We start from the raw sequence: 72,089 nt of genomic DNA on the forward strand, positions 1-72,089 counted from the left end.
TAAAAATTATCAACTAAAATCAAAATATTTATTTATTCATATTAATTAATTAAAAATAGAAAAAATTATCAGAACCCTTAGAAAATTTGTTGAGTGGCTAAGAAAATGTGCAAAAATTTTCAGGAGCAATAAATCGAATATTTTCTTATTTAAAATTAATTAAAATTTATGATTTAACATTAGACTATGGATTGTTTAACAACTACTTACAACTTTCGTAGTCGAAATTGCATGTAATGGATACAATGTAGGTGGGTGGATTCCATGTCTAGTAAAATTGTATAAAAAAATTTTGCATAATATTTTTTTTATATATAGTAAAATCAAGCACCCAAACTATTTACAATTTTTAGGTTACAATATAATGGAAAACAAATAATATATAATTTTTCTAAGAATTCCTGAATTAATTCAACTATACGTACTTCCTAATCACATATCAAAATGCTAAAACATCAATAAATTTTACCTGATAATCAATCATAAGTTCCCCAAACCAGAACTTAGACCCATTTAAAAAAATAAAATAAAGAGATCAGAAGAGAAGAAATCGGATACCTGAAGTGATGAAATTTATTCTTTTTATGAAGAAATTAAGAAGAAATGGTCTCTAAATATGTTACTTACTACAATCGCTCCATCCATTCAGGTTTATATAGGTTTCCGTTGCGTACGTCTCGTTCAAAAGATGAGGGTTTAAATTACTGAAATTTTCTTTTGATTCTCAAAAATTACAAGCAGCTCCCATTTTGAGAGAAAAAACTTTGCTATCACATCTCTGTGAACAAAGTTTGATGTTGGGCCCCAGAATATGCCATTTCACATACTTCTTCACCCAATCTTGGAAAATTTTCTCATCTTGTTCATGAATGATATTGAGAGTCATCTCGTTATCTCAAACATTTGTGAAGATCCTTGAACCAAAAAGAATAAGAATAGGACAAAGGGTTATCTCGGTGGTTCATTGGTCTCGTCTCGCTCACGATGATTTTTAAAACCATCGTGATTAGTAAGTGCAACATTTGGACTCGATCGTTCATTTTTCTTGGGAGTTACGTAGTGAAATTCAATGGCTATAATAAAAAATCAGATTGAATTTTGCAATCCAGGCCCATCATGAAAGGGTTTTGGTAAAATGCATAATTGAATACAGTTGATCTTTAATGAAATTCTATTGAATAGACAAAGATTGGATAGGCACAAATAATTTGATAACCACGTAACTATCCTAATTAGTAGCAAATCTGACTTGATTTATCGTTTTTTACACCTTAACATAATGCAACACTACCATCCTAACTACATGATGTAATTTTAACTAAAAGCACATACGGATTCGATACATCTTCACACACCTTAATACCAAGCAATATAAATCAATATTTTTTTTTCTCTTGAGGTGTCAGGTAGTTTAGTTGATAAAATCTTTAAGTCTTTGGGTTATAGAGATGGGTTCAAATCCAGCCCCTACTGAAATCATTAAAAATAGGCTTATTGATCCCCACACAAAATATAAAAAATAAATTATACCTCTTTTTGTATTTTTTCCTAAACATTTCTTTTCTTGAAGACTAATTTACATCCCTATTTCGAATGCAAGAAAAACTACAGATGAAATTAAAAAGAAAAACCCATTCATTTGGATTGTTAGATTTAAATTCCAGATTTTGATCTTTCTTTGATGGTCAAAATATGATTGTATAAACTGATTTTCAAAATCCAAAATCTGTTTACACTTGTTTAATAACAATCCGGTGATTAAATATAAACACCAAGTCATAATCCAAACCATCCAAAAACACAATTTCAAGCCATTTCTCTATAACTTGAGAGTACAAAGATAAAGGCCGACATACCATTATTATTTTTGCTAAGTTGCAATTCCATTATCTTGAAAATGAATAACAAACTTAAATAGGAAAAAAAATACAATCTACTAAATAAGTAATTTAGTGCAGGCAAGTATTAAACTATGCATGCAAACAGGCGTCCACAAATTTTCTTTTCTTGGGATGGACGCATGTATCAGGTCAGGTGTGCGTCTGACTATCTTCTTATGCATTTATAGAAGAAAAATCGTTGTAATTACAATGTCCAGAGATACACCCCCCACCCACCCTTCACTCTGTAAAATTCTACATCAATATCAAGGCTCTTGCTTCAAATCTAGATTCTGTCAATCTAGCAAAACATCAGTGCCTGCAAATTCAAAACAACAACAATAGAAGTAGTAAGTTAGGGGATTGATATTTGATATGGTATGTCATTCCCAAAACACCCTATTTACTTTGAAATCACTGCTTTTGAGTGTGTTTTGGGCCTCAAGTTGCATGTTCAACAAAATGGGGGTCAAGATCAGATCATTCAATCAAAAAGAACTACTATCATGGATACATCAAAGTGGTTGCTCACCACCACTATTGGAACATAGTTTGCAAACCCAAACCAAAATATGACTCAGCCAATCACTAGGTTGTGGCGACCGACTCAAATGAGTCAACAAGGCAGGCCACTAACAAGATTAACAATGCCAGTGGATCCATTCTCATATTCAAGAGTTTTTCCTTTTTTTTTCTTTTGATAAGCAAAAACATGCTGAACACTACAAAACTAATTGATGAAATGATAGTTATCTAGCTTAGCTGTATGATCTAAAACAAGAATAAAAGCAAAAGTTTAACTTTGATGAGTGCAGACTACAACTCCAGCGACTGATTTATTACTTGGGAAATATGAATAGAACCTGAGAATCAGAAGTCCTGTCATTGTAAAATGAACCTTTGAAGACCAACTCGAGCTCAAGTATAACAATTAACTAACTACTCATTGACAATAGTTGTATTTTGAAGATCTACTGGTGATTAACTAAAACATTCAAATTTAGTAATTTCTTTCATGTACCATTATTCAATTCCTTGTTCAAATTTAGCCAACTTTTTCTGAAATTATCAATTAAGTTGAGAGCTACTTTGTAATAATGGTCTTGCAGTTTCCAGTCCCTTGGGTCTCTTAATTACAGTTTTTTTGAACATTTTCACCCCAAGAAACCAAGTAAATGTAATGCTTACTCTACACCATGTGCATTGAAACATCAGTGGCATTGAGACCCACCACAACTACTATGCCCTTGGCTTGCACTACCAAATCAGGCTTCTTCTCTATTGTTTTTGAAATCTACATTCCTTCAGTTCTATTGACATGGGAGCCAGAGAGGTATTCTATATGGAACAGAACCATTTCGTTCTATCCAAGCATTCTCCAACTCTTAGGTCGAAGGAGATTCCTCAGATAAGTATCTACCTGTTCAGAGATTCCTAGAAGTTCTCTATTCTAGTGGTTTGCAATCTTTTCCTTCGTATTCTACCATTTGTTTGGACTCCCCCATTGTGCTCTGTTTGCGGGGGAAGGAAATGATGCCCCCCATACCACCCCCACAAAAACATACATATACAAAAGAAATAAAAAATAAAAAATATCTTAGAAACTAGTACATTTATGCTCACCAATGGAATAACAAAACCAATAACTTGAAGGACATCTTACCTGAGCTGTATTAGGTAGAATAGCATTCACGAGTTCCTCATTGATTGATACAGGCAACGGTGGCATATGCCTCATTATTCCAGGCATATCTCTCATGCTGCAGAGATTGAAGAAATATCATTTTAGAAAACCAAGCTTCTAGCACAAGTAGACAAAAATACAAACCAGAAAGTGTGTCAAGAATCAATGTTCTTATTAATGAAATGAAGGTGTGAATGATATCCACATACTTGTTCAATATAGCAGTAATATTGTTCCTAGTGCGAAGGAAGAGGTTGACATTATCCTTTATCTGCATGAAAAACAGTTGCACATCAAGGCTGCTAGTTCAGCACATTTGACACAAAAGTAAGCATTTCTGTCACATGTACAAAATGAGGTATTTTACAACAGAAAATCAAGCATTTTGTGAATGGTCAAAATATATGGGGAGGAACAATTGCATCAGAATGGATGGGATCAATTTGTTCTCCCTGCATGTGCCATACGCATACATTCAAGGGTTTAGGATGCAACATCTAATTGGTAAACATCAAGGGGATCCTCCGGTCAAAACTCAACCCAATCAAATGAGGACATTAGCAATCTCCATTACTTTGCGTTCCAAAAAAGTCCATTTTTGTCTTTTAGTGAGAAAAGCTAGGGTACTTTGTACTTGTGCAATGACGCTTTTTTTTGGATATATATGCAATGGTACTTTTACAAATATCAATAATATCATTATCATTTTTGTAAAAGTGTTTAGAGTATTTATTGCACAAGTATTTATTACATAATATCTAAAGAGTAAAACTCCACCTTTTTCAACAAAGACAAACATTTGATGTCCAAAAAACCAAAATACCTTAGCCTTTTTCATTAAAAGACAAAAATGAACTTTGGAAACTAATGGAGATTGCTAATGTCCCCATGTGGTCTTGGACGTTAGCATTCTGACACACACACACACACACAATTTTAACATTTACTAGATTTTCTTAGTCAATAATCTTTGGCGAATTCAACTATAGAGATGTCCAAGTGAAATAGAGAATAAATGTATCACATGATTAAAAGATTAAAACAAATGATTAGTCAGTAAGGAAAATACTCTTATCAAAAAAGAAATCATAGATGTCATATTTCAAAGATTCAATTACATTATTTCTGCACACAAAGATCCAAGCTTCGAAATACAAAACACAAAAAGTATATAATTTCATGATCTATGTTTATTGCATAGAGTTTGACTAGAAAAAGTTTGCAGTGTTATCATTTAGAACCCTAAGTCCTACACTCCCCATAAAGAATCATGGATGGGCAGGAGTGTCATTTCATAGGAATTTCCAGTAACTATGGTCTCAAAGTGTATATAAAAGCTTAAATCCAAAACTCAGATGAACTCCATAACAGTTAATAAAGTGAAGTTCACAAGAGTATCATAAATATAAGGAAATTCCATACAAATAAACAATTTGCACCAACATATGACAAAGGTTATGCATTAAAAGTAAATTGTAAATATCTCCATCAAGGAAATTTTTTTTTAGATCTTTAGCTATTTACCTTAAGTGTTGCAAGGTTAGCTGCGATGCTGTAAAAAACTTGAACATTCTCATCCAAAAGCTGCCTACTTGTGCCATCAATTTCTGCTATTAGTCAAATAACGAAAATAAATCCAACAAATAGGCCAGAGATTCAATAACAACAACAAAAACAAAATTAAAAAAAGAAGAAGAAGAAGAAAGAAAAGAAAAGGAAATAACTATTTGCATGGACAAGTCTGTTCTACTCAAAGCAGCAAAGGGAGGTACTATTTGAGACTTAAAGAATCCAAGACATAAATGTTCCCAGTAAACCTGTGTCAGTTTAGAAATTTTTTGACAAACTAATTTAGAAGATAATGGATCACTAAGACTGAATTAAGACTTGCCAAGCTATAAAGTTAGAAATTATATATTTCAGTAAGTTCTGGTAGTTTGGTAACAAAATCAGGAGAAAGGACCTGGAAATAATTTCAAAAAAAACTAGTTGATGTGTGTCAGTGCCTAAAATAGCACCCCATCAAATGAATGCCTTTTTGTATTTGTATCACCTTGGGGATAACAAAGGACATGTAATTTGCATTAAGGACCATATTATCCTACCTATTCAATTATAGAAAGCAGATCATTCAAAGATAACAAACTCTCATTGGATGATGACCTTATTTAGTTTTGTTAGCTCTTTTGGACATCTTGAGATTGTTATTGTATAAATTGTGTAGCTAATGAGGTCTTTCCTTGTCAGTGTTCCTGTTTATAGTCCTAAGGTATAGTGGGGATGTTTCTTCTTTTGTTATATTTAGCAGAGTAAACATTTCTTAACTTCAATAAAAAAGTTCAAAAGAAAAAGAGGTAAACTATATGCAAATTCCAAACCAAAAAATGAAACAAAAAGTTGTATGAAAAGCATAGAAAAGATAGACAACCATGCCAAATACAACAATAGTTAATTGCAGTGATTAAGAAGAGCAAGTGAAAGGAAAGCATAGGAAAGTTGTATGAATAGCATAGAAAAGATAAACAAAGAAACCAAATACAACAATAGTTGAATGCAGTGACTAAAATTTTATCATAGTAAGAGAAGAAAAAATGAAAGGAAAGACTTATGTAGGAGAATATATAATCAACAAACCTTCACACGATGACTGATTATTGTGGTGCATCATAAGAGAATATGGAGCCATGTTTAGAGATGGAGCTGGAGGAACACTTGAGGCAGGTGCCACCATTTCCTGGAAAGACATGATTTTAGAATCTCAGTTCTTCAATTAACATTACAACCAAAAAGTGTGCTTTATCAACTAAAAATGGAAACTACATTTAATGTTACAAGAATGGTTTCCCTCCATTGTGCTTTGGACAAATCTTTCAATCGATAGTTGTTGGTTTGAAAATTCATTATTATCATCCAATTCCTATTCCAAAAAATTGGGGTCAAATAAAAGAATCACATTCCTCCATTCAATTATGTCTAAAGTCTAATCTTCTGTTAACTCTTTTGTTTGAAAACTGACTGAAAAATATATGGAAATATTTGATGAAAACAATAACCCATGCCAAACTTAAAGCAGATTAAATGCATTAGGAATAACACTAGATACCAACGCAGTAAATTTTGGTTCTGGTGTCTATTTCGGTCAACATAGAAATGGAAATATTTCGAATGGTGCGGAAATTCATATAATTTTCATGGAAATGACGCGAAATGTTGAGGAAATTTTCATTAAAACAGTAAGAAATGAAAAAAAAAGAACATGAAAACACACTCAAGTCATCAAACAACAAGAAAAAAAACATACAAAGTTAGGGAGCGACAATCAGTAGTTTTTTTTTTCCACGCAATGACATATATATCTAAGAGCCTGACAGAAACAACTACAATATTCTAAATGGTCCGAAGTTCAAGTCCCACCAGCACCGAGTTACTGATCTCTTTAAAAACAGGCTAACCAATCAAAATATATATATATATATATATATATATATATATATATATATATATATATATTAATAACACACTGACTACACATATCTTAAGACGTAAACACTTCCGTAAATTCACACACACACGCACACCCACCCACCCACCCCACACACACTACACACACTCATATATATAAATATGTATGTGTGTGTGTGCAAATGACTGATAAATCCAATTAATTAGAATGCTCATAAGTGGTCCTGCGAGTTTATATGAATGGGCTAAGCAATATAATAAAACACAACGGTGGACCCCACTCCTTTATCCCCCACATAAATAGGAGTTGGGATTTAATTTCCTTTTGAATCCTGAGGACAACTTTAACCATATTGTCTTTCCTCTTCTCTTCCTTTCCAAGAATACCCCTCCAATTTTATTGTCTTTCTCTACTACCTTTTTTCCAATAATACCCCTCCAATTTCCACTTCTCCCCCTTTTCCAATATGACATAGGCAAACTCTAGTATAATTATAATACATCAAAACTAGATGAGTATAGATATCCAAGTAAGAACACTTTTTTTTTTCTACCATTAAATTAATAATATGTGTGATTTCCAAGTTCTTTCTACGAGCAATTTATCGTCTTTTAAAAAATATATATGTTGATTGAATTTTATGTTTATTGAAACATTGCATTTTCATAACTAAAATTTGATTATTTCGGTCAAAATTTATTGTTCATCAACTTATTTCCTAAAATGAATAATGAGTTCCATGGAAATCTCTCTCTCTCTCTCTCTCTCTCTCTCTCTCTCTCTCTCTCTCTCTATATATATATATATATATAATATATATATATATATATAGATATAAAGAAATTGTCGATTAAATTTTGTGTCAAGACTTAGGAAAAGGGAAACCTTTTGATATAGTTTATGGAGATATATCAAAATTTAATACTATGCTAAATACCATGGTTACGTTAAGAAACTAATCAATGTTATCTACAAATGAGGAAATGATAATGAAGACAGCATCCCAAGATATGCACAACAAATTTCTTTAACACTAAAATGAATGAAATAACATGAACTTAATTCAAGTCATGAATGGGTACATGACACTGACTCCTAATCATAATTACCATTTTACCTTCAAAGAACCACAAACATTTTTATCTTTCTAAAAGTATATAATGCGATAAGAGTTTATCGCTAATACGGTTATAAATACCAGCTACGTATGATAGCCCACTGTTAGCTGGACTCATACATTGAATCCAGGCTCTCGAGTCGTATCAGCCCATAATCATACTCTTGGGACAACTAGTTCATATTATCCATGCATATTGACCACTACTTTTTTGCATATGCTATATTACATTGCTTTAGAGATATTGGAAATCATAGATGTAAATTACTTTTGTTGATAAAATATTCCTAAATGATATGATCTGAAAATAGTTGCAAAAGAAATCTTTATCTTTTGTGGTCATGATTCTTTTTTTTTTTCGGTGATATATACATGTATACAATTTGAGTGTTGATAATATTACGGACTTTTGGTGGACGGACTTGATGCATGCTGACGTGGAAGCACATAACTTATTATATATATAAAAAAAAAAAGTTTCTCTCTCTTGCCTGTTCTTTGCCCAAATATTTATTTTTTTAGATTTCAAATCTTAAAAAGAATCGTTGGGCCCACATTGATTATAACATTGACAATCCAACAAGACAGACATCTAGATAAAATATTCATATTCAAAAAAAAAAAAAAAAAAAAAATATATATATATATATATATATATATATATATATTATATTAAAAGCAATTGTTTTTCGAGCTTGATCCATGGTGTTTAAAATGGAAGGCTACAGAGCACCCACATTTAAAAATAAAATTCAACGGTGAAAAAAAACTTTTTTTTTTTAAAGTTCATATAATTTTATCCTCTACAACCCCATTTTATTGAATCATGATTTTGAATGTCACAAGGTGATTAGATCTGAAAGTTTCTTTTTTTCACTATGGGCAGGAGAGAGAAACTCTCTTTTTCTCTTTTTTATTTTTTTAAATAAGTAATGTGCTTCCATGTCAGTGTGCGTCAAGTCCGTCCACCAAAAGTCCGTCAAATTATTAACACTCATAAATTTTTTGTTAAATAGCATATGCTGCAAGGCGGGAAAAAAAGAGAGGAAAAAATGTTTAAATATCGACTCTTGAGTAGCTTTCTTTTTCTTTTAAGTCTTGAGAGTGAGAGAGTGACTTGAGTTGAGATTTGAACTTTAAGAGTAATAGTGTAGAGTGGAGATTAGAGAATATTTATAATTATGTGAAAATGTATTAGAAAATGTAATGAGATTTAAGACTTGGAGGTTTTGAGAGAGTAAGAAAGAGATTATAAGGTAGAAGAGATGTTGTAAAAGGAGTATGGGGGTAGAAGTGAGATATTTATTAGAAAAAAAAGAGTTTTAAGATGAAAAAAGTAGAAAATTTGTGTCCAAACATGATTGTTGGACAGTATGCCCTCGTATGTTGTGCACATAACTTAAGTTTATATATGCGATGGTAGCATATGCAAAATTCAGTTTGAAAATGGCATATGCGACCGCATTTGACAACACTGCATATATATATTGCATGGATGAGTCAATGTGGCTAGATCATGACTTAATGTGTCCCACTTTTTGAACCCCTCGGGGGTTGGCTCAAAGGTAAAACTTGCGACATGGGTTTGCTCCCTCTAGTTGTGTGTTTGAAACTCAGTGTCAGTGGCTTCCTTACTTACTCTGTTGCATGTTAGGAAACTTTCATGGGGTCAGGACATGCAACCGTAGGGACTAGTCCTGTCCCAAAGAGTGTGGAGAGACCTTGTGATAAAAAAAATGTCCAACTTTCCAAGACACATTAAACACCAACTCTCCATCTAAATCCACATAGCATTGTTCATCTGGGACTTGTTTGGACCTAAGACAATATGAAAAATAAATCTTAGGCACCTAAAATACAAGCTCTTCATGGAAAAACCTTAATTGCACAAGGCAAATAATAAGTGCAACAAGGGACATGAATGCTTAAGAAGGGGTTGCAAAATCATTTTTAGTAAAAAAATTTTAGGAAATGGGAGGGGGGGCTAGATTCTAGAGGAGGAGAGAGGGAGTAGGGACTACAACTTGGGTAAAGATTCCTACAACTTAAAAACAAACCTACATGTATGCATATTCAACTAATACAAAAACATAGCAATCAAATCACAGATGTGACTTCAGAAAAAAAAACCTAGTTTCATTCAGCTGGGAAACAAAAAACTGATTTATCTATTTTCCTAGCTCCTTCATGCCTCAACAAAGGATTCACAACCATATTTTGAGCATCTTGTTAAGAGATATTTTTCTTTCCGTTTTTTTTTTTTGGGTGGGGGGTGTTAAATAATTATAGTACAAAGACGGAATTGAGAACAAAAATGGTGAATTGAAGAAGACCTTCTCAAGCGCCTATAAATAAAAGAGAGGTGTCATGGCCAACAAGGCCTAAAACCCTATCAGTCCATCTAAATGCAACATCTTTTACAATGATTAACAGATACCAGGAAGGGGTGGTATATGTTCTCAAATCCCACTTGGCCTAGATATCATTAATTTCTAATGGCCATAACCTTTAACTCCGATATCCAACTAGGAACCCGTTAAATGTGTTGGAAGCTCATTAGAGATCTACAACAACCAACCACAACTTCTGAGGAGAATCCAATGTTTTAAACGTAAAAAAGTCTGTTGAATTTTTTTGGTATATTTATCCAGAAAATATTTATATTATATGTAGATAGATAGCTAGAATTTTTTGTGTCTTGAGATAAGTTTGAATTTACATTTTCTCTGTTGAATGTGAATTTCAATTTCCATTAGGGTTCTATTGTTTGTTTTTAAACTTCTGAATAAATTAAGAAATTGTATGTATGAACTACTAGAATTTCCTGATTTACGATAAATCAACTTCAATTCTCAATCAACCAACAATGTCAACCATTAGCATGGTTAAAGCTAAACAAATTGAAGTCCAGGAGCAACATGATACTCTTTCTGCCACTATATTAGATAGGGACAAAACATGGAGGATCATTCAATGCAAAAATGAAGTCTTTAGTGATAATTTTCAAGAAAAATCTCATTCAGTCTAGAAAGATACAATATGCAAAAGAAGGATTCGATGGCATTGTCAATTGATTTCTTAGTATAGCACCACTTTATTGATTACGGTTCACCACTTGATGTCTTCCTTGTTTGCCAATCACAGCTACAACAACAACCATGTCTGATAAGTCACATGCAATATGTCAACAAAGATCAACAATTAATAACCATTTTCTTTTGGGATGGGAGGAAAAGAAGGGAAAGTATAGGATCATTAGAAGGGGTCAGGATCCATAGATGCCTGGAAAGTTGATATCTACGAACTGCCCATTCTATAACTTCTAACCAAATCAGATGGTGAGTTGAAGTTAATAGTGTAAATAGAAAATCATAACTGTCCTACTATTCAAGTTAATAGGATCATTGGAATGGCTGTTTTTTTTTTTTTTGTGAGTATGATCTCCATGGTGGAGAGATTATCCTAAAAAAAATCCATTGACTCATCTACATTGGGCCCAATGGCCATGTGTGAAAACAGACATCTTCAAATCCCTTCCTGACCCATGTTAAAGACATTATTAGATACATATTTTTTTATACATTGAGTATTTGGGTATCTTAGAATATATTATAATATTATTATTAACAAAGTTGAGCAATAGGTTAACTAAAAAACTAAAATTGAGTTAAACTGGTAAAATGCTGAAGCAGTGGCCTAGGCAAAGATTTGACTAAATTGCTTGCAAGGTTCTTTGATCTTTCTAGATTTTGTTGGAATATAAGTAGTAACACATCATCAAGGCTATTTTAGTCTAACAGAAGTGGTGTTGCAAACTCTGCTAGAACATAACTAAAGCTCTTTTTCAAGATCTCAAATTCAGGATGATTTTGAGGGTCCTGGGAGGCTAAAGGAAATCCTCTAAGATCATAGGACAGGAAGGAACTGATGAAGAAAGCTCGTAAAGGTTACAAATACAAGTGACCATATTAGGAAAATAGTTAAAGGCTGGACTTATTTTTCTTTCATTTACTTGGGAATGTAAACAATATGGTAATTTTCTAAGCAATTGCAATGGAAATAGAATTTGGAATAGAGAATTAGCTTCTTTAAGACCTGTCAACATATTTGATTAACACAAACTTGTATTAGAGGAAAATGTAATTAAGATATAAAAAAAAATTGATAAATAAATGTTGAACACAAAGAGGAAACATATTTTTATCAGCTAGAGTTCTTTAAAATTTCATTTTCCTTGGGATAACAACCAATGCTTTTTTTTAGGGGTTTAAGTTTGAAGGCAAGGTTTTTGATAACAGGTTTGTTTCAACAACTAATGTTTTTTTTTGACATTACTCTGGCCAAGAAAACAAATTAATAGCAGTAATGGTAATGTGGTAGCAAATAAAGTTACCTTATCTTTCATCTTCTTTCCTGCACAATTATCCTCTGGTTTCCTCCATTTTCCATGTTCTTTTTTCTTCTGTGAGAGTTGTAAAACCAAGCATTGTTAGAACACATAAAAGATAGCGTCTCATAGAGCATATAAAAGATACTGTCTCATTTGGACCAAGTATGCAACCTTAGTGCCCTGCTGATGCATCAAGGTTCATGGGATTCTTATTTTGTTTTTTTTCCCCCTAAAATATGTAAAGAAATTTTAACAGTGATGATCAATAACATCACATATTCATGTGATCCAATTATTCTTCTTGTAGTTTATTGGAAATAATGTAGTTTATTATGAGTTTTCTATTTATTTCTATGTAAGGGCATTTATGTTGAATAAAGGAAGCATACAAAATATCTGTCAAGCTCTCATTATGAGACTTGACAATTATCTTTTCTACAATTCTTCTTAGTTGAATAAAGGAAGCATACATGAGGGATTAAACCCACTGCCCAAAGGGAAGTTTATCTGTTATAATTTGCAGCCATTAAAATTGTGGATTCAGTTGTAGCTTGTCTATTGAAAAATAAAATAAAATAAAAATGAAAGAAGGTTTCTTCAGAAAATATGTATTGGAAAATGACAAGATTTACTCCCTGGAATGTTTACAGTTCTGTGGCTATTTTCTCCTTTGTTTGCTTAACTTATATGTGGATTTGGACATCAATGGTAATGGCACAATGATCCAGAAACGAATGTTTCAGAGTTGTATAAATAAAATGAAAGAAGTTGATGAAGAAGTCATTCAACAACATAATATAAAGTTTCCTTCATGGACCCAGCAGTTACCACATTAAAAGCATCACACATACATTTCTCAGACAACTATAACACCTTTAAGTTATCAATTCAATTATTCCTCAAAAAGGCTTACTCAGTGGCAGTGCCAAACATTTTAGCATAGGCAAAGAAAAAGGTAGCTCTCACCTTCATCCATCGACACCTCAGAGCAACATCTCGCACAGTTCTTTTAGGCAGCATAGCTGCTATCTTGATGTAAGCACCAAAACTTGGTTCATCAGCACATCTAACAATATACATGTAGGAAAGTCAAGATATGCAGCACCGACCTCAAAAGAGAGGTTGTAATCGAAAAATAGAATTAGTAAGAAACATTAAACAAAGTAGTGCAATAAAATGGTTATTCTACTACTACTACAATCAACTTTCAACAAAGAAGATACACACCAACTTACCTATAAAGTTGGGGAGGTGGGGTTGAGTCGAGAGAATCCAAGTATCTACATATGTTAATGCAGCAATACTATACCCTTTAATATAGAAACCAATCAAATTGGTTGCTCCAACTATTCATTGAGAGCCAGGACAGGTTAATCAGTGAGCCCAAAGAGTGTATCACATGGCATTAATAGCATTTTCATTACTAAAATCAGTTCATTGGTAACTCCATAATCTGTTATTTTTTATTTTCTTCTTTTGCTACCTATTATAGGGGCTATGTAGCATGGATAAGGATACAGTGTTAGATTCGAAAAGTCCAAAATATAGGATTCATGGATTCCATGTTACATTTCTAATAATTAAAACAACGTAATTACTCTTATAGAATAATAAGAAAAAAAATGGATAGGGGGGGGATGATATCTGACAGTATGTTCATATAATTAGACAACAGAAAAGATATATCTAGTGTCATACTTCCAACCAAGAAAAATACGAAAGTTTATTTATAACTCATAATATTTAATAAATCCTCATCTATATCGAGCCACAAAGAAAGAAAAAATAGCTGGAAGTATCAAACTAGAATCTGTAAAGCGTTAGAATCTGACGCGTGTATAACACGGTTTCACCCATCTAGTAGAGTGTCCTTCAACTTTAATCAAAATTATCCAAACAAGTTTGGAATTTAGCATTATTAACTATTTGTAAGTGTAAACCTACATTAATTTTGTCCTTAATAGCTTGATTTAAATAACATAAAACAATATTAAACAAGAGATTTGATTCTTTTAAGTTAACGAATTTGACATTTCTTACAGGGCAATTCCATTGGTTGAGAATCAAGTGCATCCTGATTGTCCCCTGCTACTTATCATAATACATTTGTAATGCCCTACATTCCTCATATTAAAAAGTACTTACGAGTAATTCTTCAAACACAATTATGTAGACAAGTAGACAATGAAAAACGCAAGAGTAGAATAAGTGTAAACCTATATTAATTATGCGTTTCTTCTCTCTTTTTCAGCTGGATTGGGTGCTCTCTTGTGCCTTTTTTTCGCTCTTGGTAGGGTGGACTCACAATGTCTTCTCCAATAGAAAAAGATACCTCTAGGCTATTGTTCCTTTTTCCATCTGTTGGGAGCTTTGGAAAGAGTGGAATAAAAAGGTACTACAGGGAAAGGAAAATCCTCCCCAAGCTGTGATTCTGGAGATTTTGGGTCCTTTTTATAAATAAATAAAAAATTGGACCAAATTAAATAAAGATTTTGAAGGAGTTTCCTTTGGAGATTTTGTGTTTAAGTGGGATTCTTTGTGTGTGCTTTGTATGGGGGTTTTGTTGCGATCTATGGCCTTTTGTTTGTTTGTTTTTCTTAGTTTTTCCTTCCCTTGTATCGGGGGTTTCTCCCGGCCTCCTTTTCTTTTTTCTTGTTTTAATAAAAAAAATTAATTGAAAGATGCTATAATACCCTTAATAACTTGATTTATATAACATGAAACGGAATTAAATATATTGATTCGATTCTTTGAAGTTAACAAATTTGGCATTTCTTAAAAATGTCTGTTTCTTGTGCTAGTTATCATAGCCAATTTGTAAGCCCAAATTTCTCTTGCAAATAATTAGTTACAAGAAATTCTTCTTCAAACACATCAGAGAAGTAATTTACACAACAAAAAAAAAAGGCAAGAATAGAGGTAAAAAATTGAAGCAAAAATACCGACATGGCAAGGCCTTCTTCTAATTTGGACTGCTCATCGACAGACCACTCCACTGCCAAATCTCTACCATTCTTACGCCCTGGAATCGAATCAAGAACACCACCAGCCGACGTCTTGTTGTTCATTTTAATGGAATTACCAGATGCACTAATGGAATTCCTCAAAGGAACCATCCCTAATTTAAACCCTAAATTAAATGAGCTATAATGAAGATTCCAAAATTTAATGGAAGTGAGCTGCCATTTTCTACCCTGAAACAGAAAGATTCTCTACAGAGTTGTAACGGACAAAAACTCTAACCGAAAATGTGCCAAATGGCAATTTGTTCCTGCTCAGATTCCCAAATAGAGAATTCCAAAGAAGCAAACCATCCGAGCCCCTATTTTTTTTCAAAAAAAAAAAAAAAAAAATCTGGAAAATATTCCCAAAATTCCAAATTTACTGTGAATTACTACACTCCACAGTAACCTAAATAACAGTTAAAAACTCTAAATCATGACTCGAATATCTCTCAAAAGAACACAAATTCAATTCTTTTTTTTAGCTAATTGAAACCTAATTTGCATAATAAAACCGGAGTTCGACCTCAAAAGAAGAAACCCTAGATGGTCTCCTTCCCACCAAAAGGGGAAATGGAGATTTGAAAGGTTTTTGAGATGGAATTTTACAATTAACATAATTGTGAGAACGTGCAGGAAGATCTTCGAATTCAGCTACAGTGCGAATCCCAAGAACCATTTACTGTCATCCCTGGAGAGTGGAGACCCCTCCCCTCCCCTACAAAATTCCCCCTTTTTTTTTTTTTTTCCTTTAATTTATATTTTTTCTTTGTTTGAGAACCCCTCACACATACGTTAATTTTTATTTATTTTTTAAATCTCCAAGTGGCTGAGGAGTGGCCATTAGCGATTGGTTTGGCGTGGAAGCTTCCTTCGGTACAGACGCACTGACAATAAAGTAGATTACAGAACCTTCCATGGCGGCTTTTCGCCTCTTTTACTTGGCAGACCTTGAACTTAATCATTATTTACATATTCTCCTCAATATTTCAGAAAACTATCCCAACAGCCTACAACTATACAAACAAGTTCAACCAAAATAGTACTTGAATTTGTGAAACACTTTTCTTACTAACATAGTAAGATTTTAAGCCTTACTAAGGTTCGTTTTTGCACAATTGATAACCTCATCAGCAATCCAACATCATAGCCCTCTAAATTTCGTCGGAAAACTCAGATAAAAAAAATTCATTTTTCTTTTCATTTGAGCATGATCCAAGGTTTTGAAAAAAGGTTGCCACTGAACTTCCACATAACTCTCAAACTTAAAATTAAAATTCAATGGTGAAAAATTATGCTTTTTGAAGAAAAAAAATTGAAAATTCATAGAATTTTCCCCTCTACAACCCTGTACCATCTAACCATGTTTTTGGATGCCACAAGGTCAGCCCAAGGATCCTTAGTAAGGCTAGTCGGACTCTTTGAATTTTGAAGACCTCTTGATGTATTATTATAATTTATTTTTATTTTTTTTAATTTTGATAGATTTTCCACTTGCCATCTATAGGAAAAATGGAAAAATGTGCTTAGAAGCTGTCCAAAAACCAACTTCTTACCTTCAATGTTTGATAGAATTTGGCAATCTTTTACATATTAAAATACCTTTGTGATTTTAAAAATTGATTAAAATACTCAATCTAGGAAAATCAATGACTAAGAAATTCCAAAGTTCTATTACAATTATCTTTATGTTTGGTTGATAAAGCCTGTTTATAACAAGATCATTGACTTTGTGTCGACAAGAAATGAACCTAAGTCCATGGTATTATCAGCCAAAGACTTTACCAACAAAGCTAGTTGCTACTTACTTAATGTAATTATCAAAATGACCAAAAATAAAATTTTCAAAAATAACTTTATAAACTTTGCATAATCATTATTGCCAAACAATTAATTTTGAAATTATGTTTCGAACGGAAGCATTTCTAGACACACTTTGTTCCCAATCGAGACCTTAATTTGTTCACCTTTGGTTATAGATTCATCATTGGTGTGGATCACATAATCTATATATATTAAGTAAAGCAATACCATCATTAATGTTTGACAGGTGAATTGTATTTGTATAAAACTGGGGGTAGATTCTTGTTGTAACCATTATGATCGAAGGTTTGATGTTCCCCATCCTTGAATTTTTTTTTACCCTTGTAACACACTTTTGGGATCTACCACTTATTGTTGTTTTCATTGAAACCAAAAGCTTCATGTTTAAAGAAATTTTTAACTGATTTATGAATATCTTCCTAACAAGTTCATTCATCTCCAAAAACAAAAACAAAAACAAATTTCATGGTAGAGAGGTAGAAGAATATCTTTTGTCTCCATCTGTTAAAATACATTTCTTTCAAAGTAGAATGACTTCTTGTTATCAGAGGAAGAGGAGGCAGAAGAGATTGCTACGTCACGATTCATATCTGCAATTCGATGCTCAACAAAACACCTTAAAATTACTGATTCTACTAAAAAAAATAGGTTACGTAGATAAATATCTTCGACGCGTTTTATATAACATTCGAGTCAAAACAACTATCTATCTTTTTTATTTCTGTACTCTAAAATAGAGACAATATATATATAGGGAAATGTTCGGCACCAAACATTTTGGCAAACATTTTTAAGCCGTCAGATATAGGATAATCGGACGGATCAAATTCAATTTAACAGTCGATCAGTTGAAGTTATAAAATTACAACTTAATTACAGCGCCACCCTTCTTCTTTTTTGTAATTAGTGCGACGTCCCTCTCTCTTTAAAACCATTTTGAAAAATCAGAGAGTTTAACTCTCTGTCGAACCCTCTCTCTTTAATCCAAGAGATGAAGCTTAAACAGTGAGAGAGAGAGAGAGTACCTGTCTGCGAGGGAGATGGCGTCTTCGTCGTTCGTGCAAGCAATGATGAGAGAGTGAGAACAAGAGCGAGATCAAACCGAGAGAGAATGAGAGAGAGAGAGCGAGAGCGAGGGTTTGCGAGAATGAGAGAACTCGAGCAAGAGAGTTTCGTGAGAGAAAGCGTTCAGTTCTGCCTCTCGAGAGAATAAGAGAGTTCGATCGAGAATGAGAGAGAATGAGTGAGTGAGAGAGAGAGAGAGAGAGAGAGAGAGAGTTCTGTCGAGACTCGAGAGAGACGATGGAGAGGGTTCGACAGAAATAACAGAGAGTTATTTCGTTCGATCGGATTTAAAGAGAAGAGGGAGGAAGGATTAAGGACCTATGAAAATGAGGGACGACACTGTAATTAAATAATAATTTTATAACTTAAACCGTTCGACTGTTAAATTGAATCTGATCCATCCGATTATCCTATATCCAACGGTCCCTAAATATTTGCCAAGATGTTTTACATCCGTTTGGGCGCGGAACGCCTCCCATATATATATGCCACAAAGTATTTGTCGAAAGGAAGAGAGAAAATAATTGAAGAAATTTGGATTGCTACATCAGTAGAGATTGTGATGTGATGTGTGTTTTGTTCTATATGGTCTAACCTTATTGGAAGTATGATCAAAGAGTTCAAGTAAACCAATTTGTGTTTTTTCCACCCAATCCATTTGAGCATCCCTTTCCATTTGGTGGAATCCAACTATTATAAGAGGTATGCTGTCATGTGTCATCAAACAATATGAGTCAGCAGTCAGTTGCTCTGTCAGGGTCTTGCTGACCCAAAAAGGCCATTTGACAAGTCAGATGATGCTGACGACAACGATGATGATGATGAGAATGATGTTAGTGGTGGCGGTGGTGGTGACATGTGGTAGTGTCTTGCCAAACCCAAGCTTACAGAAACCAAAAAATGTGCACAAATCAATGATCTTAACTATTCAATCATTAATAAAAAACAATGCTAGGATGATGATTCAGTCAGCCCTGCTCTTCAGTTTGAAAGGAGTCAACCCACCAACCTGATGAACCAGATTAATAAATAAAAAAATCAATTCCTTGGATGGTTAAGTTACAAAAACTTCTGAATTATTTCAGAGTTCATTCATCTCTTAATTTGTTTTCTTCACATCCCGTTTAAAAAAAAAAAAAAAAAAAAAAAACTTAAATAATTAATTCTTTCAAAAAAAAAAAAAAAAACAAAGAAACTATTAAATAATTCAGAAGTTCAATTATTTCTGAATAATTTGGGGGGAAGTTGCAACTTCAAATTCTCATCACTCTATGACTGAAAGGTTTAGGTTTCCTCAAAATTGAAAAAGAAGAGTTAGCAACAAAATGGTGGTTTACTCATTAAGCAAGAGGAGACCGTAATTTGTGGTCTTCTGAGGTTAAACGTCTTAACCTGTCAAGGGAAAGTAAAAAAGATACCACATGGTTCAACACATCCAAAACATTTCGATACATTCCCAAAAAACATGTTTTAGGGTCAATGTTCCAATACCAGTACGTATCGGCCATTACATTTCAATAGTTTGAACCATGCCAGTCTTGATAGAAAATATAGTTCTAGATAGTTCAACACATCCAAAACATTTCTATACATTCCCGAAAAACATGTTTTAGGGTCAATGTTCCAATACCAGTATGTATCGGCCATTACATTCCAATAGTTTGAACCATGCCAGTCTTGATAGAAAATATAGTTCTAGATAGTGTTGAATGGCAAAATTAGAATCATATTGCTGACCCAACCAACATTCAAGATAAGTTGTAGCTGATATGTGTATCAGTGACAGGGTCATGTGGTGGTGTTTAATGTAGATCAAAAAACCTAATTGATTTTGGATGAGTACTTTTCATATGAGTTCCTTGATGTGGGGCGGGACACATTTTGCCAACAACTTCAGATAATTTAGATTCCTAAACAAATAAGACTTCCTAAGGAAGAAAATACAATCAAAGCTTGTCGTATGAGTTCTTTAATCGTCTCTTGAAGCTTGTCGTTTGTTTCCTTCAATTGTTTTGCCTCAGTTTTCAGTTGTTCCAACAAATAAGCTGCATCACTTAAAATAGTAGCTTTATCAGACTTAGGAGGCCTCCCAGGATTGAGGATAGAACCCAATTCAGAGAACCTAAAGATGTTCAGTGTAAATTAAGCAACCACCAATTTTTTTTTTTTAATAAAATAGGATAAAGGATTAAAGAAAACTCTAGTTTTTGCACCTTATATATGTACATTGAATGTGTTTGATTCAAAAGATAGGAAGAGAGGGAGAGGTGCATGCATGCCTGTTGTTCAATCTATCTCTTCGCATCTTCTCAAGAGAAGATTTTGTCCTGAATCGTGTCCATGATTGATCTCTAATTCTGTGAAGATAATTTCTAAAGAACATTAAAAATTGCCAACACTTTCACCATTTTGAACCTTTCATACTCAAAGCATGCAATCTGACCCTGTTAACATTTCAATTTACAAAAAAAGTCAGCATTCAGAATGATTGCCACAACCCATGTTGTAGATCAATGGGATTAAACTTTAAAGTAACCATCCAACCCTTAAAATGTGGAAAAGAAATTTGGGTCCTGTCGAATGGATTCCTCAACCCCAACCCCCTTGCATATGCCACATGTCTACATTATGGAACTTTGACCCATTGATGTTCATACTCGATGCCACAACAAACAAACAAACAAACAAAAAGACTAAATCTTAAGATTGCATATGATTGATCTACAACGGACCAAATTAGAAAATATGACATGGAATATATGGCGAGTTCTCCAAAAATTGCTTCATTAAGTATAATCCAAGTTCTTAAGATAGAAACCCCAAGATTTGGTGAGATGGCCAAGACCATGGCTTAGGAAGCAGAGATCTTGAGTTCGAAGCACCCTCTGCCCATCAAAGAAATTACCTGATGCGTGTAGGGAGGCCCAAAAAAAAGTTGTTAGGATCATAGAATTCCTTTGCATACAAATTATAATAATTATTATTATTTTCATAATGGAAATGGTTGAAACAAGAAAATGTCATCAAGAATTTTTTTTTTAAATCAGGTTATTGGTGAGGGAAAAGTATTGTGCCAAATATCCTCGCTCACCATTCAATTCAGATCAAATTTTTTATATTTTAGAGCTTATTAAAACATGTGTTATAATTGCAATATTTTTTAGAGCTTATTTTACCACATCAACTTTTACTAATAACACAACAATTTACAGTTCATATGATCCCCTTAAAGAAATGTCTTCAATTTCACTTTCTCTCATATGTCATAAGTAGCTCTTCTAGACATCGAAATGTTTAACATTTCTTAATTGAGTATAAATTTTCAAATCGGAGAGCCTCTTTGGCGGAAAAGATGAAATGAAAAAAGCAATCAAATACCATATTTAATTTTGTGGTGAATACTTGATCACGACATATCACCCCTTCACCTCATTCAACTTTCGAAGAATAGCAACCAATGATCTTAATAATATAATCTTCAATCTTTAGCCAAAAAAATACTTCATATATTTTCTAAAATTTTCATTCATTCTTTTATTTATATATATATATATATATTATATATATATATATATATATATATATATATATATATAGGGTCCCGTTCAGCACCCTAAGTTTTACCACACACTTTAACAAACATGTTTTGTCCTACATGGGTTAGAAGTTTTGGAATGGGCTGATTTTTGGTGAGGATGATCTCTATGGTGAGGAGATCATCCTCACCAAAAATCAGCTCATTCCAAAACTTCTAACCCCATCAAAAATGGTTTATAAAAAATGGACGGTCCACGATTTTTCAACTTGTAAACATGGGGCTAAACATTTCGGAATGGGCTGATTTTTGGGGAGGATGATCTTCTAATCATAGAGATCATCCTCACCAAAAATCAGCCCATTCCGAAACTTCTAACCCATGTAGGACAAAAAACGTTTGTTAAAGTGTGTGGTAAAACTTAGGGTGCTGAACATTTCCCATATATATATATATATATATATATATATATATAGACAACTGACCTCTTAGAGCACCAAATCTCACCTAAATTCCCCGAGTAAATGCAATACCCCCACAAATCACACGTATCAAGAAAGTTAGGATAAATCCATGTGGGTGACCAACAAGAGGGATTGAACTCAAGACCTCTCCCTTTTTGGATGGAGGGCATGGTCACTATGCTCAACATTAGGAAATTATTATTGACAAGATCATATTTTTATTTAGAAAATAAAATTTAAAAAAGATAAGAAAATAATTATTTTGATAAAAAATACAAAAACTCGATTGATTAAGCTAAGTTTTACCTAATTCACCTAGATTATAAAAATATCTCACAAGTCATCACAGTTGTCAAACAACACATTGTGTGAGACCATTCACATTGAATTTCACACTTGATCTTAAACAATACTAAGATTTACGATATTTAACACCATTTATGCATCCCGTTTACCCATCTAGAATTAATACACATCTCCAACATTTACTTAGAGCACTCCAATTCATGACACCAATCAAGAACTTGCACACATCTTGATCTTGAGGTGCTTTAAGTACAACACATCAATAAAAGTTCTCTAAAAAATAATATTTTTATTATAATTTAGATGTTTATGATATATGGAAAAAATATATATATTCAAGTTGAAAGCCTTTTAAGGAACAAGAGAAACGCCTGAAAGAATGTTCAATAACGAAAGGCCTAACACCTGAGAGATTGAAAGGGAGGAACAAGATTCATTTAGCCAATCCCAAACCTTTGGGATAAGGCCTTGTTATTGTTTTAGAATAGTTTATGATTATAAAATATTAATTCAACTTATAGGAAAAATAATAATTATTATTTAAATATACATATATATTTTAAAAAAAAATTATTTAAATTAATTTTAACAAGATGACTTGAATGCGATGAGAAGACTAGGTAAGTATCAAAGGGCTGGGATTAGACTAGGCAAGAATGTGAAGCTCTTCCAATAAAATTGAAGGACATGAAAAAATTAACTGCAAAGACATGGAATCCTTGCCAAGAGGTGCATCGATCGAATGACAGGAAATAGCTTTTTTTTTTCTTCCGTTTTTCATTGTCTTATATCTAAAAAACAAAAAAGAGAGCAATTCTACAATTAAACTCAACGTGCTGATATCATGCATTCCTTAGTTTTAGATCAGATCTAACAATTACTTTTCAAAATTGTGTGATGGCCCAAACTTGAAAGTGGTTTGTGGCATCAAAGGGATTCCTGTGGTAAAACTGTAGAGACAATGGCCAATCTACAGAGTGTCTGAATCTGGTTCAATCGCTGAACGCAATCCCCCACGCATCATCATCTGTGCATAGAACTCAGCATGCTCCTGCAAACCCAAGATGATTTTCAGGTCATAAAATAAGTTTAATTTCCAATCCTTGAGTCCTAAATTTTGAGATTATTTTGGGATTATATATATATAGGGGGTTCATTTAGATTGGCATCACATTCAATGTGTGGTTTTAACATTTGAACAATGTAGATTTACACATGTTATAAGATCCAAAACAACCAAGTTAAGTAATTTTCCTTGTTGCTGCGAAACAAATTTTTACCTAGACCTTTATTTTTTATTTTATTATTATTATTATTATTAATTTTTTTTTTTTTTTTTTTGGGGGGGGGGTGGGGTTCCAAAAGAATCTGTGGAATAACAAGGAGATCCTTTTTATGATTGCATGTCAGAGACCTAGCCTCTCGTTGTATAGTGCTTGTGCCTCAATCAAGCTAATCCCCACAATGTAGTAAATGACAGCCTTGCCCCAAAGTGTCCTAGGAATTATCCCGACTTTCTTAGACAATCACACATATGGCAATGTGCAAATACTTGTGTTAAATCTTGGAAGCTCTAGACACAACATGATGAGGGGCTAGGTCCATGACACACAGCACATCCAAGGTTTTTACGTAGAAACAAGTTTTGGCACTGGCACTGCATTTGGAGAGTGCTTTTGGGGATTAAAAGCATTTTGAATCCATTTTTCACTTAACAAGTAACGGCAACCACAGGTCAAATGATTGTACATGTAAAGTGAATGGTGTTAAATAGAAGATACCTTCACAGTAACTATAACAACAGCTACGCCAATTTGTCGGGATTCATGAAAAAGTTTTCTAGCATCATCAGATTTAACAGAGGGAACAGCACCTGGTAAGACCTTTGTCACTACAAAATCAGCACAAACAAGTATGAGTCAATAGTTCTTTTTTTGATGGATTATGAGTTGATAGTACTCAAAGCACAACATGCATATGTGTGGCCGGGTGGGTGCAAGTGGGTCTGATTGTATGCTAGCACAAACATAAATTCGTCCATCTGATCAAATTACTTGTAATGCAATCATGTTTCTTTGTTTGCTTGCTTGTACCAAACTTTCTCATACCACAGTTGCAGTCAAGGTGAATAAATCCTCCTTAACCTATTTTGGCAAGGATACAATTCAGTGTACGTATCCTCACACCATAGTACTTCTCTGCATGAAGGGTCCTCTTGATTTTTGCAGTACAATCCAATTGATACGACAACAACAACAACCAATCAAAACCCATACAAGATTAAGCAAAATTAATACAGCTTTTAAGCTATGGACTATCAAAGAGGTCATCGTTCCTTGCTAATTAATAGAACGGTAAGTCCATTATGCCATAATGTATAATTAGATATGATGTATTGTAATAAGGTATATATTGATGCAACAAATGACCTTCCCCTGAAAATTTGGATAAAAATTAGTTAAGATTAGTTTATCTTCTAAAAAGAATTTACTTTTAATTTGGAGTTTTATCTTCTTTTTATTTTTCTTTTTCTTTTTTTATAATTGTAGCATGAGCACTGATCATAGTTGAAGAAAAGAGAGTTATTCACCTTGGTATTGACAACTAAGAAGAAGAAATTAATGTCTAATAAAAATTAATCACTTAGAAATACTTCAAAGGAAGCACTTTCATTATTTTGGGTCCATTATACATAAGGATAGAAAGATTGAGGAAGAAGTTGTCTATAAGTGAATATTGCTTGCCTAGCGTATATATATTGTTGTCATGGGTAGTGATGGAGCACCTCCCATTTTAATAAGTGAGGCAACCCTATTAATGAAAAGGTGAATTTTCCCTTAACAAATACAATAATGTACTTACCAATACAGTAAAAACATTGTCATGGAAGGGTACCCTATTTACAAAAAAAAAAAAAGGGTCAATACTTCGCAAAAGTGATTCTCCCTTCTGAATTTCCCCTTGAAACTCCCTGTAATGGCACCCTGGCGAACATTTCAGTGATTCTGCAAAATCAAACTGCTGGTAATGGCCCCCAAAAACTCAGACAGTGGTCTGAAACCCATTGACCATGAGAGGCCCAAAAGAGGACCACAACTGTCTGCACTACTATACATCCCTAGTCATTACAAAAGGCTTACTACAATGGGAGTATTTTCTTTTGATAGGCAATGAGAGTATCTTATTTTAGTGATCTATGACCTACTTTTAGGAGCCCAGTTGGATTTTTTTTCTCTAGCAGCCCCCAAGTTGTGTCTTTAGTAGGTCCTAAAATCACTCTACAGAGTCTAGATAAGTTTTTAAATGTTTTAATTGCTTTTTGGCACTGTTATCTGGAAAATTATACCATTAGTTGAACAGTCTTACATGTAGAACACCTTAGAGCTTCTATTTTTGTTTCCACTGGAGTTTTTAGTTAGATTAGGAGTGCTTTAAGATGCTGTCCAAAAAAAAACAACAACTAAGTACACATTTACTTACATTTTTCAGATAGATTTTTTTTCTTTGTTTTTTTAATTTGATAGAATTAATGATGTGCTCATTGTGATGCCTTGCAATTCAAATCAAAGAGTATTTCTTCCACAGATAGTGGCTCTATTAAAAATCCCATTTTTTGTAGTGGTATGCGTCTACTTCTTCTCCATTGATAGTTTTATTTCTTTTTCTGGTTTATCATTTTTCCTATTTTCTGTTTTATCAACCAAAACATAGTTCAGATCAGATCATTCATCCCTCTAAATCAAACTAAGAAAATTCATCCCAAGCTATAAATTTTCGATCTTCCCATCATACTTCAGACCACCTACCCTTTCATTCCTAATCTCTAGTCTTATCAATTCTATATTTAACCGAAGTCCAATACTATTGTACTACTACTCTAAATAGTTCCAATAAACCATCAATAAATCCTAGCAGAACCTTAGTTTTGCAACTCTTATCATTTCATTTTCCGACCAAACACACTAGTTTCTTTCTTATCCCTAACATCAATCCTATTTCAGTCCACTTTTTTTTTTTTTATAGGTATAGAGTTAGTGGTTAGCAGATGAAGTTGGATTCAACATCTTACCACTTAGCTAAGTGGTTTAAATTGTATTCTACATTGGTAACAACTGCCAGTCGTATTCCAGCCTCTTTAAATGCTAATTAGATACATCAAGAGAAACCAGAGATATTCTTGCAATGTCTCTTTATGGTCACCACTGAGAGGAAAACCATTTCATGCAATTCAGGGAGACAATGATAAAAACTTATAAAATGGGGTGGAAGAGAGCCATTACCTAATTTCTCAGTATGACGTGTATGGTCAACTAGCAAAACCTTATAGCTATCACCACTCCCATAACCTTTCTTGTCATTCATCCGTCCCATATCTCCTCCTGTAAATTAAAATACAGCCATTTTAGATATCAAAACCATTTAAAAATCTAGAAAGTTCAAGAAAAAAAAATGCCAAATTTCAGAAACTCAAAATTCAAATTATTATAGTCATTATTTTGCCTCTCACGTTTTCTTTATTTCATTAATTTCAGTCAGTACAAGTTATCGAACCATTGAAACTTGGATTTCTTGAAACCAATTCCTTAATGCCTAGTAAATCAATCTAATTCAAACAAAGTGACTTAAAGACAAAAAGATTAAAACATGCAACTTGCAATGAAAAGAATTATGACTAAAAAGTAATCAAACAACACAACCAAGATGAAAGAACATACGTTTTTTTTATTTTAAAAAAAAAAAAAAAAACAAGAAAGTATAAAAACAAGACTGACAACCAAATCTAATCTAATTCAAACAAAGTGACTTAAAGACAACAAGATTAAAACTTGCAACATAAAGAATCATGAGTAAAGGCGATCAAACAACACAACCAAGATGAAAGATAACAAGAAAATAAAAAAAATAAGACTGTCAATCAAATCTAGTAATCTACATTGCAGAGAATCGAAATTAAGGAAGTAAAAAATCCAAGACACCTTCTTCGGCTTCTGGAGAGATCGAATTGGGACTGATCGAAGGTCGGGCGCTCCAAGACACCTGCACCACCGCCTTTGGATGATCCGAATAAAGTTGCTTTGTTGGAAGAAGACTTGCAAATCACACCTTTGTTTAGGGTTTTCTTGGCATGGAAGAATTTCGAAGATGGTGGGAATTGAGGCAGTTTTGTGGGAGAAAATGAAGTTGAGATGCCACTGATAGCCATCTCCATGCGAGAAAGTGTGTGTTTGGGAAGAAAGAAATCAAAGAAAATGGGGAATCTTTGGGTTTCTCAGCTGAGAGAGTAGAAGAAGAGTTTATTAGGGTTTGAGATTTTATGGAGAGATTTTGCGGTTGAAATGGTTACAGGACAGTGGGTTTGTTAGCTGTGGTGGAGAAATTTTTTTTTTTTCCTTTTTGGTTAGTTAATTTATTTACGTCGAAGGTTCAAGTTCAACGAATCATAAAAAGACATGTTTCACCTTTTTTTCAGCCCCTTGACCTCGGTCTAGTCTGGATTACTAACTAAAAGATAACCTAAACACACTTGCCTTCAACTTCTAGCCAAGCCCTAGATTTTTCTCTATCCTTGGCCTAGGGCATAGTCACAAAATTCTCCAAATTTTCTAAATTTTCATAGAACTCTTCTAATACGAAGATAGCCACTTAAATATCTGAATCAATAGTTTATTGATTAATCTTTGTCTATGGTAACATTTTGATCTTTTTACCTTCAAAATTTTATTTTCTTCAATATTTAAATATCAAGAACAAGATAAGATTTTTGAGAATGTTGAAGGTGATAGGTTTTGATGAGAAACCCAAAAACATAATTTGTATTTTTCTTTTAAAAAATTACTATTATTAAAGTTTCTATGCAAATGATCAAAAGGGCAATTAAAAAAGGATGGTTCAACAAATTTTTTTTTTTTTTTTTGAAAACACATATTGAACATTTTTTGAAAGAAGACTTGTTCAACAAGCTTTTTCAATTAATATAAAGATGGGGTTCGGTTAACTCAAGATATCACACAAGATCTTGACCATGTAAACACAAAATTTAACAGTTCAGATTTTATGCATATCTCAACAATACATATCTTGATGATATTTATCTCGATGATAATTTTTATTCATTGGATTTTGTTTTCACACGGTCAAGACTCAAGATCTCTTTGTGATATCTTGAGTTCACAGAACCCACAACCTAGGTTCAAATCCCATTGAATTCACTTTCACGTTAACTACTAACCACCTTGTTTGCCTAGAAATATATATAGGGTAATGCTCACATCCAAAACCTCATGGGATGTTAACATTGTTCACCAAATTCACTTTATAATTATAACATGTATCTCAAGGAGTGTGATATCTAAAAAATCACCCACAGGGTGAATCTCTATTTCATGTGTTGAATATGAGTAAATTTCGATTTTGGTACACTGTTCATTTTAATTCCCAAAACATGCATTCGTCATTTTTATAACCTATAAACTCGTGAGTTCATCATTTTTAATATCTACAAATTCGTAAATATACCAACAAAATCATAAATTATAAAAGTAACGAATTCACTTAAAATGCATGTTTTGAGAATTAAGATGAATAGTGTATCGAAACAAGAATTTGGATACAAGTTGTGCACGTTTTGGGAAAAATCCAAAAAAAATGAGAGAGAACTTCTATTTGTCCCCCTACTTTTAATTATTGTCAACCATTTACTTGTTTTCTTTATTTTTAATTGCAGTGTAATAAGTAAAACTTGTGGCGCCAATAGTAACTCTCTAAATTAATAAAATAAATGTCATTTTAGAAAGAAAAAAAAAATCAAATTGCAATCCCACGCCCCTATAATCATGTTGATTAATTTTCAAAACACATTCAAATTGCAATCTCATGCCTCTCTAATCACATTGATAGTTTTCAAAATCCAATCAAATTGCAATCCACGCCCTATTTTCATGTTGGTTTGTTGTTCAAGTAATTAAGTTGGATTAGTAGTTTCCAAATCCAATCAAATTGCAGTACACGCCTTATATTCATGTTGCTTAGTTTTTTAAAATTACAAAAAATAATAATAAATAAATTTTCTAATTTTGTTGTGAGAAGGCCGAGTAGACACCAAAATTCAAATATATATATTTAATCAATATTATTAAGTGAAACACAGATAAGATTGGGATCCTATGATCCCCAAATTCTCTAATAATAAAAATTATGAAGAGAAACGTTTTCCATACTAACTTAATAAGATTTTAGGCCCTACTAAGGGTTGTTTTGCTCAAATGGATTACCAAATTGGCAATTCAATACCATAGGTCATATGTGATTTCTAAGAGTTGAAAAAAATAATATAAACAGTTATCGTGTATCCAAATTTACTTGAATCATTTTAAATAATATACAAATCGGAGCATAGCTTAACCTATTGAATCATTTATTTATTTATTTATTTTTTTGAAAGGTATAATATATTAATAAAGAGAGAAAACAAAATACAAGGAGGCCGAGAAAGCTTCCAAAAGATGAACAAAGAAAAACTACAATTACATTAGTCACATAAAGAGTGCCATCTAAAAATAAAATCCTCAAAAGTCATCCCCGCAAACTGTATGTTCTGTTTCGACCACATGTATAAAAGGCCCAATATCTTCAAGAAGCATGCATGAGAGCTAGTAGATTTATTATTGAACACTCTATTATTTCTCTCATTCCAAACCCCCCAAGCAATAGCTGCCAGTAGCATATCCCACAAGATCCCTTTTTGGGTGTAAAAAGCTTTACTAGTCCACTCTACTAACAAAGAAGAAAACTCATGAGGGGGAGCCCAAAAAACATGGAAAAGCCCGAGTAAATTTGATCAAATATTATACACAAAAGAACAGTAGATTAAAATATGATCAACAAATTCCTCGTCTCTCAAGTAAAGGGGACAACAATTGGAGGTGATCCATCCCCACACAATCAGATTATCCAACATGAGAATCCTACCAAGGGAAGCCAACCAAACAAAGAAGGATATTTTAGAGGGGACTAACCTTGACCAAATGGTGAAAACCGAGAGTGATCACTCTACACAAGGAATGAGTCACTTATAAAAAGATCTGACTGAGAATCTCAAGTCCTTAGCCTTTATCCACTCCCATTTATCCTGTTCGCTATCGTTGATGTGAACCGTATGCAGGAGATCAAGGAAAGATGTCACTTCAGTTAGTTCCCAATCATTAAAGTTCCTTCTGAACCCCAAATCCCAAGTAGGACCGGACTCGTTGGCAATCAAACACTATTGGATAGAGAGGTTCTTCTTAATAGAACAAGCGTACAAAGATGGATATTGAGAAGCCAGAGGCAAGGTGCCACACCAAATGTCCTCTCAAAATCTAATTCTATCTCCCCCTCCTGCTTTGAACCTAATCCCTTTCTGAAAATCCTCACTCACCTTAAGAATCCCTTTCCAAACACTACACCCGTATGAACCTTTAGACTCACCACTATACCATCCTAACCTTCTCTCCCCATATTTGACCATAATCACCTTCCTCCACAAACTACCCCTCTCCTCACCAAATCTCCACAGCCATTTTCCTAAAAGAGCTCTATTAGCTATTCTAAGACCCTTTATGCCTAGCCCCCCCGTTCTTCTTGGGTGTGCAAATAATATTCCATCTAACTAAATGATACTTCCTCTTACCTTTCATATCATTCCACAAGAAGTTCCTCATAAGCCTTTCCATTCTACCTTCAACAGACCTCGGGAGCGTGAATAAAGAGATGACGTAAACCGGGATACTCGATAAAGTGCTTTTGATCAAAGTTATTTTCCCTCATTTCGACAAATAATTTGCCTTCCAAGTGCTTAACCTTTTCTTCATTCTCTCGATCACTCCATCCCAAATTCTAATACTATTATAAAGAGCTCCCAACGGTAATCCCAAATAAGACATGGGTAAGGTATCGAACCCACAACCCAACATTGTGGCCATCAAATGGATATCCTGAACCTCTCTTACCCTAAACAATTTACTCTTCTGCAGATTAATGTGTAGACCAGACATGGCCTCAAAGTAGCACAATAAAACTCGAAGCACCCTCACCTGATCTTTCGAATGATCCAAAAAAACTATTGTGTCGTTCACAAATTGGAGATGAGAAATCAATGGTCCATCTTCAACCCTAAACCCCGAAAGCTTACCTAGATCGACCGTTTTTCTAAATAATCTACCTAAGGCTTCAGCTATAATGAGAAACAAAAACGGAGATAAGGGATCCCCTTGTCTCAAACCTCTCGTACCCCTGAAAAAATCAGCCGGACTCCCATTAACAAGAATCGGGTACGATATCGTGGTGACACATTTCATTATCCAACCAATCCACTTATCTCCAAAATCCATCATCTCCATCATGTACTCCAAAAAATCCCAATTCACGTGATCGTAAGCCTTTTGCAAGTCAATTTTTCCAATCATCCCCTCTTTCTTACTCTTAATCCTAGAGTCAATGCACTCATTGGCCATCAAAACTCCATCCAGAATTTGTCTTCTCCTAACGAAAGCTCCTTGCTCGTCACTAATCAAACTAAGAAGAACTTTTTTCAACCTCGACGCTAGCACCTTGGATATAATCTTATACACCGAACTCACCAAATTGATGGGTCTGAAATCTTCTATCTTATCTGCCCCAATTTTCTTAGGGATCAATGCCACAAAGGTGCTATTGAGACTATAATCCAGATACTTCTTTTCTTGCAATTCCTTGATGACCTCCATAAAGTCTTTCGAAACAATATCCCAACAATGTTTAAAAATTTCCATGTTAAATCCATCCGGACCAGGCGTCTTATCCCCACTCATTGAGAAAAGAACTTCTTTAACCTCTTCCTCCCCTATTTGCCTTTCCAGCCATCCCTTCTCCTCCTGATTGAAAGACTTAAACACAAGATTATCTGGCCTTGACCTTAAGGATTACTTTTCCTCATAGAAATCTTTATAAAAGCTCACCACCCCTTCCCTAACTTCATCCTCTCCAACCCTCATGACATCCTTAATGTTAATCTTGTCAAGCTAATTACTTCTTCTTTGAAAATTGGCTACTTTGTGAAAAAAATTTGTATTATTATCCCCTTCTTTCAACCATTTGATCCTCATCTTTTGTTTCCAATTGATCTCCTCCATATGCGCCACTCTTTGAAACTCCGATTTCAATTTTATTCTTACTTCTTTCATCCAAGCTCAACTCCCTTTCTTCCTCCTTGTCTAAGATTTCGATGTCTGTCAGAATCTCCTTCTTTTTTATCTCGATACTCCCCAAAACCTCTTTGTTCCATATCTTTAGTTTATCGTTCAAGAGTTTGAGCTTCTTCTTGAACACAGAACCTGGATTTCCTATAGAAGGACACTCATTCCACCACTTCCTAATGAGATCTAAAAAGTTGGGTTGAATCAGCCACATATTCTCAAATCTAAAGGGAAGAGGGTGTTGTCTAAGGTGCCCTGCTTCCAAAATGATAGGTGTATGATCAGATACAGGGCTAGGACTGGCGGATTGAATCACATTTTGAAACTTCTCTTCCACAAATTATTAACCAAAAACCTGTATAATCTGGACATCCTCACGTTACCTTGATTATTCAACCACGTGAATCGTCTACCCAAAAGGGGAAAATCCATTAAGCAATGTCTACCTATAAACGCGTTGAAGTGTCTCATCCCCTTAGAAATGTTCGATCCCCTATTCTTCTCATAAGAGAATCTGGTAACGTTAAAATCCCCACCCAAAACCCAAGGTTTCTCCCAATACCCCGCAATATCTTCCAGTTCTTCCCAAAGTTGCACCCTCTCCCTATTGATGGTTAGGCCATAAATCCTAGAAAACACCCATTGAAAATCCTCATTCCAAGTCCTGCACAAAATAGATATTAAGAAAGCTCCTACTAAACTGTCTATCACTTGGATCCATTTTTTATCCCACATCATGATTATACCACCGGTAGAACCTAGGGCCGACAAAGCTATTCAGTCAATGTTTCTCCTCCAAATTTCCTTAATGATTTTATCATCACAGCTCGCTAACTTCGACTCTTGAAGAGTGACAATTAAAGGATTTATCCTTCTAATAAATGCTTTCACAGCTGCCATTTTTCTCCTGTCTCCCAACCCCCTTACGTTCCAAGATAAAACTTTGAGTGACATTGGACATCTAACAAAGACCCAAAACAGTTAGAGGTGCCTAGCTATTCTCCAACCTGACCAACACCTTCTCCGCTCTTGGTCTAATTACACTTCTGATCATCTCCAAAGGAGCTACCACCACCACCTCATTATTCACACCGTCCCTGTAACTTCTGATCTCCTGAGATGTCTCGTAATCTACTTGCACATTTATCTCCTCAATTCCATATGCTTGATTAATGTTATCGAATTCTTCTTCTAAACTAGTTCTATCTCGTAAGTCCCCGACTGCCACTCTCAAAATTAAGGATGACTCCCTATCCTCTGTCTCCGAAACTAAGCCAAGGGCTTTTGCCACATTCAATGCTTCGTTGACAAGCCATTCCATCGTCTCCAATTCTGTCCTCACTATCCCTTCCTCACGGGTTTCTATTCTCGGTTCACCTATGTCTATGTCATCCCATATTCCATCACTGTACACTTCTGTTTGATTCTCAACTTCCACCCTCCTTGATATCTGAGTCGAGGTTAATGAAACCAAAGCTAACTGCTTATCATCTTTCCTAATCTCCCTTCTGTTATTCTTCTCTCGGACAAGCTCAACAGGATAAATGGAATCAATAGGGGCTGAAGAAGACCAAGACCTGTACTTAGAGAAAACAACACAAGGACCAAACAAAGACGTATCTAAAGACAGAAATAACGATGCAAATGACAGACAATGATGACCAATTAATCTGGTATACTCACCAGGAAACACTGAAGATATTTGAAGTAAAGAAAGTGGACTAGTAAAGACTATCACCATTAAGGTACATGCGTTCTTATGCCCGTTAAACCTACTGCCTGAAGAGTTAGCAACTTCCAACCTCTTTGAGTTTCTCCAAAGACCAGCTCGCAATCTGTCCCATATTTTAGTCACGGCAACTAAATGGTGTACACAATGCTCGCCTCCACTCTTCTTCTGCCATGGGTCTTCTGATGTCCTCGCTGCCTCGACTGACTCTACTGTGTCATAGGATTTTTCGAAGGTCGAAGTATAATGGTCTACTTCCTTAGTGCCCAATCCATTATCAGAAGTCTGACTCTTATCCTGTCTGCCAGCTCTCTGCACTGAATCAAACGAGGCTCCAATAACTCTCTAGTATTGCTTGCTAAGATCCCATTCTCAGGCTGCAACCCTGCTGTCAACTGATCGCTGCATCTCTCTGATAGATACCCCATCACTAAGTCCCTTTCTACTAATCTATTCTGCCCATGCACGCTAAATTCTTTCTCATCAAACCTACCTGTCTCCCCCACGTTGATCGCGGTATCGTCAGCTGCAAATCCTATCCTAAGCTCTTGATCCAACTCCTTGTCTGCGTTTCTATCTTTAGGAACCAAGTGTTTAGAAAGTGACGGCTTAACTACCTTCATAAGTCTGCTTCTCAGGGTCTTTCTAATGACTGTTCTCTCATTCCCTACACGTGTCCCTGATCTCTGACGGTATTTGAAAATTTGGTTATCCCTCACGCAACCTCCACTTGGAACTAATACTGCCCTTGTAGAAATGCTATCTCTAGGTATCATCTTCTCCGATCTATCCACTTCTTCTTCCATTTGAACCACCTCACCCACTATCTGCAGTCATTTTTCCACTAATATTTTAATCTCCATACCATCGCCTCTCCCCTTTGCCTCTTCGGAAACCAATTGATGCACCTCGTCTCTTACCACCGTCACTCCTACCTTATAGCGAAAGCCGTCAAATCATAAGAACAAGCTTCTTGGCAACTTCCATGGACATCCCCCACTTTAAGCTTCGCGCTATCCAACCTCGCGCACGTCAACATTTTCGGGTCCACCTCTAACAGTCCTCCTAACTGGTTTTCAATTTTTCGAAAATCATCTTTAACCCATAAATGAAATGGGAGTCCACTAATACAAACCCAAGTACCCTCATCGTCCTAAACTGGTTTAAAGGCATTACAGTCCGCGAACCAAGGTCGTAACATGAAGGAATGGGTACCCACCGTAACTGTTCTTCTAGAGTTCATCTTCTGGAACTCTACGCTATTACCCACCATTAAAATACTGAGTGGTTCCCACTCTAACAATTTCATCTTCACGACTTGAGGAATGCCTAGCTTCATTTCATAGAAAAATTCCTCCCAATTTACCTCCAATGAGCTCGCCTTACAGATAAACGCCCACATCCATTTCCCAAACGTTGTACCATTATTTTTTAGCTAACTCGACCGCATACCCGTGGTTCTTCAACTCACCTGACGAAGCCTGTAACTCTGTCTCAGATTCTGAAGGTTTGTTGAGAGGCTCCACCCATGTATTGATTGACCCACCCTCTCCCGCCAGAGCCTTCATCTTCTCATCAGGAGTTATTCGTGTTTTAACTGCGACACTAACTTCTCCCCATCCCTTACCTCCTACCCCTGCTGGGAACATTATCCCCCGAGATCTAAATTTATCCGAGAACTGTTGAAGCTTCAGGAATTTGCCATATTGATTTTGTTCACCTTGTATCATAAAGATTATGCCGTCCTTTGAGTATTTCGCCATGAAACTCTTCGTTGATGTTCTTGCTAAGTCAAGTTGCTTAGAAACCCATAAAGCTTCCTCCTCAGCCAACCACAGTATAAATTCCACTCTTCTTCCTTTCTCCCTAATCTCAGGCCCTTTGTTATGTTGGAACTAGACCTCTTTCAATATGAAAACTGTGCGTTCTACTAGGATCTCCATTAGAACCCTGCTGTCAACTTAGCTACTTTTGAATCATTTATTTTTCATGATTTACTCTTATGAGCATCAAGTTTGATGCTATGCACTATAACAAAAAAAAAAGATTCTTTCATTTTCACCGCATGATGATAAAACAATAGATCTTTAATGAATAATGTGTCATTAAATGTTGCATGGCTCAACATTTTATTGAAAAAAATTTGCAAATCTAAACTTAATTGAATTGTCATCAAAACTTGATGCAACACATAACACTATAAAATATCTACCATCTTCTTATCATTTTGACCAAGAGACTTGGGAATATATATTACAAGTTGATCAAAAATCTCAAATTATATTTGTCTTTGTAGTACAATACATAAATTTATATTTTAAAGATTGAAATATTGAAATGCATAAATCAAATAATGGTCATATTAACTTTTTTGGTGGGCTTAGCTCATCGAATTAATACCGAAATGACGACCGCACTCTGATTGGTCACGGTTCAATTGAACATATTGTCATACTACAACAAAATTTCATTAAAGAAACATATCATGTAGGAGATAAAGGAACATGAGTATACTCAATATTTATGTCGGTAAGATCTACAATAATGTAATTTCATTTAGACAATAAATCATAGATTTAAAACAATTAAAAATAATAGAGAGAAAATTATTGTCAAATGTGATGGCAAAATTGCATGTGGCGAGTATATGCTAATTGTTTTTTGCAAATAGTAATTTATTTATCATACGTACTATTTACGCAACTCACATGTACAAGCCCCCATCCTTTAAGATAGTAATAACTAGATAAATGATAAACTCATAAATCATTTAAGAAATGATCAATATTATTCTCTACAAAATAGTGTCGAGTTCAACGATTTTAATAATAATTAGCACCGAGAAAGCATAACTTAATCATAACATTAAAAATAAAAGCATAACTTCTACATAACTCGGAAATAAAACACATAATTTTTTTATCAGTCATATTGTATGGCGAACTAAAGTTAATATTATTAATAAATTCTTCTCATTCTTCTTTAATAGATTCAGGAAAGTCACTTAATATGTCGTGTCGTATGACACAGAGACATTCATGTATTTTTCTTTTCTTTACGTTCAAGAGCTTGATCGAATGCAAATGGTGTATTCTTCGAATATATCTTTGCTCTTTGTCGGGGATTTTTTCTCTGATTTATGTATATCCATCTTAAGGTATTCAACTTCACTGATCAGCCAAAGTCACTTTTCATTTCTTTAATTGAAATAATCTTCAATTAACTCTATAATTTGATGATGTCCAATTATATTGTCACGAACTACTTTGTCTAAACTACTTGTGTCGTAACATGAGTTTCTTGAGTATTAATTGGAGTGACTATCGTCGTTAATCGTTAGTTCTATTTCTTCATTTGATTCATTACTACTAATAACAATCAAAGATTTTCCACTAAACATCATTGATAATAAGGTTTTTGTAGAAAAGAAAACGATTATGAGGTTGTATTCCAAAGATATATAGGCAATCAAGTAATGTGGATGTGAAAATTCGATAGATATTGATGTAATCATTAAGTATTTATTGAAGCAATTGAACAACTGAGATAAATTGTCATTGTAACACCCCGAGTTTTTAATTTATATCTCAAGGAAATCTAATTGTGAATTTCGATAAAATTCTAAAAGAATGACTTAGGGTAAAATACTCGAATTTTAGTCTATTCATTTTTAATGAATTTTGACTTCTCCATTAGGTTTGAAATGATAAAAATATGTACTTTAGCCTGTGAGAACGTTTAAATTCGAGTTCGGATGATGAAGCTATAAAATCCTCGAATTCCGTGTTAAGTGGGACCCAAAATAGTAAATGTTTAATAAAGGAAGAATCAAGGAAATTTAACTATACCATGAGGTCTGCAACGAAAAATTATTCGAAATGGAGTACTCATATGTCAATTTTCGAGTTCGAATGGTTAAGATTTTGTCAAAAATAGACATGAAAGAAAAGTACAAAAATGCCCTCAGCTTTTAATATAAAAAGAACTAACTTATTCTTTTAGTCATTTTCTCCTCTCCAACTCACAAAGAATCAGCCCATTCTCCAACCCTAGGGTTTCAACCTTTTCCATCAAGATCTATCGCAAGCGAGCCCGAGTTGACCATCGGCGAAGGAGAGAAAGTTGTTGGCATCGACGAACTCCACGCCTTCAACCCGTTTAACCTTCATTTTCCTGTCTTTTTTTGGTTCTCTCACAAAAAAAATCAGCAAGTAAGTTCATCTATACCCACTTAGAGTCTCATCAAAACCAAGGGAGAATTGTCCATCATCAAAAAAGGGGGTGGAACACCTTCAAAGACGGTTTTGGAATCAACTCGACCATTTGCACCCAAGCTCAACCATTATCGGAACTTCGAACCGTCGAACATTGACCATTTGTGTTGGTTTATCGCCATTGGCAACCACAAACCAGGTAGGGGACTTTCAACTCTTACTAATAACCGTAGATTTCGAAAAATTGCATTTAGGGATCTTTCGAAACTTTTGTATGCTTCAAATTTATAGAATGTCGCTTAATTTACTTCAAATTCATGCTAGAAATAGTGATGTTTGATGTGTTTTATCGTCGTTTAAATGTTTAATTCGTGGGTGGGTTAGTAGAATCGAAAATGAGTGAAAAAATTGAAGAAACGAAGAAGAAAAATCGAAAAATTCGTAAAAATGAAGTTTCTGTCGGTTCTACCGTGAATAGTCACGGTGCTACCGTGAGCCGCCGTGCTCCAAGCACGGTGCTACCGTGAAAACCAAAAAGTGCCCGAAAATTTTTTCTGATATTTTTTTTGGGTTCCTCATACTTTTAACATGTCAAATCGACTACTTATGACCCCCGTAACTCCATCAAACGAAGTGGGAAACAATTAAAAAAAATTTCATCACGATGGGAATGTTTTAAGTATTCACGTGATATCTTTTGCATTTCTTTGAATTAGGTTACAAAATTACATACATTTTCTTATATTATCGAGGACCTTCATTTACAAAAATCCATTTTTAATTTTGAAAAAATCGAGTTTCCGACACTTAGCCAAATTTTCACTGATTTTTCCAATTTTGGCAGTTTGCCTTCGCATGTCTAGTGGGACCCTATTTTAATAAAAAAAAATTGGATAGTTTTTCGATCGAATGATCAAAGTGTATTTGTAAGCTTGAGAAAGAAATAATTGATTTGAAAAGTCGAGAAGTAAGAACACGGTAGAATGGGAAATGGATAAATCGGTAAAATGTCAGAGTCACACCCAAGGGGTGATGTCTGCATTTTACGTTGTATGTTGTATGTAGGTTGGTGAAATGATATCCAGGTTATTAATGAAAGGGCTGCATGTTTATTTAAATTTATGTTGGCACAGAGGCTCCGAGTATTGTTGTTTATTTTAGGCCGGGTGGCCACAGTTGCATGGTAGGAACTGGATATCTATTCTCCACCCTGTTCTGTTAATTTCTCTTTTGTTTTAAATGAAATATATATATATATATATATATATATATATATATATATATGTAGTTATTTTGTGAGCTGTTAAAGGGTCTGTGAATGCCTGAAAGGATAGTGCGTCACATCATCCGGAGGGATGTACTATCCTGGGATGTACGGTAGGGACCACCAAGCTCATACGTGGTATGGGACGCGTATGAGAATGGAGTCACAATTGGAATCCGGGTCCATTCCTTTCTTATCTTTACCAGTGAACGTGTATTGTAAAGGTGGTCGTATCCGAATAGAGTGTTTATTTTGGGAATCACATGCACGCCTTATAGGCATAGACGAAGATGAGTGGTCAGTGATCACTAACAATCTAGTAGTAGTCGAACGTTCTGACACATCGAAAAGAGACCCATTGCTTACGGTCACGTCAAACGGCCCGCCTGAGCCGGATAAATGGTCACCAGTGTGGTAAGAGCAGCGACCGGCCACAAAATCAGGAACTAAAAGCCAGATTTATGTTGTAACATCATGTCCCGACTGGGAGCGATCCAGTCGTGAATCCCAATTCTCTGATTCCATTACTCAACCAACTTGTATTATGTATCTGTTGTTATATTTTGAATTATAAACTGCAAAGCATATTTGTTATTTCAATGTGATAAATCGTAGTTGTATAACAAAATGAAAATGTATAGTGAGTACCGATGATTGATGTGATGTAAACTTTTAAATTATATAGTTGCTCATCCCTGACTATACGTACCAGTTAACCGTAGTTTCAATAGTAAAACTTGCATGTATTGAAATGTTTCAGTATGCTTACTCGGACATATTAGGTGAGGTTATTAGTAGGGGCTGTTTGTGGACTTACTGGGTAACCATTGTTACTCACCATTTCCTTCTTGTTTTTTTTAGTTTCAGAGCCTACAGCTGGAGAGGCAGTCGTAGAGCCATCTAGCGAGGACTACCTGGTGGGTCATATTGACGACCAGAGTCCGTTACCCGGTGAGCACCATGACTACTTCTACTAGGAGTTCGTTCGTCGTAGGAGTGGTATATGTTTTTTTTCTTTTTTGGGACCGAGTGCTAGGTCTATGTTAGAGTGAGGAAATTTTTGTAATCCTGTATATTTCCTTCTTTTTGCGCAACTCTGAATCAAATCCTGCGTTATTCGCAGTTTACTGTCTTTCATACTTTGTATATTTTGGTTCATTGTCATATACAAGATCTGTTGGTTATCGGTTTCCTTTGTTTTGAGTTCCGCAGAACGCTAACATAAACAGAGGAAACTGTCCAAGCTTCAAGGTTCGACCTTGGGATTTGTGTTAGCGTTTGGCGGGGCGCCACAATCATGTCATTAAAAAGTTAAAGTGGATGTGACCATTCATTAAAAGTTATGTTGCATAAAAAATTCTGTATTAATTAGCATCAAGTTCAACGATTTTAATATTAATTACCATTGAGTTTATAATATGATTTAGTATCGAACTCGATGATAATTAAATTACTGTTGAGTTCATAATATTATTTAGTACGAATCGACATTGTAACTCATTTTTGTTCGATTTTGTAGTTTTGGTTCCAACACAATTTTTTCATCAAAACGACAAACAAAACGAAATTGATAAACCGTAACCCTTTTTAAATTATCTATTTACTTGGGTTTTGGCCTAGATTTTTGTATTCATAGAAAAAAAGTAAAAAAAATGTTAAAAACCCACCTCTTGTGTCACTTTTATTGTATAGAAGATTGGGAAGAAGAGCTTGAGGAAATGAGAGCAAGATTGATCTATTAGAGGGGTTTTTAAGACTTGATATCATCAACTAAGAAAATAGTAATTTTGACATTTCACACATCAAAAATGGTGAAAGTAACCTTTAGGTTCCATTTAGAAAGAAAAAGTTTACTAAATGTCCGGTTCATCTACCGCTGAAAACTTAGGGACTATTTAAAAGAAAGTCCCTCTGTGAGGGTTCTTTAAGTAATTTTTTCTATTTTTTGAGAGATTTAGCCAGTAGTCCTAAATGTTGCACTTTTATTACAAAAATTCTCTTAGAGTTCTAACAACTCCAAGGGAACCTTGCTTTATGAAGTTTGTTACCCACTGAACCTCATTTTATCAAGTTCATTAACGAGCAAAACCTGGATTAGGATCTACATAATTAATTTGTTACTTAACATACCTTAGAATGGATTCTAACCACATTAATTTGTGACGTCCAAAAACATAATCTGACTTACAAGATTATAAAAGAAAAAAATTCTAAGAAGTTAAAAACATAAATTGAAAATTTTTTTTCCCTGTTAAATTTTAATTTTAGATTTAGGAGTTTGATATCCATCTATTTTCAACATCTATTATCAAGATAAAAAAGATTTAAAATCCATGTGTGCCTGAGTTTTGGTAATAAAATAGCACTATACAGGTCAGCCCGGTAAATTTCTCTCCCTCTCTCTCGTTTATTTTTATTTTTATTTATTTTTTGATGTGGGGGTGCGTTTTGAGTTTGAGAAAGCAGGGTTGGGGAGTGTGAATACAGACCTTAAATGGCAAAGATAAGGATATAAATTCACAGAAGAGAGAGAGAGAGAGAGAGATTGCCCATCAGGGAAGCAATACGGAATCATAAGTTGAAGACAAGCCCAAACCCAATTTGCCCAAACATAGTAAACGAAGATGAGAGGGTGCACTGTTGTTATGGGTTCAATGTTGGGTTCCTCTTCCTCCCTCCCAAGAACTCCCATCACTTCCACTCCATTCCTTGACAGAACAAACAGAAGAAGAACATTATTCTCACAAATCTCTCCAATTTCTTTGAATTTCTTCAAAACCTTCCATTTTTCTCTTGTCGCACACTCAAAGAAGGATTCCCAATGTGAGGGGTTGGTTGCCTTAACTTCTTCCTTTTCAAATGTGGAGGAAGACTTATTCATAGTTGTGAACTTCTATCGTTTTGTGTTCATAGAGGACCCACAAGAACTAGTTTCCAAGCACCTCTCTTTCTTGCAGGTCTCCATTACATTTCCATTTTTCTCATTTGATGTTGTTGTTGATGATAATGGGTAATTTTAATTGTTATACAATTGAGAAAGCACGTATATTTTAACAGGTTCGTGACATTCGCGGTCGAATTTACGTGAATGAACAAGGGATTAATGCACAGGTTTGGGTTACTTCCTCTTTTAGTTTTTTTAAGCTCTTCATCCTTAGTTACAAAGTTAGACATGAATGTGGTTAGTAAGAAAAAAAATACTAAGAGAATGCTTGATTGAATATATGGTTCATGTTTTTTTTGATAAGTAGACTGAATTATATTAATAAAAGAAAAGATTGGTTGAGATAACTAGCCATCATACAAGAGTTAAAGTACAAACTACATAGAGCTAACACAAAGTTAATTTAAACATAAGGACTCCCATTTAAACACGAACTCATTGAAGAACACCCCTTTGAAGTCCATATCCAGTTTGCTCCAAAAGAATAGGAACCCCAACATCCATGTTGTCAGATTGGATTTATGCTGTCGATTCCAGTAATTGGGACACAATAGTGATGATGGATTATTATTTGGGAAGTTTAGGTTTTGGATTCGGTCACTCTTGATAACAGAATAATTTATTGATTCGTTTACTGATCCAAATTCTTTGGGAAGGCTTTGTTGTAGCTTAAGCATACTTTCTCATAGATATCAAATAGCTCCCACCAGTTAAAAATTGCAGAATTTAGTAACCCATTAGCTTCATATTTATTCCTGTTAGAGTTGAATGGTGAGATAGGATTCATGTTACTGATCCCAATAATTGGGACACGATAATGATCAATAATTAGGTAGTTCAACTTTGGGGTTATGTCATTCTCAATAACACAAGACTTGGGTTTGGACAGAGTTTAGCTGACCCAAAAACTTTGGGACAAGGCTTGGTCGTTGTTGTTAGCTTAAGGATACTCTCTCATACATATCAAATTGGCTCAATCTGTTAAAAACAAAAAATTTAGTGACCCATTTGTACTTTTTTTATTCTTGTTTAAGCTTTAGCAGCCTTGCTCTGCTAGTCCCAAGCCTGGATTTAAGAACTCTGAGTCAGGTTGGCAGCGAGAGGAAGAGCCTTTGCCAAATCCTTGCACATTGCCCCAATCACTAAAATTATAAATCTCTCTCTTTATTTAGATATTGATGTCGCACATTAATAAAGTGTTCTCACTTTTGCAATTACATTTAAGCATGCGTGCCAATTACTTGAAAAAAATCTGCCATCTATTAGGTTAAAATACTTGATTGTACTGTTCTTTAAATTTCTACAACTGAATATGTGGTCAACTAGCTGTTCAAATGTGTTACTTGAAGAAGCAGTATCTTCAACAACCATAAAGCAGTATTGCTAAGGTGAAATAACATTCTCTAGCTCCAATTCAAATCCCCAAGATGGACTTGTTGAGATTGTCTTCAAATGTGGACTCGTTAATTTTCTTTTAAATGCAGAGTCTGTTTGCATGCTTTTCCTATCTGCAAGGCCAACAAACTGCATGGGTTATTAGATTTTGCCATCTGTGTTTACTGATTACATATTATTAATTTATTACCATATTCTTCCCTCTCGTGATAATAAGCTCTACATGCAATGTGCAGTACAGTGGTCCATCTAAAGATGCTTTTGCATACATTGAGTGGTTAAAAGAAGATAGCAGATTTTCCGATATTTTGGTCCAGATTTCTCCATCTTCGAACGGACATGCCTTTCCACGATTGAAACTGCGGTATAAACCTTCACTTGTACAGGCAAGATATACACATGCTCTGTGCACTCTATTTCTGTTTTGTTGCCATAAAATACAAATATTCTGTTTCCACAGAGTAATATGTGGGTTCCTGGCTTATTTGAGTGCCACTTAGGGAACCGGGGTGGTTGGAAACCAGTACAGTTGGTCACCTCATCCTTACCTTTTCCCAATAAAGTTTCGTCTTAAGATTATAGGCTGTATATTTTGCAATCTATCTTGGGTTCCCTTGGCGTTGACATGGCACCCCATGCAATTCCCAGGGTGATTGGCTACCAATTCATTTGGTAGCCCCATTGTTACCTTCTCTCACAAATCTGTACAAAACAAGGGGCCGTATCTATTGCTTGTCTACCTAGTGTTTTGTTTGGGTTGACATGGTATCTCAAAGAAAATAACATTTAAAATGCTGCCACCTAGTAAACGTGATATATATAGGGGTGTGTGTGGGGGGTGGGGGAAGGGACATAAGTAAAAACAATCATTTTTCAAAATATGGGTTAGAAATTTCGGATTGAGCTGATTTTTTGTGAGGATGATCAATTTATGAGAAGATTATCCTCACAAAAAATCAGCCCAATCTGAAACTTCTAAATCCATCAAAAGTGGTTTACAAATTATTGGTAAAAAATCGACGGTCCACATTCTAAATCACTTTTGATGGGGTTCGAAGTTTCAGATTGGGCTGATTTTTTGTGAGGATGATCTTCTCAACATAGAGATCATCCTCACAAAAAATCAGCTCAATCCGAAACTTCTGGCCCATATTTTGAAAAATGATTGTTTTTATATATGTTTTTACTTATGCCCCTTGAACGCTCCCCTATATATATATATATATATATATATATATATATATATTGATAGGCCCTATTAAATGTGATATGGCATTTCCATCTAATACCTTTTTTCTTTCTAGGATTTCTAACTAAGAGCCCAACTATAGGAAGTCAAACTTGGTGCCAGCTAGCTTAGTTGGTATATTTTTAACTATCCATACTTCTAACTATCCCTTAATAGAATCATAGTTATATTTTTTTTATGTACTGCCTCGTAAAAAAAGTACAAACTTGGTGCAAATCTTTTGTGCTAACCGTTTATGATTGGAACTACCTTGTCTCACCACCAATTGTTCTAGCACTAGTTACAACTTACAACTCTAGCATGCATCTCCTTAATAATGTCATTAATACACCTGGCTGAAGCTCTCATTTTGCCCGGTACTCACCAATTAATTCTTTAGGTACTATTGGTATGCATTTTCTCTAAGTCTATAAAAACCATGCATAGATTTTTTAAAACTCATCCATTGATTCTTTTTGATGAGTAAAACTTCTCCATAATTGTCTAAGAAAATGACTTCGATATGACCTCCCCGGCGTGAAAATAAATTGGTTATCTGATATTGCTATTTTTTTAACCTTTTTCTCATCACTCTCCCATGATTTTTCATAATGTGGCTGAAAATTATCATCATCATCCTTTATTTTGATAAATCTAAGTATGACTAAGACTAAGAGAAAAGCATTCAAGAAGTAGTTTGAGGAGACCTACCTAGAAACTGAAAAGACCAACTACGTGTTGTTCTGACTTCCGACAACAAGCTTTCACCTAAATTATTTGAATAGCTTACGGCAAAAGAAAGTAAAACCTAAGATGTTGATGATGACCTCAAAAAAGTTGGGATCAACTGCACAAGTGATGTTACTTCATTCGTTTTTGTCCCTAGCATTGTGTTATATTACTTAAAGTGGGTTTGTATCTTCTCTCACTACTTCAATCCTCTTCTTTTTAGTTGCAACAAATAAACAAGAAATAAAATCCGCTAATCAAGGGAAATTATAAGCCAGTCAGGGGTGAGAGCTTACCTTCCCCAACATGACAAACCTGTTGTAATTCTCTCTTTATAACTCTATGGAAATCAACTTCCTTAGCTGCATCTATCATTGTAGCAAATCGAGTAGACCTTGTGATGGCACCTCCTAATGAACCTTAGGTCTTCAGGATTTCACCAAGATGAGCAAGTGTGCAAGAAAGCTTATCACTGTCTAAAACATTCATCTAGAATGAGAAAGCCTCTCTAGAACCCAATTTCCCCTCTTCATTCTTCTGTTCACATTTCTCTTTTGTCAACTCTTGGAACTTTTGAACCACTTTGGCCTTTGCCCATAATGACTCTCTAGAAGAGATCAATGCCTTCTTAAACAAGGGAACCTGAAGTTTAATGATTTTTGCAATCACCAACCTCACAATAAATACTCCAATTGTCATTTTTTCGTATTATTCGTCCTTATTTCCTTGGACATTTTTTTTTTGGGTGGGATTTCTTGGACTCTGAAGAAAGCTATTGCTATTTCCTTCTTTTTTTCCCCAGTTGGAAGGAGGTACTTCACACCTTCCTTTGCTTGACCCTTCTATGCGCGCTGCCCCACTTGCACCATCCGAATGGAGAAAAAGATTGGAAGCTGTAACTAGTTTTGATGGAGCATCAAATTCACATTTTAATAGAAAGTATATTCTATTAGATGTGAGAAATGGTAATGATCTTTTATATTCCACTTCTTATTAAGAAAAGCTTTCATTTATGGTTTGATTGCATCCGGGTTTCATAGTTTGTGGTAAAAATGAGATAATCTATTTTATATTGTTGTTAGTAATTTAGCGTTGTTTTATTGTTCTACATCGTCAGTATTCCTTGCCTGTAACAGACCATGGTTATTGAAAATCTTTATAATTGCTTTAAACAGGTTATGAGTGGGATATTGGTCATTTTCATGGAGCTCGTCGACCGGACGTAGACTGCTTTAGGAGCACTTCATTTGGCTTATATGAGTCAGAGGTATGTCATTGAACAACAGTATCGTTAACAGTATTTTATTCCTACATTGTCGTTAACACAACTTAATTTAAAAATTACAATTTTATCAATATCCTTCTGTAAAATGAAGAATACTCAAATCAGGAGAAGGGGACAGGTGGAAGGCATCCTTCACACCCTATGCACACATAGGCCAAAGATTGACTTGAACTTGATTGAATGATCTTAATCATTTGATCTACAACATACTGTTTTTTGGTCTCTACCTTTATGACTGTGCTACCTTGACCTTTTGTGTGCCCAGTCCTGATGCAATCTTTCTTATTATATCACTTTTTCTAGTTGTTCATTATAAACTAATTTTGTTGCTTGCATTTTTCTGTGCATTCAGCTTACTTGTCCAGATCCCCTATCCGATGTTGATAAAGTAAGTACAGATATATTGATGTACTGTACAGGAGGCATCCGCTGCGATATATATTCTGTAATTCTGAGGTAAAAATGCTTGTTTTTGTCAGTAATAGTGAAAACTTGCCATGTTGACTTGGGCAGGCCTAAAATCTGTCTGATATCTTATTGGTCTGATCTCATACAACATTTAGATGGATGCAATAGCCAGGTGGAGCTTTAAAGTAACTCCACGATCTGTCTTATTGATATGGGTACAAATGTTGGAGTCTGACATGGGTATGGAGTGTCGGATTTGGGGAACTCTAAAAATATGATTCCTATACTTGGGAGCATATTTTAAATAATTACATCTAGTAAAGACAGTTTGTCACGCACTAAAGACACTTCCTTGAGATGGTATTTAAATTATTGTGTGCACGCGCGCGTTCGCTGTAATTCATCCTTGATTTGATAAATTATAATACATTTTTATACATCTTCCTCATTTGTTATTATTATTATTCTTGTGTTTAGAAAACTAGTTTGACTTAAATCAACTCATTTGAATCGGATCGTGGATGTTTGATCCAAATCCAAGTTCCTAGTCTGTGTCAGTGGTTAGAAGCACATGGTGCTGACTTTTATGCCTTCAGGACACAACCTTTTTATATTATACACATGATCCTCCAATTGATTGATTCAAAGTGGACTCCCGGGACAAAAATATCACTGATTTAATGATTGTAAGTTTGTTACCATCTGATAACGAGAAAAAAAAAAGTAAAATTTTCTTGAATAAATATGGTTTAATGGTTGGGCCTCATTCATCGGATGTTCAGTATTATTACTTTGGCCCATGTGAAGATTGCCAACAAATAAATGGTCTAAATCTGCGTATTATTGGGCTTATTGCACAGATGCAGCAAAAAGAAGACTAAAAAAGCAATGATTTTTTTTAGAGCTGCTATTGGCACCTCAACTTTTACTTATTGCACCCCAATAAAAAATAATGAAAATAAGTGAATAGCTGAGAATAAGTCAAAGTTGGGCTGCCTATAGAAGCTCTCTTGTATTTTTTTTTGCTAGATTTCTATTTTTTTGGGTTTAGGATTTTATATGAGTCTAATCATAATTGTAAACAACTACTGAAATTGTTTGAATGAGTGTCATAATGTTTTGTAATATTGAGATTATAATTTGAGCCAAACCTTAGTAATGTTTGAAGAGTGTGTTTTAATTTTTAATTGGGGTGTGATAAATAATTAAAGAAATTGGGGTGTAATGAATAAATGTTAGGGAGCCAATAGCAGCTCTCTCTCTTTTTTTATTTATTTTTATTTATTTTTTTATTTTTTTATATAGTGAACATTATTCTTTAATCTCTATTTTGTGCTTAATCATCAGGAATAAGGAAAACCCAAAGTGTTCATTCTTTTTAAGAAAAAATTATACTTAATCTCTATATTGTGCTCAATGAGTCGGTTTTTCTTGTATTGTAGGCAGCGGGGTTTCCGAAACTTGTTCACATTGAAGGGTGGCATTTCTCATTATCTCGAGGAAGAAGGTCCAGTTGAGTGGCTTGGGAACTTGTTTGTTTTTGACTCCCGTCTATCTCTCCTGCCTTCTACCTACAAGCCAGAGGTCGTGACTGGAGGAGGCAGGCCTCAATCGGTTCCTGAGAACAGTACCTTTGCGAGATGTTACATCTGTCAGTTGCGCGTGAGTGAGTTGAGGCACCGAAACTGTGCAAATCTCGATTGCCATCTACTTTTTCTGTAAGTCATCTTCCAATGGCCATTTATTCTAACACTAAAGTGCACCTCATATTCCCTATGATAAGTATTTTTAACTGTGACGACGTAAGAACTAAAATTTCTTACCCTCGATGGTGTTTATTCATCTCTTTCAGATGTTGTACTAATTGTATGATGGAGTTTCGTGGATGTTGCTGTTCGAACTGCATTTCTGCTCCTCGGCTTAGACCTATTTTGCCTGGGCATCAAAGATATGAGAAATGGTATATTTATCGGGACCTAGAGTTGCAAAACAATTCATAGATTGAGTAGACCAATACCAGGTGTGTGTGCCTTTTGGCAAGAAGAGCAAATTAGTCTGGTGTCGATGAAATTGATAGGAATTCATGTATAATCCACAAGCCAAACTAATTAGGTAGCTTTCTGTCTGCTTCTTTCTTTTACCATCACATTCATAATGTCATGGTCATCGTCTTCCTAATATTACGCCATTGGTTACATGTCAAGCTGGCACTTCTTATCGATGCTTTGTTCTGAAATTGAAATTCATGTCGTCTAGACCCAACTTAAGGCTCGGGTTTATTGATATCATGTCGTCGTATTGATGTTTTGTTTTGTACTCAAAACTTTTGTTACTCATGGAAAAACGAACTCCGAAGTCACAGAGATGTGTCTTCGATATAAGAGTGGGGAATTCACTTGAAACATTTTACAATACATGGGGTGTCTTTCTTAATAATAGATACCCATTTAACTGAATTGGAACTGGAATTGAAAACTCTGATTCTGGTTCACTTTTTACTAGAACTGATTAGAGACAGGTCTAAAATTGAATCGGATACAATTTATTTTGTCATTTCTTTTTATGCTATAAATAATTTACGGTATTCTTTTATTTCAAAATTAATGCATGTTATATATGGTTCTTCCATTTTTCATAGTTTTATAAACTATGGATTGGAGCTTCAAATGAGCTCTCTTCAAAAAGTTCATTATTTTCTTAAAATATAAATTTTTTATTTAAAAAAAAAATCATTAACATAATTAAATTAATAATATGTTGTTAATTTTTTTGAAAGGAATGTATTTTTATAATGATTTGAACAACTTTTTTGTTTCTCATTCAATTCTTGAGAACTAGAACTAATGGGTATCAATGTTTTTTGGCGATTTTGATTCTGATTTCATTTATTTTAGAATCGGATCCGCAATCGAAAAAATATGAGGAATTAGAACCAACCCATTGAACCCCACTCTCTCCTCTTTCAATCATCAAGATCGACAATTCAAATCATTGAGATCAAATTTTTTGCTCTATTAATGAGATCAATGATTATAAATCATCTATCTTGATGATTGAACATAAATTGTTGAGATCAAAGGTTCAATGGATAAGTTTGACAATTCAAATTATTGAGATCAATGATTTGACTAGACTGTATTTTATAATAATTTATTAAATAATTATTCTTAAATTTTTTTACCCAAGTTGAAAGCGTGTGACAATGGGGCATCTTAGGCAATATTTGTTTGCACTATTTTTCAGCGTTTATTGCTGAAAAAAATTAAATTCAGCACTTTTTGTCAAAATATCGCATTTGTTTACTTTATATTTTCAGTACTTCTTACTGAAAATAAGTGAAAAAAATTCAGCCCTATTTTGATGCTAAAAAAATGTGTTGAAGCGGTAAGCACTTCGTTTTTTTCGATACGGAAAAATATGCCCTTCGTTTTTTTAAGCATGGACAAGTATGTCCTTATTCTTTAAAGGATATTACCTTTTATATCCCATGGATAAGTATATAAACACCCCACAAATTAATAAACCCACACCATGGCTAAATTATTTTGTCTTATATGGGTTAAAAGTTTTGGAATGAATTGGTTTTTGGTGAGGATGATCTCCTCATTAGTATATAAGCACCTCACAAATTAATAAACCCACACTATGGATAAATTATTTTGTCTGATATGAGTTAACGATTTTGGAATAAGTTGATTTTTGATGAGGATGATCTCTATAATGAGGAGATCATCCTTACAAAAAATCAGCACATCCTGAAACTTCTAACCTTATCAAAACAAGTTCAAGAACCGTAAATCGTCCTTTTTTTTTTTGAAAACTATTTTTGACGAGTTAAAAATTCAAAATGGACTGATATTTGGTGAGGATGATCTCTAGACCATATAGATCATCCTCACCAAAAATTTGTTCATTCCAAAAACTTTAACCCATATAAAACAAAAAAAATTGGCTATGGTGTGAGTTGCCCTTATTAATTCATATGGTACTTTTATAATTACACATCCTTTATTTCTATCGAAAATTTTTCATCCAAAATTAAGTTATTTTAATGTTGATTTCAAATTTTGGTGACTTGTATGACATTATTATTTTTAATTTGAAATTTGTGGACTTTTATAAATAGAAATTATTATTTATAAATTGAAGATTTGAGTATTATTTATTATTTAAAAATGAATTGTATTTTAATTTTATAAGAAATAATATATTTTATTGTGTTTGATAAGAAATAGGCATTTGAAACATGCAAACAATGTATAATATGATTGTAAAGGTAACAAAAACAATTTACCAGCTTCAACAATGTGTAACAAATATGATTCAACATCTAAACAAACAACTTTTTCAGCACTTAAATTCAGCGCTTAATGCTATTCAGCACTTAGTTTAACAAACAATACCTTAGTAAAAAGGTTAAAGGAGGGATTTCAATAATTTTTACTTAGGACTGGCAATGGATTGGGTGTGGGTCGGGTGAAGCATATATCCATATTCTTATCCAAATTTATATTCGGATATTCATATTTGGTTTATTACCCACTTTTGCCAATGTATCCATATTTGATTATTCATCCAAAATTTTAATGGATATATATATATATATATAGGGGACAGTTCGAGGGACGTTTGAAAAGCAGTGTTGGAAATCGATGTTTCCAACTCGTTGGATTTGAGGGTTTGAACGACTGTGATTATCATTTGGAAACAGCTCGAAAGCAACATGTTTCAATTAAGATTTCATATAATTATAGAAATCTCCTTCCAATTTTTATTAACCCTTTGTGTGGGCATGAGAGAGAAACTTTCTCTCCATTAATGATGTGACTCACGCCACATGTCAAATGGCTGTTGGGCTATTATGAGAAAAAAATCACTTAGGACCTTTTGCTGGAGTTAGTAATCTCTCTCATAAACCTCTGGTTGTGTAACAACAGAAGAAGATTCAGAATCAGCTTACGGCACCTGTAATCTATAGGTAGTTCAGTCCCCCTATGTAAAACTGTAGAAGATAACACGGTATTTTTTTTTTTAAAATTAAAAGTTTTGTAGGGGAAAGGCCCCCTTAGTCTTCGTGTACAGATCCGCCTACCCTGTCCTTAAGTAGAACTGTGGAAGATAACACAGTATAAAAATATATTTTTGAACAATTTTGTGGGGGTTACGCCACCCTCATGTTACGCCGCCGATGTCTTTAGAATCTCAGCTAACCCTCGGTGGGTGAAGGTTAAGAAATTGACATCAACCTCTCTTGACACCCTTTACATCGTAAACCCACTATGAAAAAGAGCTTATATATACTTAATAACCTCTCAGAACACTTACAAAAGAAGTAGTGAGTAAAGTAAACATGACAATCTGATTTTCTCTGCTTGTGGTTGTAACTGTTTTTTTTCATGCCACCGATCCCGATCCACTTCAAGACTTCAGTGTCGCTGATTTGCAGTCTTGGTATTTAAATTCTTTTGTTACAGCAAAGTTTTAAAATTAATGATAAACTCACATTAAGGTCAATCGAGAGAGAGAACGAGGTTGACCGATCGATCGAGAGATCGAGAAATGTTTCACCCTGTGTTCGGGTTTAAAAAGAGAGAGAGAGAGAGAGAGAGAGAGAGAGAGAGAGAGAGAGAGTGGATTTAGTTTTAATAAATCCCGTAATAGAGGGAGTTTTCTATAATTAAATGAATTTTATTAGAAACATGTTTCTTTCCAGCTGTTTCCAAACAATAATCACAGCCGTTCAAATCGGCAAATCCAACGAGTTGGAAACATCGGTTTCCAACACTGCTTTTCAAACGTCCCTCGAACCGTCCCCATATATATATATAGGGTCCCTTTCAGCAACAAACATTTTGGCAAAACATTTTTCAAAACATGGGTTGGAGGTTTTGGAATGGGCTGATTTTTGGTGGGATGATCTCTACGGTGAGGAGATCATCCTCACCAAAAATCAGCCCATTCCAAAACTTCTAGCCCCATGTTTACGAGTTGAAAAATCGTGGACCGTCCATTTTTTGTAAACCATTTTTGATGGGTTAGAAGTTTTGGAATGGGCTGATTTTTGGAGATGATGATCTCCTCACCGTAGAGATCATCCTCACCAAAAATCAGCTCATTCCAAAACCTCTAACCCATATTTTGAAAAATGTTTTGCCAAAATGTTTGTCAAAATGTTTGTTGCTGAACATTCCCATATATATATATATCACAGTGAAAGAACCTTAATTTTGGATTTATCATATATCTTAGTGAGAATTTACCGTATTAAATTCTAAATGGATATTTGGATCGGATAGGATGCGTATCCATATTCGATCCTAAAAAAATCAGATAAAGTAATATGGATAACTTTCCCTGAATTCTTAATCGGATAAAAACATTATACCCATACCCGAATAACTTGGGTCGGATGAGTAAGGTAAGCGGATATTATCCAATCCATTGGCAGTCCCAAGTCCAGGACTCCAGGTCCAGCCCTCTGTTTGGTTTATGCCCTGCAAGGCTGGGATTGTTGCTTCTTCCTCATAAAATGGCTCTAATCTTCTTCACTCCCACCACTATAACTTCCTCTTCTCTTATAAACAAATTCAACTCCTCCTCCTCCTCCAAACTCTTCAGAAATTCAAATTCATTCTCATGGAACTTAAATTTCAGTCCCAAGTTCTTACACCACAAAAAAATCCCATCTTTATCCCACAAAATCACCACAATTCCAACAAACCACCCATCAAAACCCCTCAATTTCACCTGCAGAAGTGACACAAACACGAACCCTAATTCCGTAAACACTCTTGATTTGGATTGGGGGGAATTGAAGGGTGATGATGTTGAAGAAGGCGATGTTGGGTCGCCATGGGAGGGTGCCGTGATTTATAGAAGAAACCCTTCTGTCTCACATGTGGAGTATTGTACAACATTAGAGAGGTTAGGGTTAGGGAAGCTTTCAACCGAGGTTTCCAAGTCGAGGTCTTCGGTAATGGGGTTAAGGGTAACAAAAGCTGTGAAGGATTATCCATTAGGAACACCTGTTCAGATCTCCATGGACGTCAGCAGGAAGAAGCACAAGTTGAGGTTGGATGGAATTATTAGAACTGTTCTTACTCTCGGCTGCAATAGGTATTTTTTTTCAATTTTTTTATTTTTTATTTTTATTTTGTGGAAATGTTGACTAATCTGTTATTCCAATCTATCGAACTGAAATATTTGTTTGCTTGCAATAACCAAAAATCCAATTTAAGAAGTTGAGCTGGTGGTACAGGTTTTAACCTAGGTTTGATCTGAAATTATGAATAACTTGATTTTTTTAATTATATATATATATATATTCTGATCTCAAATTTCAGAATATAAAACTTGTTTAAAATTATGTTTAGAGAGAGATGACCTTCTCATTGAGTTCTTGGTAGGTTGTCAATGGGTACCCATTTAACCAGAACCGGAATTGGATCGAAAATCCCGGTTCCCATTTTCTTTTTGTTGGAACCAATCAGAGTTGGGTCCAAAATGGAACTGAACTGTTAGGAACCGGAACCGTTAGGTTCTGTCCAATGGGTACCCATTGGTACCTGAAACCGATTTATTTGTCGTATCTTTTTATATTATATAGATGATTTATGGTTTTGTTTCATTTTAAAATTAATACATGTTATATAAAGCTCTTTAATTTTCAATATAAACTATGCATTGAAGCAATATGAGCCATCTCTTCTAAAAGTTTTTACTTTTAAATAAGACCACTTTTAGTTTTTGAAACAAAATAGTTAACTTTTATCTTTATTAGAATAAATTATACTAAGTTAATTTTTTGTAGATAATATACTAATATTTTTGAAAGGGAAAAAGGTTTAATAATGATTTGAAATATTTTTTTCTCAATCGATTCTTTGGAATCAGATCTAGAACTGACAAGAAACAGAACTGAAAAAAATTAAATGGTTATTTTTTTAAGTACTTTAAGAAGTAGGAATCGAACAGGAACCGACCTATTGACACCCCTAGTTGTTGGCAGTACATTTCTTCCAAAATAGGAGACAGAGGGGGTAGCCGGGTAGGGTTCAGATTGAATGTGGAGACAAGATCGATAGAGAATGTGGGAAGGAGGGAGGGAGGGAGGAAGTATTTCTTTGGGGGGATGTGAATAATAATTAAGTTTCAACAAATTTAACCCCAAACTTCTGAGAAGCGTTCTAGAGAGTAGCTCTAGAAACTGGATCCCTAACCTTATCACCTGATTTACCATGAAAGACCTAATTTATAAGAACGGATTCTACAAAACATAAAGTCCTTGATAGAATCAACACTACAAATTAAGATTCGGGTGAAAATAAAAATTCGCTAATTTTTAATGGAATCCATTACTTGAGTGAAGAATCACTTTTCACAACTAAGGTTTCTAATCACAACATAAAATTTGAATCAACCATGGAAAAAAGGAATATTACATTTGTACTTACAAGATCAACTATTCTAATGCTACTTAAATAAACTTCACTGTTATTATTCTAGATTAACTACCATACTTGAAGTGAGATTGAGATGTCATAGTTTTTTAAGCTCATCGCTCCTGCGTGACCTGGTACCATCACAACAGGATGCTCCTGCATCAAAGCCACATCGAATGAACTTTTCAAATAAGAAGTCTTGAGAGACAAAGGATTATTACATTACCTGCTAACTTGAGTCAAGCCACCTCCTCTATTCACGCCTGGAACTCTCAATTTTTTGGTAGGATTGATAGGATTTGTTCAAACGACCCCATATGTTTGGGATAAATCTTTGATGATTGATGATGCTGATGCCGATGCCCTCTAAGGACTTGTGTCCAAAAAGAGCTAAAAGAGACACATTGCAGAAAATCTCTCCCAAAGTGATCCTCTAGTAATCTCTCTGGTTTAAACCTTGTGGCCTGAAAGGCTGTAACTGTTACTTTTCCCTCATTAATGGCTCTAATCTTCCCTTCATCTCCTCCCACCATTACTCCCTCTCGTCTTATAAACAAACTGAACTCCTCCAAACTCGGCAGAAATTCAAAATTCATCCTCATAGAACATAAATTTCAATCCCAAGTTTTTGCATCCCTACAAAAAAAAATCCCATCTTCATCGATGGATAAATCTTAGATGATTGATGATGTTGATGCCCTCTATAGATATGGGTTCAAAAAGTGCTAAAAAGACACATTCTGGAACATCTCTTCCAAAGTGTAAGAGAAGACTACCTAGCCTTTTAACTTGACAGTGTTGAGTTGTTTCAAGTTGGGGAAAATTGATGTGGCCTGGAGGACCATGGACATGATACTTTGCATGTGCGATCCCAAGACAAGTCCAAAGTTAAATCCCATGCACGGTAGTTGGAACCATAAGACAAACTGGGATTAATTTGATTAATTGTCGATTATCTTTCATACATGGGATTTGATAGGAATTTATCCTTTATAATTAGATGACAAAGTAGCAAGAAATTACAGAATTGCGAGAATTCTGTAAGCTAGTTTGAAAAATCTAGAATATCCTGAGTTTATTGTTTTGAATGTAAGTTGAGTTTGTTTTTAGGTGAGTTATCCCGAGCTCAAAGAGGGATTCTTATTAAGTCACCCATTGTGAATCCCATTTCCCAACCTATATTACCAGATTATGAGACTCGTTTGTATATTTTTCCCATTTTCTAATATGATCCTGCCCCTGTTGTTGATGTTTTGAACTCTTTAACTGTTAAAAGTTTTTGCAAATTGGTCATGACCGTATCTCAAAGATCCTTTTTATTTATTTATTAACTTTTCTTAATGAGTAGCTAATTATTATCCATTTTCTTCCTTGATCACAATTACATGCCACCTTATTCATCTTTGCTTATTGCTCCTCTGTAACCTGGAATTTTTTTTATTTTTTTTGATAAGCAAAGCAATTTATTAAAGAGAAACTTAGTCCGTCGAGATGACCAACCAAGTGCAAAAACAGATACAAATGCTTAATTATTAGAGATACAACAAACCCCTTCCCATCTAAACACAAAATCGTCAAACCTAAAACCTCTAAAATCGTTATACAATTTTGACCACAAGAACAGCAACTCTAAAATTGAAACCACAAGGGACCAATGATCCAATGCTTTGTCTTCGAAAATACGTCTATTACTAATCAGTTGTATATAACTGAGTTCGTTTTGACTTTGTGTGGAAGGTGTGGTGAACCAGCCACTCGGTCCGTATTTGCAAACTTCACTCTTTTACTAACTGAAGAACCTATAACTGAGTTCGTTTTGATATTGTGTGGAAGGTGTGGTGAACCTGCCGCTCAGTCCGTATTCACAAACTTCACTCTTTTATTAACTGAAGAACCCATTGAAGAATCAGCCGTTATTAATATGGGGGTCATTTTTAGAGAGGACAAATTCAAAAACTCTGCCAACAGTGGGGAGGAAGATGACGACGACGACGACGCTTCTGTTGATTTGGATGATCGGCTCCACTTTCCTGCTGAAGAAAAGGAAATAGACATTTCGAAGCACATTCGAGACATGGTGCATGTGGAGATCACCATTAATGCAATATGTAACTCAGAATGCAAAGGCTTATGTTTGAGATGTGGTGCAAATCTGAACAATAGTAGTTGTAATTGTGGGAAACAAGATGTGAAGGAGAAAAGCTATGGTCCTCTTGGAAATTTGAGAAATCAAATGCAGCAAAATGATTTAATCAATTAATACTATTAGAGATTCCTTTCCTGCTTCAATGCTATTTTATTTTTTTCTCGAAATTAAAATTATATTATATCAATGTATAAAAAGACAAATGGAAGAGATGGTGGTGGATTTGGTTGGTGCAACATGTCCAAATTTATTTGAAGTTTGAAGTCTTTTCTGAAGACAAATTACCATCTAGATTGAGAACATCGTTGACCATACCATTCATGACAATTATGAAACAAAGTAGATGCTTGGCTTTGTACAATTTAAATCTTTTATAGGTTTTGTAGCAATATTCCATTTTGTAATTTTCTTGATATTTGAATCACCGGGTATGGTGAGTGAATTTAAAATTCCTAAAGGTGACCACATTTAGAAAAATATCAATTCTAGTGACTTTATTCTTTCAAAATGGAGATTTATTGAACTCGGTCATTAATATTTGGTAGGTGTTCCAAATTAATGTTCTATTAATTTTTTTGAAAAAATTGAGTCATTGTAAGGAATGTATACGTATCCAGGAAGAACATTAATTTTTATTTTTTATTTTTAAATAAAAGTTCTGTAGTGACGGAAAAAGCCGTTGTTATAGAGATTTTTAAACATTACATGCCGTTTTATAAATTATAAACGTTGTTATTTTTTTCTCTTTGAGTGATTAGAATGAACCCTCGTGGGGTTTAAGTAGAAAATAGATAAAGTTTTTCTCTCATTGAACTTCTTCTCAGGTCGTCGTGCATATCCGGGGGAATGCCATGCTTGACAAAATGCTCCTAATCTGGGCGCCATGTCCCTTGAGCACACTCTCGAAAAGACTTCTCCAAATGGAAAGTCTTAATAGCCACTGGTACTCATCCTTGATTGACAATGTCTGGGCCGAAGTGTCATTGAAGAATGTGACAAGTAAGATGGGGGAAGACAAGTGATACTCCGGTATACGGAGATTAGGGTGTGGATGATCACCTGAGCCATGCAAAAGGTCATGTCTCGAGTCTAAATGGCATGAAGGCAGTAAATGTGATGGGTGTAGATGATAGAGTAGTTCTATGTCCCTAGCATGTTCGACGCCACCCAACGCCATAGAAGGAGTTGGTTGCGAAAAAGACTCTTCACCTTGAAGCCACCTTCATTGGCAATCTCTTGCGTCGCCAAGCCGAGTTGAGTTACGAAGTAGTCAAATCCTAAAGTCGAAGTGCACTTACCATTGGTAATGTGCACAATCCCAAGAATGTTATCGATGTCGACGAAGTCCACTATGAATTCAAAGCCTTGAAACCTTAAGGAGAGCTCAAAATCGACAAGGTTGGCAACGGTGATGAATTATAAAATTCCCTCACTAAGGACTCTACACATGTCTCAATAAACGTGTAAAAGAGGGTTTTCCACCCACGATGATCGATTTGCTCGTAAAGCCAATCGTCTAACTCGACTTCCATTACAGGGTGTACATGAATTCGAGAAAAATGGGCCTTGTATCACAAGTCATGATGGCTATTGCAACGGGGATGGAAAAATGATAGAATCTAGAAAAAGTGGATGTGTTTGAGCTCAAGCTGATTGCGGCACTATTCAGTGCTCATCGCAACGCGGTGAGATAAGAAGTCTGGCTTAACAGCCTTTGGGTAGAGGGTCGTGGGAAGATGGTGAGTTCTATATTGTAGTTAGATCTAAGATCAATGATGAGAAGGCCGCTTTCAATAAGATCTTTCGTGGATTACAAAGTACGCAAGTAGAATGCTAGGATTTTGGAGTACCTTGAGGATGAGATAGCTAGGGAGAGAGCGAGAGAGCAGGACGAGAATTAGAGTAGATATATTAGAAGACTTGTAGTAGTTTTTCTTGTTTTTCACTTTTTTTTTTACTTTGTATGGACTCAGTTGATAACTTCTATGATTATGCTTGTACAACACTTTTTTGAGTTTAATGAAAAATTTGCCGATTTTCATTTTTATTTATTACATATATTTAAAATTGTTGTCATCCAGAATTGTTGGATTTTTCACCATGCAGCTTGAATTTACTTGTATGTGTGTTTACCCATATAGCTGAGGGATCAATTACAGTGGCTATGATCACAATAATTTTCTTGGTGCGTCTGACATCATACAATATGATTACGATTAATACGACAGATACAATCGATGCTGAGATAGTGATGAGTGGTGTTGTATAATTTTAAGGGATGCCCAACCCATTCTTTATGTTTTTATTATATTAGTTCATCTCTGCATGTATTTCTAGAACTGATATTGAGGACAATATAATTTAGGATTGGGGGTGTGTGGTTGGATTTGAAAAATATTTATCTATTTTGATTTTTTATTTATTTTAAAAAATTCAAAAAATATTTTGGCAACTTTGTTGTATTTTTAATTTTCAAGGTCTTGGCTGATATTTTTAAGTTAAAATCTTAAATATGTCCTTAGTTGGAAGCTTTGACCTTGAGTTCCTATTGGTGTTTCTCTTAAGCAAAAATGGAATTGAGTTAACTTAAGTCTTTGAGTTACTTTGACACATATATTAAGAATCTAGGTTGAATTGAGTAAATTCTACCTCTTTTTTGCATAGAGTGTTAGGGAAGTTTGGTTCTAATGAGCTTTGACTTCTTCATTCATTTGATTGGTTAGTTAAAAGAAAAATATAACTGAATATATTACATCTTGGACAAAAACCATTTGAATTAGATTTGGTACCTTGAAAAGAGCTACCCAAAAGGTGAAAAGAGAAAAAAAAAGTTAAAAAATTTGAGAAAAAAGAGAAAAATAAGAGAAAAAGAAAGAAGAAAGTAGAAAAAAAGTAAGAGAAAAATAAAAAATCCCAAAGAAACAAAAAAGAAAATGGGAAATATAGAATGTTTCAATAGAGCAAAAACCATCAAGAGTAAAAACGTGAGTAAGCTGGAGTATCACAGATAAAATCTCTTAGAGGTATTAAAGTGAATATCTACTCTTTTCACTATCTCAGACTAGATGCTTAGTTTGGAGTTAGAATTTAGGTTAATACAACCATTCCTGGTTAAATTGGAGGTTAGATATCACTCTAGGAAACCAACCCTTAAAAGTTTCAAGTCAAATTGCATTTACAAACAAGGATAATTGAAGTCTAAGATTTTCTAAGAAGAGAAATAAGTACAGTGATAATATACCAAATATTACACCCAAGCGACTGATAAATCTATATTGACCAATGCTTTTTAATATAAGTTCTGATTTGGATTGTTTTACTTTGAAAAAGCTTAAATTTTGTTGGTATATTCTCTACAAACTCTCATGAGTCAAACTCACCCACTAAGGGTAACCTAGGGGTTTAAGAACTTGTTGCATTCGTTAAATGCAGTTGAGAGGCCTACGAAAGTGTCACATCTTTTTCTATCTTTATTTCTTTTACTTTTACGAAGAACTAGCATAGTTTAGATTTGGGATTGTGATCAGTATCCTAAAACCTTGATTTTAATATACATTTCTCAGGTACTTATCACATTTATACCCTAGTTGTGCATTAATTATTGAATAATCATGTTTATGCCTCATATCAACAATCTACATGTTTTATCATATTACAACAATCTACATGTTTTCTCATATTAATTAGGCATAATTGCATGAATAATTAAATAAATTGGAAATATTGATTATCGTGTGATTGATTGTGTAGGTTTCAAATTAGAAATCCAAATACAAACAAATCGAAGAAATTCAAGCACACCAAAGCAATCAAGAATGTATAATAGATCTATGGATCAAAATTGACGCATTTTCATTGCATTCCAACCACGTCACGGTAGACCCCAACCGCGCCATGGTGAAAAGGTTGATCAATCAGAATGAATTTGCATGACCATGCTCCACACGTAAAGGCGACTTGATTGTTGATGATCGTACATACTTGATCCTTTCAGAACCTGAGAATTATCTATAAATAGGATCCTAGGACCATTGTAATTTGTCAGTCTTTTAGCCTTTTCCCTTCTTTTAGTTTTAGATTTTCTACTCCAATTTAGTTTTAATTAATTTTCTACAATTCTTTGTCATTTTCATTGAGAGAAAGCAGGTGTAATCTTTGATCCATCAATGAAAGAAGATTTCTTCTCTTTTACTCTTTTTTTTATCTTGCAATGACCATAAGCTAAATCCTCCCTCCATTGGAGAGGTGGAGAAGTCTAGAGCAAGTTCAATTATGCTTTTAAATTTCTTTCCTCTTATTTTTATTCTTATTGTTTAATGAATTATCTTCAAGGTTTATCCAACTCTTATGGATCAAATCTTTAGTTGAATACCTTGTACCTTTTATGCTTAATCTAGATAGGTCATACTTAGATAAGATTCAAGATGATTTTTGCTTAACTTAGATATTGGGTAGTAGGGATTCACACATTTGAGTGAAGGAATCTTATCTTTAATATCACATTCTTGGTTTTCAAAGTTAAATCTTCCAATTTAAGGCATTAGTATACTCTTAGGTTGAGTTTTAAAGAGGTTGTAATTAAATTGTGTAGTTGATCTACTCTAGGTGGATTCATATTTTCATTTATTTTTCAAAAAACAAACAAACTGATTTTAATTTTGTTTCAATTCTTTCTTAAATTGATTTGAAGTTCCACTCTTATCCTTATTTGACCCTTAGTTGCAAGGTTAATTTATTTATTTAAAAGGAGCCTTATGACACTTACATTCGTATAGCAACATCATATTCATTTATATCAATCAACCATGAGCCGACGAACATGTGATGTAGTTTGGAATAAGCTAAAAATTCCAAGATTTTCGTTCATAACATGGTTGACTTTGAGAAAGAGCCTTGTAATTGCTGAAAACATGAGAAAGAAAGGCATCTATATTGTTTTTCGATGTGTTATCTGCCTTTGACATTGTGATGAAAATGACCATTTATTTCTTACTTGTAGGTACGGTATTGGCCTATGGAAGTTGGTCTTGCAAAGATCTGGTATCTCCAAAAAAAATTGTGGGGTCAATTACAGATGAAGCAAATTTTATGAAATTTCTCTGAGTTTGGATTTCAAAATTTCCTTCGTGTGTTGTTCTATGCTACGGTGTACCACTTGTGGAGAGAGAAACCAAAGAATTTTTTAGGGAAAGCATTTGGAGGTTGAAGCATTATGTAATATTATTCAAAATGATGTTCTTGGTAGATTCAACGATATCGTTGTAGTTTGTAGACACCCAATTTGAATGGGCCCTTACTTGAAAGGACTCAAAAAAATCATTTTTCTAGCAAATTCCACCAACGGGCTTAAAAAGCCCAAAACCTCAAAAATTGACATTTTGATCAAATCAAAAGGTCCTAAGACCCTTAAAGTTCTCATGGACTCATAATAAAGCCTCACAAGCCCCTCACCTTTTCCATCTCTCACAAATCTAATCCCGAATTCGAAAACGTCCTAAGCCCACCTAAGGCACACCAATGTTAAATTATTTTAGCTTTACTCCAAAACACACTTAACCCTAGCCAATGCCTTAACCTAACCTAACCCTAATCCCATGCAACCCAACTATAATCCAAACCCTAGACCCAAGTCAATCTTAAGACTTAAACACTCATCAAGACACAAACCCAACCCAATCAAGCCCAAACCTAAAGTTCATACCCATGATCAACACCAATCAAGGTCCATGCGGTATTGATCATCTAAGTAGAAACTTGTCACTATCACCCTTGACCTCCCAAATTCTTCTAACCAACCCTATCATCATCCTAAAAAAAGTAAATCCACCCACACCTATGTCATAACTTACCCCCATCATTCCATCCAAAGCAACTCAACCCATACCCCTTTTCCTTAATTAACTCACCTAACACACACCCCTACACCCTTGGGACACTTGTCACCATTTCCTCCACCTTCCCAAAACTTAATCACCTAATCTCTTATACAAGTCATTTTCTTAACTAAATAACCACACCTTTTAGTCTTACCTAACATTCAACCCATATAGGTTGAAGGATCCAACCCACTTGGGTTAAAAATGACCCATTCCATTACCTTAGACAAATACCCCTGTTTAACCTCCAAATGACATCCTTCTCATACCTACATCTCATGTCATTTCCTTCTAACCTTCATCTCTTGACATTTCTAATACTAAAAACAACCCAAAAATCCAATAAATACCCCATTGTCTCTCAAAAAGGGATTATGATTTCAAGCCTTAAAAAATTCTAAAAAGAAAGAAAACTCTCAACTTCTATCTATTCAACTTTCCTTCCCTCTCACTACCTCTTCTCCTCTAAAAGAAAACCAACATAATTCCACTAAGGACCTAAGAAGAAAAGAAGAGGAAGAAGGAATAAAGAAAAGAAGAAGTCAAGACCTCAAGGTGGGTTAGATAAAGCATAACACCCCCTCTCTCCCCTCTCCATTTCTCTCTTCTACCTCCCCCCTTCACTTCTTTAATTCTATTTTTAGAAAGTCTCTAAGATGTTATGTTCACTCTCCCCTACCTCTGGTAGATCGGACTTCGATTTGATCGAAAGTGTAAGGGTTGTAACCACTTTTAAAAGAAACAAAATTTGCACACACCTCATTTCACTCGTTTTGAGGCAATCAGTAATTGGACCCTTCTCAACCCATGATAATTAGGGGGTGCAACTTGTTTGGTTCAAATCGAGAACTGAACCAAATTGTCAGCTTTGGGGTGGTTTGGTAATGGAGAACCAACCAATTTGGTTATGTTCTCAAATCAAGCTTGTATAGAATTGAACCAAACCGAGATCGAGAATCGAATCCCTATGCAATAAATAAATATATATGTTTATAATAATTATAATGAATTATTTTAGGAATTAGGACATTGATTAGTGATTTTTTGGAATAAACTAATGACTTTTTATGGATAGATTTGTGATTTATTATATGAAATTTTATTTTTTATTTTTCATTAAAAATTATTACTTACAATTTGTAGAATATTGGCAATCTGTAGAATCAAATAGAACCAAACTGACTTTACTTCAATTTGGGTTGGTTTGGTTCCAATGGAATTTGGTTCGGTTTTGGTTCTTATTTAGTAGAACCGATCTCGGTTTGATTCCAATTTGACCTCAAACTGAACCAATTTGCCCCCTAATAACAATGGGCCCATAGTCATTAGCCAACAATTTTCAAAACATTGTTCCTAGGGCAAGATTCTGATAAGAATCATCTTCTTTAATGAGATAATTTCTATAATCCGAGTTGATAGAAAATCTCTTTTTTTAAGGGTACAAGTTGTCTATCATTGGGCCCTTTTTTATTTCGATTTTATAAAAAGAATGACCATTCCTTTCTCTCTAACAGAATCCTTACCTAGATCCTAGGTGGATCGGTGTCCTAATCTGTACGAGAGTCATTACGATGTCAAAACGATATTTTTTCCAAAAATATTTTTCGGATGATCATTCACACCCTTTTATAAAAAGAATGGTGGCAACTCCAAATCCCCGTAGAAGTGATCTACATAGCTAATAGCCATGAGCAAGAGATTCTGATCAGGTGGGGGTGCAAGTCAAGCATAAATGCCAAAATCCAGCAGACTGTCAATTGGATTCGTCTAGCCCATGGCTACATCAAGCTTAATATAGACGTGCATTAAATAATGGGGAGGAGGATTCGGCTTTATAGCAAGAGATTACCAAGGTACAATGAAATTTCTGGGCTTCAACAAATCGAACTTCAATGATGTTCCAATGATAGAGTTATGATTGCATTACCATTAATGCCGACTCTAAGTGTGCTGTCCAGTGTCTAGTTGGTGATTGGGAACTACATTACAAAATTTTAGGTTTTTAGCGGGGTTCAAAAACCGTCGCAAATACCAAAAAACCGCCACTATTATTAATAGTGACGGCCACGTGTAGCGCCACTATAGGTGGGGTAGCTAAAGGCCATATGGAGGCCTATAGTGGTGGTCAAAAATCGCCGCTAATAATTGTACTACCGTCGCTATACATATGAGTGAGTCCTATAGTGACGATCAAAAACCGCCGCTAATAGATATGAGTGAGTCCTATAGTGACGGTCAGAAACCGCCGCTAATAGTGTATTACCGTCGCTATAAACATGAGTGAGATCTATGGTTGTGGTTAAAAACCGCCGCTAATTAATTTTTTACCGTAGCTATAAATATAATTTTGAATGCCTATAGTGGCAGTAATGATCACCGCTAATAAGATTTTTTTTTTTTAATTTCTTTTATTTTAAAATTATTTGTAATTAAATACCTATTTTTATACAACCTGTCAATTAAACACAATTACTTAACAAATCAAATTAGTTAAGAGACAAGTATAACAAAATAATAAGTCGATTGAATTAAGAGTCAATGCTTATAAATCCATGTTTATCACTCAAAAAACAAAAACTATCTATTATGGTTGTTGTAGACATTGATCATTGTCGGGTTGATTGTGCTGCTCATTAACCTACAATTCATATACATTAATCAAATTAATATACCCAAGTATCTTTGGAGCTTAGCCACATGCTTCCCCACAGGTTGTCCACGGCTATCTTGCACTATTTCAAATCTTTCTCCTGACTTTAAATTCTGTAATGAGAGGCATCGAGTACAACTTCTTTTTCTCTTCGACTTTGTCCTCTCACCAAATGAACTTTGTCCAGGTTCCATCTGCAAATGTAAAGTGCAACAGAAAAATGAATTATTTATCCAAATAATTATGTTTTATATACTAATTGTGGAAAAACATATACAACAAGTTAGATTCACTAACACCTCATACAAGGATTAACATTAAAGAGAAAAATTTGTCAAGTTGTTAAATTGAATCAATATAAGGTTCAGCATTCTCACATGAGTCATAAATGAGAAAACAGAAGCATTCATGATATGAAAGATTTCTTAAAAAATTATCATGAATGCTAACTTTCATCCCCAACTCTTCACTTCCGAACAGGCCCATGTTGTCATAAACAGGTACAATGAATGATGATGATGATTTGAGAGCTTTCACAAAATTCAACATAAAAGAAAATATCAAATAAAGCTCTATAAGTTCAAAGTAGTTCTATAAGTTCAATTGTAAGAATTTCAATAAAATATTCTATACGGAGGCCTTCCACACTAATAAGTACCGGAATGCCCATGTTCAACTAACAATAATTCCACAGCTAAAGCACTCGCAAGTTATTAGAAATCTGACTTTTAATGTCCCCCTTAACCTGAGACTTTAATCTCCTCGAAGGATAAGGAGAAGGAGAAAATTAAAAATGCATTGACTTGTTCTAATCCACCTTGTGCCTAATTCCACACAAAATGTTCTGTATAAACCTTGAAAATCAAGTTATTGGCTCCTATGAAGTAGTCACTAAAGACCAGTTCAGAATTCCTATTCTAATGATAATCTTGAAAATCAAGTTTTGCGATACCCATTCTTACAAATAATCTTACCAAGAAACGTAAAACCCACTTTGCTCTATTGTGAACCGCCAAATGACGAGTCATAAAGCACCTTTGGATCTTAACACTGAAATCATAACCCCTTTCTATTCTGGGATGACAACTTCTTGGAATCTACTATCTACAAAATTATCCAGCCACTTTGTTGCATAAAATAGAAAATGCTTTGTTTAATCTTTTCCAATGTATCATCTATTGGCACTAACATCTTAAAGGCCAAAATGAAGCATGAAGAACAAATTGAGAAGTATCTGCTATGAAGGTAATGCATGTCCAAAATGAGATATTTCTAGGCCGGCATCCTAAAGGGGAAAATGAAGTATGTAGAGCAAATACATACTGGACAACATCTCGTTCTTCCTAGTGTTACCAGTAGGAACTCAAGTAGCACTTCTGCGACATAAATCTTAGGGGCTGTAGCTCTTTGAAACCATGTCCCTATTGGACACCACACCACAGGAGTCTCTATTGGACACTTGACACATAAAGAAGACAACACATGTTGGCATGTAATTGATGGATGATCCTTGTTGCGAACATTAGTAGATAAAAAATTAACTAGAAGTAGCTCATACCTTTATTAGCTTCTTCAAACAGATTGTAGCCCTCTCCAAGGCTTCTGTTTCTTTTATGCAGTTAGGATTTAGTATTCTTATCCATCAATCAATTGATGTTGCATCAGAATCACTTATGCATTTGAATTCATTATTCAAATAAACATTAGAGCTTCATAATAGATAGCTTACCTTATAAAAACAAAAAACCGGTACATGTGATGGTGTTGGGTGTACAAACAAAATGAACATGAAGATGATATGAGCATGGGCCTACATCTAAGATTCCGAAAAAAATATAGAAATAGAACAATAGATGCTTGTATTGTTCTAACATGGCATGATGAATTTGTCTATTAGCACAAGTTATTATGTTAAAAACAACAAAAGGGCTGTAAAAACATCAATGCCCCACCCACTAAATGTTATCAGAAATTCTATTCTCTTCATCTTCATTTGATTTTGATAGTCGGGATACTTTTTTGCTCATAATTATTACAAAGAAAAGTAGTTGATACAGGTTCAATCATTGTTTGTATTTTATGACCAACCATCCATAGTCTTACACTTCCATTCAACCATTTCTCATGTCGGAGACAAAGATACATTTCTACACTGCAGATCATCGAGGGTATGATAAAACTATTTTGTTCTTTGATTGAAAACAATAGTTTGTGGGCATTGGAGATATCCTTGCATGGATTGATGGAACATCTCTAATTTCCAGATGTAGTAATGGAATTTTTATCAATAATTGATTATTATCTGCATGTAAGGGTAAATGACATGCTTTGTTTAAGCTAAACGAAAGAATTTTTAAAGGGGTTTCATGATGTACTCAAGGTAAGATTTTGGAGAATGTTGCATCAATTGATCTCACAATTGATGCAATAGTTTGTGATAATTTTCAAGCTATGTTAGTTTGGTGCTTGAAATGACTTTGTTTATCTTTCAAACCAAATAGTAGTTGTGAAGATTGATAATTAGAAAGAGAATATTCACATTGAGTGGGTAATAAATTTTAATTTGATATTGTCGGATGTTCACCATTGGTGTTAATGCTCAAGTGTGTTCCTTCACTAATGGTGATTTCATCTTCCGTGACTGTTATTATGATGGCCAATCTGAATCTTATGATGTTATGATAGCTTCCAAATATATTTATTTGAATTAAGCTAAGAATATTCCCATTTAATGCAGTAACTCCCCTTAATGATAAAAGGGTTGAGATTTTATGAGTACCTTGAATACTATGGAGGATATTTTTCAGAAAAAGCAACACGTGGCAATCTCGAAGGAATTTTGTTGAACACCCGGATTATAGGACAACATAATCGAATTAGTCGAACGTCCAAAATAACAGAAAAGGATAACAAAGGCTGGATTTGCCTATAACCAAGATTCAAGTGAAAGTACTTGAAATTCGAGAGTTACATATCCCATAAAATAAGGAGTATAACTGTATCCGTGGAAATCAAGGCAAATATCTAAATGAGTGCAACCGTTCAAACGGAAATCAAGGAGAAAATCTAGAAAGATCTAAGGGAGGGAACTTCTATAAATGCATGGGAGCAAGGTATTGAAAGCTATGCAATTTCTCTATGAAAATACCCTGCTCTACTTCTTATATTAAAAATCTTGATTTGGGTGTCGGAATAGTGTTGTTGCAAGCACACCTAGAAGCACAGGAAAGCTAGAGTTCTTTAAACAGTGAGAATCACGAGGTACTGCAAGATTTTGCATCTACAAATACCAAACTAAAAACAACTAAATTAGAAAAAAAAAAAAAAAATCAAACTCTCATTGATCAAAATGATTCGGGCTATTGACGGCCAATCATATTTATTTGTGGTTCAATGATGTGATTTTTATTTTTATTTTTATTTTGAAAAAACGAATTAAATAATGCCCAAATTCTAAAACAACAAGCCAACTTTTTTTTATCTCAGAATATCATATCAAATTCAGACTCTAGATGGAAAATGACATTGTAAGCAACTTTCATAATTGGGCCGACTCAAAATTTCTTCATTATACCCAAAATGTTAATTTTCTAAAAGCATAATTACAAAAATACCACTAATGCAACCAAAAATTTTAAAATTAAAATTTTGCCCATGGACTCACATAGGCCCATTATTTGGGGACAAGACACCATACCTTTCACTTCCACTCTTGAACAAAATTAAGGTTTTTGTTGATTGGTTTACATACAAGTGATATCATCTTTCAAAGCCAAACTTAGCTTGCTTGGGATTTTTGATCAATAGAGACAAATATCTTTCGAAATCGCTTCAGATTTAGTCAAAAATAAAATTTAAAATTGCATTCTCCAAAATGAAGTTAATATTTTAAAGCTTGCTTTTAAAATAATTACTTGAAATGATGAGGAAGTCATTATTGACAGAAAAAGGGAAGTTGAAAAGGAAGAATTTTAAATATTTTGAAAAAAATATTCAAATTAGCTGTTATTTCATCATCAATCAAATGCATTGTCTTTCGATTTGATCAGGGAAACAGATATTAATTTACATGGACTTTTACTAAAACAGCTATGGTCTTGGAGGTTTGCTATGTGTGTGAATGTCAACAATTTGAGAGTCATGAATCATGGACATTTGGAGAATGCTGCCATTTTAGCAGTAAACAGAAAATGACGTTTACGATGTTTGATGTTTTGGCAAACACTTGGTAGCCTTGTTAGTAATCTCTGCTTTAATTCTTGAAAAATTCACGGATTTTTCATTTTTTTTTTCAATGAGAGTATTATTTTCTGGATTATTGAACTATTTTGAATAATTTACGAATTTTAACTTAAAAAAGAATAAAACACATTTTTATTTTTTGAACTTTACGATTTTTACTAATTTTAGAAACTTGGTTGAAAAAAAATACTATTATAACTTGCAAAGTATAAACTTGTGAGTTGCGACGTGTAACACAAGTCGACTTTGAAGTGATCAAAATTTAGAAGAATTAACATTTTTAGATTATAAAGGTCTCTTTTATCTTAAAAAAAATAATGACATGGTCTACATTTATTTAAATTTATAATTTAATTTTCCGAATTAATGATTTATCTCTTGATTTTGATTTTCTTTTATAAACCAATAAAAAAATAACATCAATGCCTATCATCATTATCACCTTCACCATTTTCATTAAAATCATCAATTTCATTATCATCATCAAATTTTTTATTTTTAAAATTTTGAAATGAGACGGATAATATATATATAAAATATATACAGCATATTTTTCAATTATCAAATTTTAAATTGAATTTCTATGATCCAAAATCG

The 72,089-nt window shown here is 34.3% G+C and overlaps 5 protein-coding genes across 9 annotated transcripts in view; 2 read left to right on the top strand and 3 right to left on the bottom strand.

The window, feature by feature from the left end:
- Positions 1-664, bottom strand: part of LOC147393944 (transcription elongation factor 1 homolog) — a 3,750-nt gene extending 3,086 nt beyond the window's left edge. The window contains exon 1 of the mRNA XM_086454324.1: positions 559-664. The gene's annotated coding sequence lies outside the window, so the exon portion shown is untranslated. The remainder of the gene's footprint in view (positions 1-558) is intronic.
- A 1,177-nt stretch (positions 665-1,841) lies between these two features.
- Positions 1,842-16,276, bottom strand: LOC147393945 (uncharacterized). 3 transcript variants are annotated; one of them, XM_086453767.1, is made up of 8 exons: positions 15,481-16,276; positions 13,501-13,600; positions 12,538-12,606; positions 6,199-6,298; positions 5,089-5,174; positions 3,774-3,835; positions 3,544-3,640; positions 1,842-2,199 (listed from the first exon to the last, which is right to left on the bottom strand). In XM_086453767.1, exons 1-8 carry the CDS (start codon positions 15,648-15,650, stop codon positions 2,182-2,184), a joined length of 702 nt encoding a protein of 233 aa, XP_086309893.1. In that variant the 5' UTR covers positions 15,651-16,276; the 3' UTR covers positions 1,842-2,181. The 3 variants fall into 3 exon arrangements, with proteins under 3 accessions (XP_086309893.1, XP_086309894.1, XP_086309895.1); XM_086453768.1 differs by having other exon boundaries at positions 5,089-5,171; positions 15,481-16,273; XM_086453769.1 differs by lacking the exon at positions 15,481-16,276 and adding an exon at positions 13,770-15,473.
- A 7,190-nt stretch (positions 16,277-23,466) lies between these two features.
- Positions 23,467-28,093, bottom strand: LOC147393946 (ATP-dependent Clp protease adapter protein CLPS2, chloroplastic-like). The gene is given in 5 exon segments (XM_086454633.1): positions 23,467-23,781; positions 24,512-24,621; positions 27,011-27,109; positions 27,707-27,726; positions 27,728-28,093. Coding segments are annotated over 5 exon segments (522 nt in total). The 5' UTR covers positions 27,940-28,093; the 3' UTR covers positions 23,467-23,700.
- A 14,501-nt stretch (positions 28,094-42,594) lies between these two features.
- LOC147393947 (rhodanese-like domain-containing protein 8, chloroplastic) lies at positions 42,595-50,568 on the top strand. 2 transcript variants are annotated; one of them, XM_086454548.1, is made up of 8 exons: positions 42,595-43,105; positions 43,206-43,259; positions 44,724-44,873; positions 47,247-47,409; positions 47,620-47,711; positions 48,082-48,185; positions 49,580-49,855; positions 49,990-50,568. In XM_086454548.1, the coding sequence occupies exons 1-8, from the start codon at positions 42,773-42,775 to the stop codon at positions 50,135-50,137; spliced, it is 1,320 nt and encodes a 439-aa protein (XP_086310674.1). In that variant the 5' UTR covers positions 42,595-42,772; the 3' UTR covers positions 50,138-50,568. The 2 variants fall into 2 exon arrangements, with proteins under 2 accessions (XP_086310674.1, XP_086310675.1); XM_086454549.1 differs by having other exon boundaries at positions 42,966-43,105; positions 44,729-44,873; positions 49,990-50,565.
- Positions 50,569-54,513: 3,945 nt separating this feature from the next.
- Positions 54,514-58,867, top strand: LOC147393948 (BTB/POZ domain protein, putative (DUF177)). 2 transcript variants are annotated; one of them, XM_086454469.1, is made up of 2 exons: positions 54,514-55,253; positions 58,316-58,867. In XM_086454469.1, the coding sequence occupies exons 1-2, from the start codon at positions 54,547-54,549 to the stop codon at positions 58,836-58,838; spliced, it is 1,230 nt and encodes a 409-aa protein (XP_086310595.1). In that variant the 5' UTR covers positions 54,514-54,546; the 3' UTR covers positions 58,839-58,867. The 2 variants fall into 2 exon arrangements, with proteins under 2 accessions (XP_086310595.1, XP_086310596.1); XM_086454470.1 differs by having other exon boundaries at positions 54,545-55,253; positions 58,412-58,867.
- Positions 58,868-72,089: the final 13,222 nt, after the last annotated feature.

Source organism: Akebia trifoliata, chromosome 9, assembly GCF_017979445.1.
Source record: "Akebia trifoliata isolate Shusen 1 chromosome 9, ASM1797944v1, whole genome shotgun sequence".
Lineage (NCBI taxonomy): Eukaryota > Viridiplantae > Streptophyta > Magnoliopsida > Ranunculales > Lardizabalaceae > Akebia > Akebia trifoliata.

What these genes read in the sequence shown, in the direction of transcription:
- LOC147393945 (XM_086453767.1), bottom strand. Translation starts at nt 15,650, where the DNA reads ATGGTTCCTTTGAGGAATTCCATTAGTGCATCTGGTAATTCCATTAAA. An exon ending in CTAACCTTGCAACACTTAAG is followed by an intron (nt 3,836 to 5,088) that starts GTAAATAGCTAA and finishes TTTTTCATGCAG; the next exon opens with ATAAAGGATAATGTCAACCT. An exon ending in ATTACTGCTATATTGAACAA is followed by an intron (nt 3,641 to 3,773) that starts GTATGTGGATAT and finishes CAATCTCTGCAG; the next exon opens with CATGAGAGATATGCCTGGAA.
- LOC147393947 (XM_086454548.1), top strand. Translation starts at nt 42,773, where the DNA reads ATGAGAGGGTGCACTGTTGTTATGGGTTCAATGTTGGGTTCCTCTTCC. An exon ending in AGCACCTCTCTTTCTTGCAG is followed by an intron (nt 43,106 to 43,205) that starts GTCTCCATTACA and finishes ATATTTTAACAG; the next exon opens with GTTCGTGACATTCGCGGTCG. An exon ending in GATTGCCATCTACTTTTTCT is followed by an intron (nt 49,856 to 49,989) that starts GTAAGTCATCTT and finishes CATCTCTTTCAG; the next exon opens with ATGTTGTACTAATTGTATGA.
- LOC147393948 (XM_086454469.1), top strand. Translation starts at nt 54,547, where the DNA reads ATGAGTAAGGTAAGCGGATATTATCCAATCCATTGGCAGTCCCAAGTC. An exon ending in CTTACTCTCGGCTGCAATAG is followed by an intron (nt 55,254 to 58,315) that starts GTATTTTTTTTC and finishes TTTGTGTGGAAG; the next exon opens with GTGTGGTGAACCAGCCACTC.